Source organism: Rhineura floridana, chromosome 5 (assembly GCF_030035675.1).
Source record: "Rhineura floridana isolate rRhiFlo1 chromosome 5, rRhiFlo1.hap2, whole genome shotgun sequence".
In the NCBI taxonomy this organism is placed as follows: domain Eukaryota; kingdom Metazoa; phylum Chordata; class Lepidosauria; order Squamata; family Rhineuridae; genus Rhineura; species Rhineura floridana.
In genome coordinates, this window is record NC_084484.1 from 154,191,033 (window position 1) to 154,263,121 (window position 72,089).

The window sequence follows — 72,089 nt, forward strand, 5'->3', positions numbered from 1 at the left end:
ACAGCCTACCCAGAATTTTGAACTTTTGGATTTGAAAAGGAGGCAGTAAATGAACATTCAGCCAGGACATTTTGTAACCCACAACCTCTCAGCTACATGTGCTTAGTTTTTATATTAAGGGCTCCCCACAGAAAACACCAATACCCTGTAAAGGAAGGATTTATCCGGAACCTCGTTTAGATGGTTTCACTCAGATCCCTCTCGGTAGGAGAAAAGGGGGGGAGTGGGTGGGTGGGTGTGAGAGAACCCCATGCACAAAGGCTGTGCTGTTAAAATGTGACCAATGCAACAAGTCTGCCATCGTCAGTTCTCTCTTCTGCCAATAATGTGTCTGTCTTTTTAACATCTACAAATTAATTTTGACTTAGCCAAGCAGGGAACCTACTTTCAACCCTCAATTTCAAAATCATGGAAGCTTTATCAAGTCATTTTCCACCTGCATCTCTTTCTGAGCATTGCAGCCCCCTTTATCCTGTATAAAGGATTGGTGGTGGTGAACCGGGGGAAGCCAGCATATAAAAACTTTGTTAAGCTGTCACTATCAATAGAGATTAAAAAAAAATGATTGACAAAGAAACAAATTGCATCTTCAAATAAGTTTCCTTCAGACTCCTTGTTAAAAGCTACAACCTCTGATGTTAACTAAATTTAACCCATTCTGACCCTCAGTGTGGCCCTTAACCTTCCCTTTATTCTGCTTCCTGTGGAATGCTGAAGAAAACTGGTCCAGTCGCTTGGAAAGCGGTTGCTGTTGCACACAAAGGCTCAGTCTAGTTGTTAGTCTGTCAGGAGGTAGAGAATAGACTGAGAGGTCAGCACCTGTGCTGAGAAGCAGGTGACAGTAACCGCACGGATCATTCTAGGGCAAGCTGTAATAGTGTCTACCCTTCCAAGGAAAAAAGAAAATCCACACTGTAGTTTAGGGTATTCAAGGCAGCGAGGTTCGCCTTAGCTTTGTGAATACGGACTTTAAACAAATTAATCTATTGCTGTTCAACTGACTGTAAAATTGGTAGATTTACTGTTGCAAAAAAGGAGAGCATTCACTTCCACTTTAACAAGGTCACGGATGTGTCCTAGGCTGCCAACAAAGCAGCTTTCAGAATCTTTGCAGCTGAACCCAGCAACTTGCAAAAGCTACAGAACAATGTCTCAGATGTACAACGGAAAGGCCTGCACCATACAGTTGCCATGTTTAACTAGACATTTAATACACTTGTTACATTGGCAAGAGTTTTTTTGTGTTGTCTTTTTTTTTTTAAGAAAAAACCCCCACTTTATCTGCTACCAGAAAACACACAGAGCTTGTTTTAGAATTACCATTCAATTCAGCTTCTTTTAAAAAGCTATCTGGCCAGCATTATGGTGGCATGTGCTTATTCAGAGTTTTTCAAAAGTTCCTAAAAGACATATTTTGTTACAGCTTTAATTTGTTTTGTTGGACGTTTGCATTATTTGCATAAACCTCTGATCTTTTAAAAATGGGAGCCTTTTGCTACAAAACTTGGAACAGATGAATATGGGACTGCTATAGTCATTGTGACTCTGTGTCACAATTCAAAAAAACTTACATTTCCCCCAACTTTAAAAGAAAAATTGAAGCAATATAGAAATACAGCAGAACAAAACATCTACTTGATATGCAAGTCGATCCTACATGTTTTACTTGGAGACAGTTTGCAACGCATTGAATGCAGCTTACTTCCAAGTTAGTAAGTATACATTGGATTGCAGTCTAATATATATATATATATATACAAAAGGCAGAAAGTCTGTAATACAGCTAAAATTGGCTCAGTCGCACAAGAACTGTCATTTGCAGAATTCCAAAGTGTTTCAAATGCAGACCAAGATGTATGTGTCTATCTGAATTCTTTTGCTTGTAAAATAGAATTTTATTCATAGTTATGGGTCAGCATTTTTATATAACTATGCTTTTTAAAAAAACTAAAAAGTGCAAGTGTGTTGCTCCTCGCCTCCTCCTGCCGCACTACCAAGAGGTAAGTCATGGTGTAGCTTAGCATTACATCAGAACCTGGACTTAAGTTTGTTTCCCCGAAACCATGAGTGGTAAACCAGGAGACGTTGGTTATAGCTCATTGTTTGTTTAGAGAGAAACAAACCATAAGCCCAGGTTCAGATGTAATACTATGTCAAACCGCAGCTCACCTTCTAGCAGTGCAGGAGCAGAAGCAAGTGAGAAGCAAAATGCCCAGGATTTTAACCTCATGCACCATCACACTATGCATTCACCTTTAAACCACAGGAGAATCCAGGTGTGATTTGCATATAACTTTAAACCATAGTTTAGATTAACTTTAATTTTAGTTACGTGCGAACCACTCCCAAATTCTTGTTGGTGTGCCACCCAGAGAGATGATGTGAGTGGGCAGAGGTAGGAGCAGTGATGGCTGGTCCATTAGGGCAAATGGGACACTGTCAACCTCAGTCAGCCCCCACCTGCTTCCCTACTAGTCCAGAGGATTACCTGGGTTGTCAGCTCCTTCCTCCTTAGCCTCAGTGCTGACACTGTGGAACTTAGCAGGGAGGAGGATGGGGCCAAACGAACACTAGTTGGCTTTGCCTGTCATTGCTTCCAGCTCCACCTACTGGTGGGCTTTCTGCCCCACCAGTTCCAGTGGTCTCTAGCTGCCACTGGGTAGGAGCAACCTCTGACTCCACTTGTTTGCCTATGCACTCCCTCTAAAACAGTGGTAGGGAACCGATGGCCCTCCAGATGTTACTGGATTACAACTCCGATCATCCCCACGCATTGGCCATGCTGGCTGTGGCCCATGGCAACTGGAGTCCATGCAACATCTGGAGGGCCACAGGTTCTCCTAAATATAATTCTCAGGTGCGACACCTGCAACTAAGTGATGGAGAACCCCTTAAGGGGTCCTGGCCCCAGGCAATATGGGCCCTTGAAAATTAATGAAGGAAAAATGGGTTTCTCCCCTTTATTCACACACAGCAGGCATTAAAAACAGGTCTGCAGAAAAAAGGGTTAAGCTCACTTTTTGCTGCAAATTCCTTAGCATCTTGCTGTGCCAAGAATGGCTAAATGTGTGACTGCAGATTATTTATTTAGTATTGTTTCTCTTGACCAATATACTTTTTACTATGTGATCTTGGAAACCAGGTTTCTGATATTATGGCTTCAGCTAAGGGAAAATCTTTATAATGGAAATCTAGGTGAAAAAGATATAGAAATTTTAGCTTGATATTGATATTATGTTCCCAAATCATTTTTATATTATGTGGCCTTCAGCTATACAGGCATACCCCGCTTAAAGTCGCTTCACATAACGTTGCCTCGCTATAAAGTACATGCTCCATACTCCACCATGCCCCACTTTAACGTACGCGCTTCGCAGTAACGGACACTTAATGGCATGACGCCGCTGCCATCTAGTGGCGATTGCAGTGCAGTACATGCATAGATAATTGCTTCACTTTAAGTACATTTTCACTTTACATACACGCTCCGGTCCCATTGCGTATGTTAAAGTGGGGTATGCCTGTAATGTGGTGATCTGACATTAATCACTTTCCTATGGGAGTGTATGGAATTTCCAATCACTCTATGTGAACCAAAACTTGGCTCTGAAATCATGGCTTTACCCAAGGAACATGCCGTTATGACCTAGAGATGTTCCTTGACCAGCTTGGCTGATCAGAAACCATGATGGGAATGAAATGCATAGTACAAAATCATCAGTAATATATGACAGTAGAATAGTGGTAATATCAGCCAAGGGGACAGACATCAATGAACACAATGGAGATGGGAGGTATCTATATGATTATGAATATACATGTATTCATTTTAATAAAGTTATCTGGTTTGTTGGAAATATTTCAAGAGGGAAGAACTATTACAAAGAACTTAGGGGATTGGTAAAATTAATGTCACATGTGTATACAGTAAGGTACAAAAGATCTGTTCAGACTGTATTTCTTTACAGTCCCTCTTAAATTTCTGGGGGGCTGTCCTTGCATATGCTTGTATACCAAATAAAGGCCTACCTTTTTGCTTTAAGCCTGTGTCATAGATTATTTAAAGGACCCCCAGCAAAGATCCCTCAGGAGAAATACAAAAATTCTCCAACATAGGGAATACATTTCATGCAGCTGATCGATTGGATTTTTTGTCATAATGGATTTTTAGTTTTTAAGGAACTCTTCCAACCTGTTTATTGAGCATTCATCCTGATTTGCTTGCACAAATATTACATGGAGGTTAGATTTATTCAACATTGATTATGTTTGTGGGGCTGTTATACAGCACTGAGCATCAGAGCTTGGAAGGTTACTTTTAAAAAGTAATAAATTACAGTTACAATTACATGGCCCAATGAAGTAGTAATGACTGTTATAATTACAATTGTTCTGAAAGTAACTGAGTATTTTATTTTTTCTCAAAAGTAATCACTACAATTACATTTCAGTTACTTTAAAAAAAACGCCTACAAGGTGCTGGTGTTGGCTGCTGCACATCTAAGTAGCCTAAAATAACATTAAAAATAAACACACACACATAGAGGTAGTAGAATAATTCTTTTTATCCATCAGATAGCAATGGTGGTCTCTCTGCTGGTAAGGGAGGCGGGGAGGGAGGCAGAGGCCACTACTCAGATTTTTGCATGTCAAAACAAGTGCAACCCCCCCCCCCTCAGCCAGCAAGCATAATCTCTCTCACTTAACCACATCCCTGCCACCAACTAGGGGACACTCACCCAAGCAAACATTTTCCCCTGAGATGCAAAAAGTGAAAATACTGCAAATGCAGCACAGGAGCCAGAGAGGGTGGTGGAGGCCACTTTGTGTGCCAAGTGCAAACACAGGATTCACACACACACACCTTGTCATCTTTCATCTCTACAGTTCTTTATCTCCATTATGCTGCTGCCTCCTTCTCCTTTATCCATGTTCTTGCCCTCCGGTTCCTTTCTCCCTCCACTCCATTCTTCACCAGCACCATCCATTTTTTAAAACAATTGTTTTCTCCACTCCACCCCGTCTCACTCTCCTCCTCCTCCCTTGTCGCCCCCTACCGCCCACAGAGCACGAGGGAAGAGTGACGCTGCACAGAAGCCCAGCTTGAGGCACATGATATGATATGATCATGATTTTCATCCACAATCAGAAGAGAAGACTTCCCCTGCTCCCCCCCCCAAAGTAATGCCCCAAAGTAATGCTGGAAACATTACAATTCCTCCACAAAAGTAATAAAATTACTCCTAGTTCTATTACAATCATAATGTAAAGGAATTACCCACTCGTTCTTCAAAAAAGTAATGAATTACAAGTAATTCGTTACTTGAAACTAATTACTTCCAAGCTCTGCTGAGCATTCATCCTGAACTGGCTTGCACAGTGGATGAACATTTGTTTATCCCACTTTTCAGTGCATTTCCTCATTTATTTATTTATTTATTACATTTATATACTGCCCCATAGCTGAAGCTCTCTGGGCGGCTTACAGCAATTAAAAACAATAAAAACAAATATACAAATTTTAAAAAACAAAAAACAATTTAAAAACACAATTTTTAAAAATGTAAAAACAGTTTAAAAACACATGCTAAAATGCCTGGGAGAAGAGGAAAGTCTTGACCTGGTGCCAAAAAGATAACAGTGTTGGCGCCAGGCACACCTGGTCAGAAATCATTCCATAATTTGGGAGCCACCACTGAGAAGGCCCTCTCCCTTGTTGCCAGTCTCCCAGCTTCCCTCGGAGTAGGCACCCACAGGAGGGCCTTGGATGTTGAGCGTGGTGGACAGGTGGGTTCATGTCGGGAGAGGCGTTCCATCAGGTATTGTGGTCCTAAGCCGTGCAAGGCTTTATAGGTTAAAACCAGCACCTTGAATCGAGCTCAGAAACATACAGGCAGCCAATGCAAGCGGGCCAGAATCGGTTTTGTATGTTTGAACCGTCTGGTCCCTGTTACCAATCTGGCCGCTGCATTTTGCACAAGCTGGTTTCCAAACCGTCTTCAAAGACACCCCACATAGAGCTCACTAACCTCACTTACTTAACCTCACAAAAGTTTTTTTTAAAAAGTAAGCAGTCTTGCTGTGCCAGGGCAATAGGGGCCCGCATCTGCACTATACATTTAAAACAGTATCAAACCACTGTTTCCCCCAAAGAATCTTACGGATTGTAGTTTGTTAAGGGTGCTGGGTCTTGTAGCTCTGTGAGGGATAAACTACAATCCCAGGATTCTTTGGGGGAAACCATGTGCTTTAAATATATGGTGTGGATGTGACCACTTTTAATTGCACACACCTAAATTTCTGGTGTATGTTTGAATCCCTCCAGAAAAACAGTGGCAGCCTCGGGGAGTCCACTATGCTGCAAACTGATTTACCTATTACAGATGCAGGAACCCTCTTCTTCACCTGTATACCCAGGCCCATGCCTCAGTGAAACGCCCCCCCCAATCTTCTCGAGTCCACCTCGCATCTGTCCTAGGCACCGTGGTCAATACTTCGGTGGAGTCCCCCCACGATCGGGAGAGCACCAAGTCGGTTCTACCCGGGTCTCCCCACATAGTTTGGTCTACAACTCCCATCATCCCCGGCTATTGACCATGCTTGCTAGGGCTGATGGGAGTTGTAGTTCAGCAACACGCGTCCAAGATTCCTCACTCTCCTGACGTAGGAGAAAGCGACATTTCAAGAATATTCTCTGTCCTCCTGGGCGCGTTGCACTACCAAACCTCGCTCCCCCTCCCCAACACCTGCGCTTTTATTTAGTAATTTAACGCCGCAAGAAGCACACTCGTCAGTTGCACCCTTCCCCAGCCGTACACGCTATAAAGCAGCGCACGGATCGGAACACCGTCCTCACGACCTACAAGCGCATCGCCCAATCCGTTCCAGGCACCCTCCCTTTCCAGTACTGTATTCAGCCAGACAGACACGCTCAGAAAGATCGGCAGGCTTGTCCCCGCCCCGCTTCCTCCGCAAGCCCTTCCTCTTCCTCTCGGACGGGCGATTTTGTTTCTCTTCCAAGTTCCTCGGCGGTGGGACTGCTTACGATCCCAGGGGAATCGCACAGGTAAGCTGAGGGGCGCGCCCTGCCGAGGCTGCTAGACCAGCTGCAAGTCCCTGGCGTGAAAGGTCCCTCTCCCCTTGGCAGGCTGCCGTCTGACGGATCTACTTCTGATGGGGGTTGTTCGTGCCTTCAAGAGGTTGAAGGCAGATCTTGAGGTTCAGCCCTCACTCCAAACGGCAGAGCACAAGAAGAGGGAGTTTCTGAGAGTGTGCAGAGTGCCTGAATCCTAAACAAGCCCAATGTGTGTAGGTTTTTGAGACAGGGCTTCCAGCCCCCGGAGCTTCTCTCTGTGAAAAAAATCCAGCACCCTTGTGTGTATGAAATGCAAAACATTCTGCGTTGCTAGTCAATTTTATGAAGCAGCGCACCGGTCGAGTTTCTACCCCACACCCGCCACATATATGCAGATTTGCATAGGGTGTCGTATGCTAATTCCCTTCACTGAAAATCCCGCCTAGTATCTGTAGGTTACCGTTTCACAAATTATGTTGCTCTTGCAAATGCAGAGTTGGAAGAATGCCCCAGTGCAATGAGGTGGGATTAATAATTAGATCTCTATGAAAGCATAGAGGGTGTCTTTATCAACATTTCTAAGCCTCTTAATATTAAAAAAAAATCTAAGCAGTGTACAACAGTACAAATCAACATAAAAACACTGTAAAGCAATATAATATAAAAACCACAGACAAAAACACCATACAAAAATCTAGTGGGACAGGGCCCGATCTTGGCATGCACAAAAAGATACATCTTTATAAGATGTCTAAAGTAAAATTGATGATGGTTCACTTATAGCAGAGGGAAGTGCATTCTAAATTCTTAGAAAGCTGTTTTATACAGAGTCAGACCATTGGTCCATCTAGCTTTGTATCACTACCCTGGCTGGCAGCCACTTTCCCAAGATTTTGGACCTGGGTTTCTTCCAGGCCTATCTGGAGATGCTGGGGATTAAACCTGGGGCATCCTGTATGCAATGATCCTTTGCCCTTGTGCCTGCATTAACTTGTAAATCATCACTTACGGAGAGCAAAAATAGCTTCTGTATTGACTTGACAAGGGATAGCAGGGAAATAATTCCACACAAAAAAAATTAGACTTATTTACAAGCCTGCAGAGGCTCTCAGATAATTCCACATAGAATTGTTGCCCATATAACTTAAGTTTTAAGTTAACAGAAAGCAGGGGTGTGTGACACCACTAATTGCTATGATAAGTTACACTCATTTTTACACGTTACACTCTCTTTAATGTCCCTCTGTTGTTGGGTTCCAACTCCTAATGGCCCCAGCCATCATGGTCAATGGTCTAGGATGACGGGACTTGTAGTCCAACCACCTGTGGAGGGCCACAGATTCCCCACCACTGCAGTAAAGCAAAGCTATGGAGCAAACATCCTGTTGTAAAGCATTTTATAAGAATTTCCCTGGATGACCTCAGTGGCAGAAGCTTTAAGGGAAGTGTGTGTTCCTGTTCATTCTCTCCAACGGATTAATTGCTTTATGAATCGGGTTTATTCATTCATTCATTTCTATCCTGCTCTTTGTTACCAAACAAATCCCAGGGCAGGTTACATCATAAAAATTAATCAATACAACATTAAACCTAGCATGAAAATATTTGGGTAATGCCCCTTCCCCTTTCACTGGAAAATTTCTGGCAAAATGTAGACGTGTGAGGATTTGGAAAGGTGACTTGAAAACGATGAAAAAAATGATAAAGGCATTGGGCAGTATACAATACACTCATTCTGGTAGACCAAGGATTTATGCTTGCACAACAGAACCCCCTTCTCCCACTCTGCATGCCCCACATAGAGCATGTTACAGAAGTTCTGTTTGGAGGTTACCAATACATGACTCACAGTGGTCAGTCTATTTCTGTCCAGAAATGGTTTATTTATTATTTTATTTACTTAGTTTATTTATTAAATTTATATCCCACCCTTCCTCCCAGAAGGAGCCCAGGGCAGCAAACAAAACACTAGAAACACTCTAAAACATCTTAAACACAGACTTTAAAATATATTAAAACAAAACACTTTTCAAAACAACTTTTTAAAAAAGCTTTAAAAACATCTTACATAGCAATTCCAACACAGACTGAGATAAGGTCTCTACTTAAAAGGCTTGCTGAAAGTGGAAGGTCTTCAGTAGGCGCTGAAAAGATAACAGATGGTGCAACTAATGCACCAGCCAAAGATGGTAAAAGGCACTCTTGGCCACTTCGGCCACCTGGGCTATCAGTGACAAGGATGCCCATTACTGCGTCTAGGCACTGGTTCAGAATAGGCACCTATTTCAAATGTGACAGAGGAACAAAGCTGGGTGGTCTGATAATTTTTTTAAACAACAAAGGACTCAGTTTTTGGTTCCATGTGTTCAATAAAAATTGCAACAATTCTCACATTTTCTTTTAAATGCAAGGAAGAATTTGACATGCCTTCCTTGCTCAAGGTTTACTGCAAAGGTTTATTATCCTTTCCTATACATTTGTGAAAACATCAGTTCAAAAGAATGAACACACATTAAAATAATTTTACAAATACTTGGGAACGAACACTTTGAAAGCTAAAGCAAGCAACTTTGGTAGTTTTCTTGTAATAATTTTCACTTCTGTGTTTTTAAAATTATTATTTTCAGGTTTCTGGGTGTTTTTTGTAAACCTTTTTCCCCACTCTATCAAGAATGGCTGCCTTATGCCTAAAGAAACTATTGGATCAGGCCAGAAGGAATGAAGTAAACCACATCACTAGGCATTTTGCCAGTTTCTTGATGCAACCGGTGACAACCACAACGGTCTCTTGGACTTGGATGAGAGTTCATGCTAAAAAAGGACTTCTCCCTGTCCCTATCCAAGCATTCTGTACAAATGAAGATGCCAAGGAGAAACTAACAGGAAAGGAAAGAATCCCCCAAGCCAAAAAAAAGGTTGAAAGCGTTGGGAGGAAAATCCCCCATCGGATTATTCAGCTGATTGATGAAAATGGGGAGAACCAGGGAACCATCCACAGGGCAGATGCAATTCGAATCATGGATGAAAGGGGGGTGAGGCTTGTTCTGCTGGTGGAGAATGCAGACCCTCCAGTGTACAGACTCATGACCGGGCAGCAGATTCACGAAGAGCGCATTAAACTTAGAGAGAAGCAGAAAGCCAGCTCCAAAAATGGTATGTATGGCACTTCCAGAGTCTGTAATTCTGAAAGCGCTTCTTTCAAAAATTGGATAGGTTCTATTCCTTTGTTTCTCTCTCTGTTTAAAAAATGACGACTACTAAATCTGGTGACAAATCTAGTTTATGTTTTAAAAAGCTAGTCTCTAAATGCCTGCTTAGGATTGTTATCTCAGTAGTGGACATCTGCATCTGTTCTAGGACTTCATCTCAGGATAGCACAATAATCTGAGTTCTTTAAATGCAGATTTCTGGCTCTCATGTCTGACTGCTTTAGTTCACAGTTGTGGAAGGGAGAGGCTACGTAGGTTTTTCCAGAACCATCAGTAGCTACAAGGTTTTTATGACCTACATAGTTCGTTATCATAACCTGCACATATAGCTTTTCATAATTTAGGTGATAGAATTTTGAGTTGCATTAGTGTATAGCTTTAAGACAAATAGCTCTGGACACTTGTACTTGATCACTCAACCTCCTAGTTTGTTTTTCCAGATATGGCCATTTGTGTTGAAACAGCTTAGGAATGAGATTTTGTCAATATTCTCTGTTAGACACTCATTTTTCACTATTAATAATGTCTGCACCTTATATACCTCATTTCAGTAATTTAACTTCTTCTCAACACCTTCTGGCCTTTATACTCCCAGCCTAATACAGCCTTAGTTCTTTGTCTTCTGAACAGGTACATCAGCTTTGGGGAACCTGTGGCTTTCTATGTGCTGCTGAACCCACCTCACCCCCATCAGTCATACTAGGTGAGGCTGATGAGAGTGGTAGGCCAACATCATCTGCAGGACCATAGGTTCTCTATCCCTATTCTACATAGAAGTATTTTAGCAGGGGAGACCTGCAGACCACACCCAGTCTGGACTGATCTGCTACCCATCTTGGGGAAGCAGAGACTATGCACTGGTGCTTCAGTCTACAGGGAACAGAGAGCCATATAACTGTAATAATCACTGGCTGTAGTTGAAACATTTTGAAGAATGTGTGAATGCAGCACAAGCCCTAATAAATCACAAAGGCTGGAAACTCCAAAAAATTAAGTTGATTTTCTACCATTCTTACCCAATAGCCGGCCTATCAAGTAAGAACTTGTAGCCAACCCAGCTGATTAGCCCAAATGAAATCCCATCCATATCTCTATTTTTATCTAAATAGCTTAATTTTCAATAGTAACTGCCCTCTCACAGAGGTGCCATTGCCTGTGTTGGTACACAGTAGTGCCTCCTATAGCTTAACAATATTCATTAAATACAAATAAGGATGCGTTCTGACTTATTGAAAAGCTTTGTGGTAATCACTAGTTCATGATGTTGGCAGTCAGAGCATTACTTCATCAGACCGAAGCCAAAGAGTGGCTATTAAGAACCTCTCAAAAAGGCAAATCAGTTGTGTTTATGCATTTACAAAAGAGGATGCTTACCAAGCTATTATGCTCTAAATGCATAAACATAACTCATTCAGTGCAAGCTATATAACAGGATAAATCAGAGTGTTATGCCACAGCTACTGGCTTGGATGGGAGTTCCATTAACTGGATGCCTTAGTCTGGCTTTTCCCCCTACCCACTGTATGCTACAAACCCCAAGCACAGCACAACATGGTCCCTTCTGGCAAAGAACGACCCACCTCTTCCAGGTTCTGTACTCACCTTCACTAATAATGTAAATTAAAAATGACCACTGGCTACATTAGCCCATTAGAACAGCAGGCACCAGCTCTTTCAGACGTGGGATTTGACGTGAACAATTGCGTAGGACAGAATCCACAACTTTTTACTGCATGCTACGAGTTTCTCTCACCAGTCCCTTCTTTTTCTTTTTTTTGGGGTGTGTGTGTAATAATATTGGTGGGACTACTAGTGGTACCGCTTCTAGGTTGAACCATGACCCATCACTTGGAGGCCTGTGCGGTTGCACAAAGTTGCCAAGGTCACCAAATAGTTTTACTGAACCTAACCATGTTTCACTATGCAGGGAACTTCCATGTTAACATTAACATCCAGCCTGTGAAAGATGTCTATCAAGAGAGAGAAAGGGGGGGTGCAGTTCTGGCTGAGGGCATGGTGTTGTAGCTCTGTAGTTTTAATCTTTACAGAATAATTAAAATAGTGGCTTCTGCAAGACAGCTCAGGCTACAAACACAGAGATATAAAAGCAAAAGGGAGTGCTTGAAATGTTTCTCTGCTCCAGTCAGAGATGAACAACAGCCTATGAGACTACAATGGAAGCTGCTGTGACTCTCAGTGAACATGGATAGGTGTGTATCCCTTCCGTTCTATGACAAAATAGGCCTGATATTGGGAAGTAATAGTGGCAATCAATTCAAGTAAATACCAGGAGTATTTACTGCATCTCCTTGGTTCCAGCATGTTTCTTCATAACCAGAGGGCACTTGGCAAAGGGCACAATTCTTAGACTACAAAAGGAGCTTCCTTGTCGCTTGAGCATAGATTTGAAACCTCACATCACATGCTCTGAAAAGAATAAAAGCATATCTGTTTATTAGCCATATTTTTTTTTAAAAAAGACTCAGGAGCAAGGAGAATATATCTGCGTACTTTTCTAGTAATCTTGCTTCATGCAACACATATTTAAAACTGAACTAGTCTGGAATGGAGCTGCTTTAATACGAAGCTTGCAAACCCTTTGCTTATTATTTTCGCAGGCCCTGTTCAACAGAAGGAATTAACGTTTTCTACAGCTATTGCGCAGCATGATTTAGATGCAAAAATAAAACAAATTCAGCAATGGATTGACAAGAAGCATCACGTCAGGATTACAGTGCGCCAGAAGAATGTTAGTGAGGGGTCAGAAAAGATGGTAAGTTGAAACAAAAGTTTTAAAGTAGGATCTCTCACAATTCAAGATGGGTAGTATTATGAAGAGCCCTTTAGTGTCACTTCATTTCAGTCAACAGTAGAGATCAGTTTGAGGCATCTTGTTTTGCTAGATACTTTAACATTACAAATAACTAGTTTCCTTTTGCCCTCGAGTGAGGTATTTTGGTTTAAAGTGGGCATGGAAAATCTGAAGCCCTCTAGATGTTCTTGTGACTCCTAGTGGCCCTCAGCCCGGGGTAGCTTAGCCAAAGGTCAAGGACGATAGGAGTTGTAGTTTGCAATACATTTGGAGGGGCACGGGTTCCCCATTCCTGCTTTAAAGTGTGCCTAATGCCATATATTCCAGTGGAATATACGCTGTTATTTGGTTTTAACTTTGCCTACAATTTTATGCGCCCTGTTAAAATCAGTTTAACATAAAACTAATTTTGACATCTCTAAACACTTGAGATACTAGGAGCTGGAGATGTCTGGGCCAAAGCCAGCTGAGGATACTACTTGCTTCCCCCAGTTGCCAATCAAATGAGGAAAATAGGGGTATGAAGTGGTATCTGTAGCAAATAGGACTTGCAAGAAAAATGAGAATATTACAATGGGGGATAGGCAAGTCTCCAACCCCAATCAAGATGCTGCCCAGAGGACTGAATTAAGGCACACGATACCAATGCTTGACTAAATGCAGCCACCTCTAGATGACCGCCCTAGGCACCATCTGCACTATACATGTAAGCCAGTATCATAACACTTTAAACAGTGATGACTTCCCCCAAAGAATTCTGGGAAGCATAATTTGTGAAGGGTGGTGAGTTTTTAAGAAACCCCTATTCCTCTCACAATTCCCAGAGGGGTTTAACAATCAATCCCACTTCCCAGGGAACTCTGGGAATTGTAGTTTCGTGGCAGGGGAAGGGGTCTCCAAACAACTCTCAGCACCCTTCACAAACTGCAGTTCCCAGGATTTTTGACTGTTTAAAGTGGTATGATACTACTTTAAATGCATAGTGCAGATGGGGCCCCAGTCAAAACCTTAAAACTGTTTGAATTTCAGCTTGCCATCCTCAAGGGTTCAACGTACATTAATTTAGTAGAAGTTTCTACAACATCATCATCCTAGGCCTGATTTGTCAGATTTCAGTCAAATTCTTTCACTGAACCTAAAAAGACAAACAATACATTCCTAACACCAAGCTGTCTTCTCATTTTCAGCTAGCATTATTTGGTCAGATTTTGGATACAATGCCTGAGAAAGCGACTTACCTCTCCGAGCCCCGCATTGTCAAAGAAGGAAGGAGCACATGTGTGATAAGACACATGTCAGACAGAGAAATAAGTGGATACAAGAACGAAAAAGATCATAAGGATAATGAAAAGGACAGTACTGAATCAGAAACCCTCAAGCAGTGATTTCGTTTTAAACACACAAAACTGAATTTGCTTCAATGTCTCTCCCATTTTTTGTACAGTTCTCATAAACTTGCCAATAGTGGCCACTTCATAAAGCTATTGTGTATGTTCATCCAAAACTCTAGTCAAGGGAAAGTGTTTCCACAGTAGGCAGCGTGGAGCTCATTGCAAGTGCAGTCAAAGTCTCATCTACCAAGGATACATTTCTTCGCTGTGCTTTAGGTGGGATGAATCCACTGAGACGCGAGGCCAAACTCCGCTTAGGACGTGGCTTTTTAGCCTTAGAAAAGGAAATATTCAACAACGTATGAATCTGGGATTGAAGGAAGCGGCCGACAATATAAACAAGAAAGCTTTAAAAATAATATTTGTAAGTTTTGTGATTGGTGATCTTGGCCGCTAACTTGTGGGAAATGCTGGTATAAAGTACTATTGTTGCATGCTCTAGTTTCCTCTGAATGGTGACAAGTTTCAGAACACTGGAGGGTTGGATCCAGAGATACGTGCCATCAAAGAAACAGGCAGAAGCAAATCTTTCTTTTCAGGGAGGTCAGGCGGGCTGCTAGGGTGAGGAGGGAAAAGAATCTCCTGAGGGTTTGGGGAGCCTTTTTTTAAAAGGGGTTGACTGTGGCATGGTGGGGGATCTTTGAAAATTGGGTGTAGGCATCTTCCACAAGCAGAGATCTTGCTCACAGAAGTTGTCTCCATCCAGTCTCATCCCCTTCAAGATTCCTCACCCCCCGAGAGACTTTTCAGGACAGAATGGTTGGGTCAGGAGACCAGGTTTCTGTCAGCCCATTTCAGCAGGCTTTATCTCAGGATAATATTTTTGTGTTGTGCTTTGATATTTAAATACAGGAGTAGGGCATAACTGGAGACAAATGGCAGGCACACCTACAAGCCAAGAGATCTAGCACCTATCATCAGATCCCCACAGGGAGGCAGCTGCACCTTCAAGGTCTTTCCAGGCAACTTGGAACACCATCTCTCAAATATACACTGGCCCCTTCCCTGTGCACATGCACTAAGCTCCGATTGAGATTTCATTTAAAGTATTTCCCAATGGTCCCATTTACCAGCCATTGTGAGGTATTAACCAGCACCTAAGAAAGAAATGGTTAGTAGTAAGACTTTGTTTGATAGACTAGTTCCATCATTGTAGACCAGCCTTTCCCAGCCTGGTAGTCCAACATTTATGAGGCCCAGCCAGCATGGCCAGTGGTCAGGGATGATGGGAGTTGTAGTCCAACAACGTGGAGGACACCAGGTTAGGGAAAACTAATGTAGATCACTAGGTTCCTAAACTTTATAGAAAAGCCATCAAAAGCGTCACCATTGCTCAAAACCCTTCTATGCGTATTCAGATTACCACCACTGAGTAATTTCAGTAGTCCCATCAAAACCATTGGTTTTCCCCAGTTCTGTTTCATCAGAAGCAGAAGCGCCAAACTGCACTTCAGGTTTTGCTGAAACTGGGTTTTCAGAGTCAGGCAACCTTTCATACGAAATTTCAGTTGAATTTTTGTTGAAACTTTATGCTGCCCCCACAAATCAGTTTCAGATATCACTCCAGGTGAGTAATTCATTGTCAAGTCTCCTACCGTCCACACCATGGCATGAAGCTAAGCTTGCTTAACTCTGTGGACCTTCATAGGTCCTACCAGCTCCTTATGTTGGCAATTGCTTGGGAGTGCCTCTTCCCATGCCATCCTGGCCATGTCTTAAGGCAGGGATGCAGAAATGGATCTGGCCAGTGGGCCAGATTCTCATCTCCCCCACCCCCAAGGAAATCATGATGGGCAATCTGTTTTTGCCACCATGGTTTGAAATCAAACCAAAAGGGAAAAGGCACCAACCAGCTTATAGTTGGGGCTTGCAAAACACCATGCACGGGATTTTGCACAGGCCATTGCAGATACTGCTGATTGACAGTCCCTGGAAACCCCTTTTTTGCCTCAGCTGCACCACACCTGACATCATGTCATATATATAGACAGACAGGCATTAGGTGCAGGGCAAGTGGATATGGCTTGGGCAAAATGGCCTTGTGGGCCTAATTAGGCCCATGGGCCAAAGGTTCTGCACGACCATCTTAAGATCTTCTGTAGAGGCTCTTCTCCAAGCACTTTTAGCAGAGATCCTACTTTACATATTCACATAGGTGGTAGAACCCAACTTTGGAATGCTCCCCCCCCCCCCCAAAAAAAATAATGGTACATCTGGCAGTGACACTCATTTTTCAATGTCAGGCTAAGACCTTCCTATTCGCATGTTAGTTGGAATTTTGCCCAGTGTTTATAGTCTGCCTCTTATTTTGCTGTATAGTGATAACCGTTGCTCTTGGCTTTTATGTGTTGTATGAATAGTAGTTGCATTCATACCTTTGTACATCAGCATGGGATCTTTTGATGAAAGGAAATTAAATATCTTAAATTAAACAGTGATAAACCTGTCACATCCCCCACAAAGCCCCTGCAATTCAAAATGGGTTCACAGATACTTTGTCCATTCCTAAAGCTGAAGGGGGAGAGAGCTGAAAAGTTTGACTTACTTTTGAATTCACCTTTCTCTTGTCAGGGTCGTGTACAACACCATGCCTTACAAGACTTTGCTGTAAAGAACAAGAGTTACATGTATATATAAACCTAAGTTCAACCAAAGAGGAGGAGGAAGAATGTGTATTTTAAGGTTAATGTAAAAACACCCACTTTCATTGCAAAGACTTTCCCACAGCCAGGGTGGTCACAAGTGAAAGATTTTTTCTCCTCGTGAAATGAGGCAATATGGCTTTGAAGATTGAACACCGTCGTGTATGTTCTGCCACAGCCCTCCCTTGGACATTTAAGTACTTCTCTGTCTGTGGCGTGAATTTTCTGGTGGCGTTTGAGGTAATCTTTGCGGCTAAATGTTTTGGCACACACGCTGCAGATTACTGGCTCTGGAGACGAGAGAAATGAAAAAAACGTAATGGAGCTATAAGAGAAGAGTTTCCAAACAATTTAGCAGTGACCCTTCTAGTTTTTCTCAAGGTGAATAAATATTTATGTGCCTGCTATTTTCAGTAGCGTAACAGAATACCAGGGTAGCGCCTCTACATCCAGAAAGCTTTCATAGCCACCTTCTACAGCAGAGATGGTTTTGTCTTGCAAGCTGAATCAAAAAATAGGCAACCCTCTGTGGACTACATCTGATGGGTGGGTGGGTCCATCCACCCATCAGTCACCTGATCCTGCTGGAAAGCAACAAAGCTTGCATTCATTGCTGAATTTAAATGCTGCTGAACGTAAGCCTTCCTGCAAAAGGAACAATCAGGAATGCAAGTGTATTCCAGACTGTTCTTTGACAGATGCAGCTTTACCTGTCCTGCAGCTGACATTTATGACAAGCGTGGGGAACCTTTGATCCTCCAGAAGTTGCAGAACTACAATTCCCATCAACCCCAGCAAGCATAACCAAGGATAATGAGAGTTGTAGTTCCGCAACATCTGGTGGGCCAAAGGTCCCCCTATCTGTCACATGATGTTAGGTAAGTAGCAGGTAGGTTTAGCTGGCCAAGAGCAGCCACATGGGCTAAACTGGGCAGCCTGGCAGACCTAACCTGCAGGCAAGAGGTTCCCCACTGTTGTTCAGCAGCTTTCTACTTTATATTCCTGGCCATCAGATATACACGCACACACTCCTTGCACCCTACATATGAGAGCTAGTGTAGTGCAGTGGCAAAGAGTCTTAAGCTGTGAAGCAAGTAGTGCCTGGTTCAAATCTCACCACTGCAATGAACTCACTTAGTGGCTTAAGCAAGCTACTATCTCCACATTTCAAATCCCACCATGTGGAAAACCTGGGATAATACTGACCTACATGAGAGTTGTTACAAGATTACCAAGAATATGCAGGGCATGCTTTTAATTTCTGAAGAGAGCTATGCAAGTGTACAATATATCCATGCTTACAAATGCACATCTAACACTCATGGCACACACAGCATATTGTATTGCTACAAACCAAACAAAGAGGCAAGAACAGATAATTAGTAGAAATGGATGTGATTCTTTTAAAAATATATAATGGACTTTCAACATTAGTTTTCTTTGACGGTAATCACTGTGTACTTGTTTTAAGACTTACCAACATGACTGTGTCTGCTGTGTTTCAGAAGTTCTGACCATGTTTTTCCAACAAACAAACAGCCATCTTTTTTGCATGCATAGCCTGTTAAGAAAAACTAAAATGAAATTTAAACAAGCTTAAAAAATAAATGCATGGTCACAAGATATAGGAGAGGGATGGGGAGCTTGTGGCCTTCCAGATACTGTTGGACTCAAGCTCCCATCAGCCCCAGCCAGCATGGCCAATGGGCAAGGATTTACATATTTAAATATTTATCAAGTGCACTTTCATACAAACTATCACTTTAAAACCACAGTAAAAATAATAAAAATGTAAAACATCAGTAAAATCTAGTTGGCAAAAAATCTCAAGTTTGTAAGGCCAGTCTGAATATAATTTTTAGAAGATGTCTAAAAGCAACCAGGGATTACTCCTGCCAAACCTCTACTGGCAAGGAGTTCCACAGGGCAGGGCCTGCCACACTAACAGCTCGGCCCCTGGTCAAAGCCAGCCGAACCTCGGGCATGTGGCAAACCCTGTTCTGGCGTGCCACACCAGAAGACTCCAGCGATCAAGGTGGAGGATAAGGAATCAGGCAATGCTTAATAGGATACAAGCTGTGGTCCAGCAACAGCCAGAGGACCTTTGTACCTCCTGTAGAGCATCCCTCCTCCCCATTCTGTCCAGATCCTGCTGTCTACAGAGAGAGTAAATTATCTCAGTTTGCAACCAAGTTCCTGGTACAGCAAGGACAAGCACACCTGCTTTTAAAAGTGACTTGTATACTATTCCTCAAGACAATGCTAACTAAGCATGGGTCACTGGGCAAGAGGCTTTTTACAAACCTTTAAGATGAGTACCATCATGAAAGTCAGTAATGTTAAAAGGGAAAAACGGCGTATACTTCCATAATGTAAGCTCAGAAATACTTTTAACACACTCTTGCCCCTTACACATTTTTGCTGTTGAAAGTGCCCACACTCACTGATGTCAATCCAACTTAAAATCAACAGATCTACTTGTGTAATTCCTAATTTTGACCCTTATATTTGAAGTTCAACATGTAAAGCTAGAATGGCATATAATACTCTTCCATCTAGCAACATCGAAGGCCCTCGTCCGGGTACCTACACAGAGGGAAGCTCGGAGGATGGTAACAAGAAAAAGGGCTTTCACAGTGGTGGCCCCCGAATTATGGAACGATCTCCCTGCTGAGGCACGCCTGGCGCCAACATTATTATCTTTCCGGCGCCAGGTTAAAACATTCCTCTTCTCCCAGGCATTTTAAGCATTTTAACATTTAACATCCTATTACATTCCACTATTTAGTATGCTAGTATATTGGTATTTTAATGTGTTTAAATTGTTTAATATTGGTTTTAATTGTATTTTGATGTTTTGCTTATTTGTTGTGAACTGCCCAGAGAGCTTCGGCTATGGGGCGGTACAGAAATTTAATAAATAAATAAATAAACTCAAATGTTTAAAAAACACTCGTATTGTGGGTCTACTTGTATACCACTCAACATACTGCTTTTATGAAAATGCCAACCTTCTGTGCTTTACTATTTTGGCACAGCTGAACCAAGAAAAGTAATTACCTTCGTGGATCTTCTCATGACGTTTCAGATGGGTGGGTGTAGAGAAGTCCATTTTGCATCCTTCATGACTACATCTTATGTGGTGAAAACAAAAGCACACAATACTTAACACTCATAAAAAGCAGAGCTTATGAATCGTGAAACAAGCCCTCTTGTAACTGAAAGTGGACTTTCCCTTTAGTTCCATCACTTACCCACCCGAAATCAACATGATGCTCAAATGATCTTTTAAAAACTCTTCTCAGAGAAGAATGTTCTAGTTGGACGTTCAAGCCTTTGTTTTGGGGGGTTTTGTGCCACATTTTTAGGTGACATCTCCCAGTCTTAACCTTTGAACTGCAGTTCACAAAACAAAATGGTTTTAGTTTTATTTGCACAGTGTGAGTGTCTGATGCCTAGCAGCTTCATAAGCAAAAGGATAGGGCCTTTTACAAGATGGCATCCTTGTGGAATGCCTTCCCCAGAGAGGCTCACCCAGCACTGAAAATACCATAACGTAGGTGTCAAGTGAACCCTTTTTATTCTTCCAGCCTTTTTAATTTCAAGTATATGCTCTCTCTTTTTTGGGCTGGTTTTTATATTAGTTTTATGCTTGTCTTTTTTTATGCGGCTTTCAGTACTGTTTAATGCCGAGTTCTGCGTTTTTATGTCATTTACACTGAGCTTCTTCTGGGAGGAAGGGCAGGATATGAATTTAACAAATAAATAAATAATTTACTGAATTGTATTTGTGTAATATATTGATTTTTGCAAGCCACATCCAAATTAAAGCCACATCCAATTTGATTGTGCAAGCAGACTGTCCCCTTGCCTCTCAAACGTTACGTCAATCAACACCATCAGAAGGATTAATAGGAGAGCCTTTGACAATGTTAACAGGCACAGCAGGGAAGGGGAAGTCTGATTCCAAGTGTGATTTCCCATGTGACAAGGCAAAGCTTTGGAAACGATGCCTTTGTTTTTTAGGGAAGAAAAAATAGTACTAAATGCTGGCTCTGCGGTCCTAAACTATCAGGTGTTTTTTCCTAAGCGGTTGGGGACTTGCTGAGACACATCTGTAGAACAGCTAGGAATTGGAAAAAGTCAGGTTTGGTCCAACAGTGGAGGAGAAGGGATGGAACAATGATTGAGATGTATATGAAAAGATACCTGTCCAAATACAAAGGCTACTGCAGTAAAGTCTAGTGCTTTTATATAAAAGTACCAATTTGCACACTAAGAAGCTAGAAGTGTAATACTACTCTTGATATTTTCTGCTACACATATTGTGAAATGGCATACATAGCCTTAGGGCTCTGGTAAGTAAAAACATTAACTTCTTCAGGGCAACCATTTATAATTGCAGCCTATAAGCACCCTGAAAGTCTTCATACTTATTTTTGTGCAAAAACAAGAACATTCACTTACTTGAAGAGCCGTTCACCTGTGTGTTGAGACTGATGGATTTTTAACTGCTGGTGTTTTTTAAAGGACTTCCCACATTTTTCAAAGTCACACTGTTTGGGAAAACCAAGTTAGTTACCATTAAATACAATCCACAGTAATATATTAGTATATGTTGCATTTCACATCTTGCTCAAAGATCAAGGAAAGAATCCAGGACCTTTCAGTAGTACACACTGGCATGGAATGTGCACACAGCATGCACCAAAGCTGTGGAATGAGTCCTTGCACAGATTGGGCTCCCACTGTTCGCTGCAAGCAAACTGTACTTTGGCAAACAAATAAGGCATTTCCCCCCACCATAGCTGTCAATAGGGAAGGCTGGCCACGTGCATGCATATTAGACTGCACTGCTGGATAACAGCCTAGATGCACAAGGTAAGCGTTAACCACGTCAAAACATTTGATAAATCAAGCAAGAGCATTGAACTATTTCCCACCACTGAGCAGAGGATTATTTTTTTACTATTAATCTACAGTGCCTTACAAAAGTACTCAGACCCCTGACCAATGCTCTCATATTACTGGATTACAAATGGTACACTGTAATTTCATTTTTTATGATTTTTTTTTTAAACACTGAAACTCAAAATCAATTATTTATTTATTTATTTATTGCATTTGTATACCGCCCCATAGCCGAAGCTCTCTGGGCAGTTTACAGCAATTAAAAACATTAAAAACAAATATACAGATTTAAAAACACAAGGTGACATTGGTTTTACGTTGGGAAATGTTTGTAAGAAGCACAGAAAACTGAAACATGTTGCTTGTATAAGTATTCAACCCCCCCCCCATTAATATTTGGGAGAGCCACCTTTCGTTGCAATAACAGCTTTAGGTATGTATCAGCTTTGCACACAGTGTCCGAGCGATTTTAGCCCATTCTTCTTGACAGAATCGTTCCAGGTTGTTCAAGTTGCTTGGACATCGCTTGTGGACCGCAATGTTCAAAGAGCGCCACAGATTCTCAGTGGGATTGAGATCAGAACCTTGACTGGGCCACTGTAGGACATTCACCTTTTTGTTCTTGAGCCATTCCAATGCTGCTTTAGCCTTGTGCTTGGGATCATTGTCCTGCTGGAAAGGGAATTTCCTCCCAAGTTTCAGTTTTTTAGTGGACTGAAGCAGGTTCTCTTGCGGTATTTCCTTGTACTTTGTTCCATCCATTCTTTCTCCCATTTTAACAAGATGATCAGTCCCTGCTGATGAGAAGCATCCCCACAGCATGATCCTGCCACCACCATACTTCACTGTAGGAATGGTGTGTCTTGAGGCATGAGCAGTGTTATATATATAGTGCTTTGAGTTTTGGCCAAAAAGCTCTATCTTGGTCTCATCTGACCAAGAAACCTTTTCCCACATCGCAGCTGGGGCACTCTCATGTTTTCTGGCAAACTCCAGATGTGCTTTCAGATGGTACTTTTTAAGTAACGGCTTTTTTCTTGCCACCCTCCCATACAGACCAGTGTTATGCAGAGCTCTTGATATAGTTGATTGGTGCACCATTACTCCACTCCCAGCCACTGAACTCTTTAGCACCATCAAAGTGATTGTTGGCCTCTCTGTGGCTTTTTTCACAAGTCTCCTTCTTGTACGAGTTTTGAGGGACCGCCTTTTCTTGGCAGTGCCTGGGTGGCGTGATACAGTTTCCACTTCCTGATTATTGATCCAACTGCGCTCACTGGGATATCCGAACACTTGGATATTATTTTGTACCCTTTTCCTAATCTATGCAATTGTATTCCATTATCCCAGACTATGGTCTGAAGGCTCATGAGGCCAGCACCTTGCCGAAGCTAAGCAGGGTCAGGTATGGTCAGTGCCTGGATGGGAGACCACCTGGGAACCATATGTAAGCCACCTTGGGTTTCAATCACGAAAAGAAAGGCGGGATAGAAACGTAATAAATAAATAAATCTCTCACTTCTATAGAATGCTCTTTGGTCTTCATTTTCCTTCTGATCCATAGCCTGTCCAATGATCCCTCAACAGTGGGGCTTTTATCCTGACAATGTGACAGCAACTGTAATGGGTTCAGAGGTGGAGGCCGATGGTAAGGTAATTGTATCCTCGATAGGGCAGTTTCTTTCATCTGTGTAAACTGGGAGCTTCCACAGTGTGGAGGTTGAATACTTATACAAGCAACATGTTTCAGTTTTTTATGTTTCTTACAAACATTTCCCAACATAAAACCAATGTCACTTTACAATAATTGATTTTGAGTTTCAGTGTTACAAAATAAAGTATCATACAGAACAAAATTACAATGTACTATTTGTAATTCAGTAATGTGAGAGCATTAGTCAGAGGTCTGATTACTTTTGCAAGGCACTGTATATTTGTATTATTATTAATATGTACTAATGCCAAAATAGGCTTTGCCAAAATAAAAGGAAGGGGGCCACTTACTATGTATTTCCTCTGTAAATGTCGGCGGCCAACATGTTTTTTCAAGTTTGCTTTTGTTATAAATTTTTTATTGCAGCCTTCCACTGTGCACCTACAAATACATAAATGTATGTTCTCAATAACAAGGATGAAAAATATGAGCAGGTGCAATTAGTTGCCAGAACAATCGCCTAATTAAAGAAATCTCAGTCAAATCATCATACAACTTTATTTAACTGGGTAGAGATGCTTATACCTGCATATGACTAAAACAATGGGTATTAATGAAAAAGGAATACTTTCTTTGTTCTTACAGGCTGCAGGTATATGCTGCAGCAGGCACTAAATTAGAAGAATCATTCCCTCTGGTGAGAAAGTGAAGAAGGAATGTCTTTTAAGAATATGTCCATCATATATAGCTTTTATAAAGTATTTAACTTAAAAAATAAAGACACTAGTGCACCTTTTTAGCCAATATGGGGCTTTTCTTCCAATTGTTTTTCTAATGTATTACAGTTAAAATAAGCGTGCAATAAAGGATCACAGTAAAAGTAATAAAAGACATAGATGGGCAAACTGTGGTCCCCAGCCTAATTTTAAGACCCTCTGCAAGTGATCATTTCAGACATCTGACAAAAGCAATTTGTCCCTCCCGCAAGCTACCCATTGGCCTGAGAGAAAAAGCGGGGGAAAGGAGGTGTTCAGAAGAGAGAAAAGTGGATTATCAGCAGGAGAGAGAAAAGGGAGAGGCTTATCTTAGTCTCTGTCCCCACTGCCTCTTGGCCCTGCTCACAGCCCTGGACAGATTGCCCCACAGAGAATGCAGCCCTCCACAGAAAAAAGGATGTCCACCCCAACTGAAAACAGAAACTGGTTTCCAACTACAATATAGTATGCTCCAGTTCTCTACTGTTTTTTTTTAATCATTTCATATTCCCTGTTTCATTCACAAGGCCGATGCTTTTAATCAACCAATCAATCAACTAAATATTTTGATCCTACTAGTTGCACAAGCATACAATTGTCATCTTCACCCAACTCTGTTCCTATGACAGCAAACACACAATTTATGAACTGCAGAATTTGGTCTTAAAATCTGTTGGGATTTTTGTTGATTCCAGCCCCTTCCCACCTCCACCAGTAGTATACTTACACAAATGGTTTTTCTCCAGTGTGCCTAAGAACGTGACGCTTAAGATGGAAGATTCTAGTGAAGCCTTTACCACAGTCTTCATAACTGCAAACGAATGGCCGCTGATAAAGAGACAGTTGATTTGTAAAATAAATTTACTTGCTTTACTCATCTTCTTTCATGAAAGTAGTTAGGCATGTAAGATCTGCTCTTGCACACAGAATACTTAGTGAAGTGGGTTTAATTTTTTTTTAATGGAAAATTCTCCAGAAATTTTCTCAAATTTTCTGATGCCTAAGACATGATCTAATTTAGCATATTTATTTTACTTGTATTTAGTAAGCAAAGCTTTAAAGAAGTACCCAGTGTTAACTTTTTGTCCAATACACCACAAGTGTTTGACCTGAAATATATGAAGAGGAAAATTATTGAAGTCTTTTTTCCCTGTTTTTTCTCCCTGTTTTTTCTGCATTTTCCCCCAGCAGTCAGATTTCTGGGTTTAAATGTTATATAGACATTTTTATTCAAATATTTATAAAAGCTTAAAGACAAAGCAGTGGGACATCACTTGAAAAACATTGACTAGAGACCTTTAGAAAAATAAGGTGCACACACTCTCTAACCTGATTTGCGCAAACCTTGGCTTAGCATGGCAGCAACAAGGATCAGTTTGGTTCAGCGCATCATGCAAACCAGCTCACTCTCTTGACCCTTCTGCTTACTTGGCTCCCTAGCTCACATGTCCATTTCCCCTCTACTCTCTTTCTCATCTTTTCCCAAAGTTGTAAGACTACAGTCTACTACTTTCCTCATAGAAAGTCCACTGTCAGTCACTGTCTGTGACCAGTTTCCCCCCCTGCAGCAGTTAGAATCAGGGCTGTGGAGTCGGAGTTGTGGAGTCGGAAGTAATTTTCGGTGGAGTCGGAGTCAGTAGAAATGTACTGACTCTGACTTCAAAATAAAAACTTTCATAGGAATTTAGGAAAGTTTTCTTGTTCAGAAATTTTAATCAAATAAATATATTTTATGTTCTATCAATCTAGCCTGATGATTCACACGGTGGTGATGAAATGCCTTGTGCTACCATTTTACTACAGTAAATTTGTTATTACTAGTTAATATACATTTGCCATTTATGAAGGAGTCGACAGTAGAAAAATAGAGGAATCGTGTAAGGCTTTATAGGTCAAAACCAGCACCTTGAATCAAGCTCGGAAACATACAGGCAGCCAGTGCAAGCAGGCCAGAATCGGTTTTATATGTTCAGACTGTCCGGTCCCTGTTACCAATCTGGCCGCTGCATTTTGCACAAGCTGCAGTTTCCGAACCGTCTTCAAAGGCACCCCACGTAGAGTGCGTTGCAGTAATCTAATTTGGAGGTTACCAGAGCATGGACAACTGAAGCCAGGTTATCCCTGTCCAGATAAGGACGTAGTTGGGCCACCAACCGAAGCTGGTAGAAGGCACTCCGTGCCACCGAGGCTACCTGAGCCTCAAGTGACAGAGATGGCTCCAATTAGCAGGAAAGGACAAGGAAGCATGTTAGATGATTCTTCTCAGTGGCTAACACACTCCCCTTTCAAGCTGATTGGCTTTTAGGATGCTACAGACATAGGGACCCTGCTCCCAAAAAAGTAAGGGGTCTAAGACACTCCAAGACCCCAAACAATTACACCCTTGCATAGTGATGCAAGAATGCACTACTCAAATAGCCCGAGGAACCTTTTTATATGGGCACCAAAAAGGGGGACACTTTTTCTCAGCACCCAGCATTAATGCAGTGAGTGCAGTGGGGGGGCACTAGCACTGTCCCTTCACTGCCTGCACATTCCAGGAGGAAAGCCCCCCCTACTTGGTGCCCAGCATAAACAAGGAGAATGCCAACAGCAAAATAAGTGCACCATGCCTTCCGGGCTGGTGCACTCCCCATTTATTCTGGGCACCAAGGGGAGATAGAGACCGCTGGGTCAGCAGCAGCCCTATGGTGCTACCAGCCCTGTGGAGGCAGCAAAAATGTTCAGGAGGGAGGCTGCCCCCCTATTTTGTGACATAACATAAGAACATAAGAAGAGCCTGCTGGATCAGGCCAGTGGCCCATCTAGTCCAGCATCCTGTTCTCACAGTGGCCAACCAGGTGCCTGGGGGAAGCCCGCAAGCAGGACCCGAGTGCAAGAACACTCTCCCCTCCTGAGGCTTCCGGCAACTGGTTTTCAGAAGCATGCTGCCTCTGACTAGGGTGGCACAGCACAGCCATCATGGCTAGTAGCCATTGATAGCCCTCTCCTCCATGAATTTGTCTAATCTTCTTTTAAAGCCATCCAAGCTGGTGGCCGTTACTGCGTCTTGTGGGAGCAAATTCCATAGTTTAACTATGCACTGAGTAAAGAAGTACTTCCTTTTGTCTGTCTTGAATCTTCCAACATTCAGCTTCTTTGAATGTCCACGAGTTCTAGTATTATGAGAGGGAGAAGAACTTTTCTCTATCCACTTTCTCAATGCCATGCATAATTTTATACACTTCTATCATGTCTCCTCTGACCCGCCTTTTCTCTAAACTAAAAAGCCCCAAATGCTGCAACCTTTCCTCATAAGGGAGTCGCTCCATCCCCAACTGGCTACTGCGTTCTTACTACATTTTAGTGATAGACGCTCTGGGATTTTGGATTTGTTGGGATTTATATTGCTATCCTTTTCAACTGGCCTATGTTTTTAAATGACAATCCTGTTGCCCTGGCAATTTCAGTCCATATAGTGTTTTTATGATGATGTATGCACTCCTGCATTAATGAAAAATACTATCACCTGGTGAATTTGTGCATACCTTGCACATTTAAAGCATATGAGCCCTGCCAGAGGAAAACAGAAGCAACTCATGGCTTAAGCCATGGGTGAAAGTTAAGTTGCTTACACATCTTCTAGCAGAGTATACTTAAGCTCATATTGCAGCCTCTAAAGAACCATCTTGCCCTGAGGGGAGGGGAGAAGCAGTCACAGCTTCTTTTAAACAAACACCTTGTCTTTTTCATTTCATTGTAACGTTTTAAAGACAAGTCAGTGCTTATCGTTGTAGAAATCATATTGAAACCGCTTTGTGAAGTCAGCCTGAAAAGCAAATAAATAAAGTAGCCTTTAAATTAACTCAATTGCTCCCACAATATTCCCTGTTTATTTTCCCTGGGCTCCTTCTGGGAGGAAGGGCGGGATATTAAATAAATAAATAAAATTTTGTATTGCTCATATCCGGTCTCCCAGCTTAAAGCTACAATCCAATACATATCTACTCAGAAGTAAGCTCCACTGGGTTCAATAGGACTTACTCCCAGGTAAGTGTGTACTGGATTGCAGCCTTAATCAAGCTATGCTGGAGAGACTCCCGTTCGCGTCTACTCAGAATGTAACCCCACCGATTTCATGGGGAGTTACACCTGTCGTAAAGGGCCGCACAGGACCGCAGCCTTACAAACCACCCAGCTGCCACCCCGCAAAAGAAGCCGCCTCGATTCTCAAACGCATCATGTCCAATGGGAGTTCCCGAACAAGCGAGTCATCTCTGACAGCCAATGACGAGCCACATCGTGATGACTAGCTACGTCAGGGTGACCAAACTCCAATGGGAACCGCGGTGATCCCACTCCGGCGCCCCAGAATTCCACTCCTGCCCACTCCCTAAGCACAGCCGCCGATTGGTTGGTCGTCTTGAGAGCGCGTTCTCGCCCAATGGACGCTTCCTAGCCACCCGCCAGGGCCCCGCCCAGCTAACCTCTCCCGTGTGCAGGCAAAGGTGGGCTTCCAGCTTCCAGCTCTTGTTGAAAGTCGCGTCGCAGTCTGGGAAGGAGCAAATGTATCTCTTCTCCCGGTACGGAGGAGGCCGGCGGCGGTTGCAGCTCGGCCCGCCAAGCTTGTGCCGGAGGGGGTCGGCCACAAAGGCGGCTGCAGCATCTTCCTGTTCAGCGGCAAACCCTTCTCCCGCCATGCTGGAGCTGCGCTACACCACGTGGTGGCGTTAGGGCCCCGCCCCCTCAGGCATCTTTTCTCCCTTCTCGCGCGCCGTCCAGCCCACGCCTTCCCAGGGCACTGCGTCATCGAAGTTTTGCTGTTTCGTCCATAAAAAGTATAGAGAGGGGCGGGGCGGTGAGAGCGCTGCGGGTCCTGCGTGGAAAGGAAAGCGGCATTCGCGTCTGCGCACTGCATTTCTTCTTTTGGGCAGGACGCCTGCCTTTCAATCAAAAACTTCGGTTCTTTTCCCGCATATTGGTTTATATATTTATGTTCTGTTTTTACTGGCCGTGCAGTGTAGTGCAGTGCAAAAGTCCATACTGGAAGTTAGCAGCACAATTGAAGCTGACAAAAATTGCTTTGGGCCGCTGGCGCCTTGAGCATCTGAGGAGCGTGTTGCCTCAACAAGCGCTCCCAGGCTGCAGCCCTGATCCTTTAGGGCAAGGGTAGCCCTCGTGGAGTAGAGAGACTACATCTCCCGTCATCCCTGACCAGTTTTGGCCATGGTGACTGGGGCTGGTGCGAGTTGGTACCTGGAAGGTACCATGACTACCTCTGTACAGCCCCGTATGGAATAGATTTGAGTACCGCTCAGTGGCTAAACCACCTGCCAGCAATACCTTTGTTTTTGACTGAATTGAGTCCCAGTTTTTAAACGTCATGCAGTCCTTTACCATTCCCAAACAGTGATTCAGCACCTCCACAGCCTCTCCATCTGATGAGAAAGAGGGGCTTACATTCTAAAATGCATGCACAAGGAAAAGAGAGTGGGAGGGAAGAGTAAACTTGGGCACTTACTCTTCAATTCAAAGTTCTTAACAACCAGCTGGGATTGAAACAACATCATAGCATGCAAGGAGTAAGGAGGAGTGTAAGCATGTCTCTGTACAAGGGAGGGACAGCAAAGCTGTGTCTCTCCAGATGTTGGGCTCCAACTGCCCCTAGCCACAGCCAGCCAGCATGGCCAATGGTCAAGGAAGTTGGGAGTTGTCATTTAACAACATCTGAAGTGCCACAGGGTAGCCACCTCTGCAGCCATAATCAAGCCCTTAAATCTTCCAGTTGTTCTCCAGGCATGCCAAAAACTCGAAGGCCTATGCATTGCCGCTGTGAGTACCCCAAATAAAGAGGTGAATTGGAGTGATTTGGTGTTTTCCCCACCACCCCCAAGTCAAAGCATGCCATCAACAAGGTGCATCGAAGTAGATCTGTTGCTTTGTTTTTCTTTTTCCTAAAAATGCTTGACTTTTTGCCCTACTTTGCGTTTTTGAGAAAACCAAGATGCTGAGAGGGACAGGTAGCTTTTCTTTTGATTGACAGGTCACAGTGAATTATTTTCCCAGGGCACTCCTGTTAGTGATTTGTGGGAGGTATGCTGTCACATGGGTTGTCATTCTCCTTAAGGGCTTTGGCTGTGTAGTGCCAGAGTTAGACAACTGGAATAGTCTGCTTCTTTCCCAGTTGTTCTTTTTCCTAACCATGAAAAATCAGCTCCCTCTCGCTCTCTTTTTTTGGGGGGGGTGCTTCCCAGAAGAGGAAAAAACTTGACTTTTCCATTTCTTATGGAAATGGACTGCCTTTAAGTCAATCCTGACTTATGGCGACCCTATGAATAGGGGTTTTCATGGTAAGCGGTATTCAGAGGGGGTTTCCCATTGCTTCCCTCTGAAGCTAGTCCTCCCCAGCTGGCTAGGGCCTGCTCAGCTTGCCACAGCTGCACAAGCCAGCCCCTTCCTTGTCCGCAACTGCCAGCTGGGGGCAACTGGGCTCCTTGGGACTGTGCAGCTTGCCCACGGCTGCATAGGTGGCAGGGCATGTAACCCTTGAGCCACTCACTGTGAGGGTGATCTTTAGCTGGCTCTTGACAGCCAGGAGACACGAGCGGGGATTTGAACTCACAGACTCTGGACTCCCAGCCAAGCTCTCCTCCCCACTGTGCTATACCAACCCACTTCTTATAACAAAGGTAAAAGTCACCACAATTGATGGTCCCTGGACCTATTTGTGTGAACTTTGATAGTTTTCTTACCCAGGGGCACCTCCCTCATGTCCCCAGTTTTCAGAGTGATTGCCCACAAAAAATGGGAGGAACATGATTTCTACTCCCCAATGGTCTGCTGTTGTGGGATAACCACTGCACCTACCTTTCTGAAATTTGGCAGGCTTCATCCTGTCAGAATGGATGAGCATGCCTACAATGTGCATCCAATTCTGGCAGAAAATAAAAATATACTTTTTTTCTTTTTAGAAAAATAAAATTTCCCTGCACAAAATACCCTAGATGAATCTGCCTGAAATTTGGCAGGTTTCATCTACACTGGAGGGGCTGCGTTGTCTGGGAATTTCATCCACTATGGAATTCATTCTTACAGGAGGTAGTGATGGCCACTGACTTGGATGGCTTTAAAAGAGGATTAGACAAGTTCATGGAAGCTATCAATGGCTACTAGCCATGATGGCCATGCTCTGCCTCCATAGTCAGAGGCGGTATGCTTCCAAATACCAGTTGCTGGAAACCACAGGAGGAGAGAGTGCTTGGGCATCTGTTTGGCCACTGTGGGAACAGGATGCTGGACTAAATGGGCCACTAGCTTGATCCAGCAGGCTTTTTTTTAATGTTCTTGTGTTTTTGAAGAAAAAAAAGTATAGCCGTGTTTAGATTCCCCATTAGGGTCAATGAGAACGAAACTATGCTTTGGATTTAACAGATTGGATTTGTTGGGATGATATAGAGTAGATCTGAAACTGACTGGGCTTCTCAAGATGAATATTGTGGTTGCTGCACACACACATCCCATTAGCAACATTTGCACAGAATATTCCTGTCAAGGGCAAAAGGAAGACTGTGAGTCACTATTTCTGAAAATAATAGTCTCGTGGAACCTTCATGGCTAACATTAATTACGACATAAACCATGGTTTGCTAGTGTGATGCCTATAGGTTCAAATGTGCTCACAGAGTTTCACTGCCACCCTCAGGGTTTCATCTCTCTCTCTCTCTCTCTCTCTCTCTCTCACACACACACACACATACACACACACACACAAAATGAAAGTGGACTTGAAATAAGCCTTTATGCATAGCCAATAGAAGTATTTCTTCAAGCCTAATTGTGGCATAGGGGTGAATGGGGGGTGTTACAGCAGAGGAGCAGGAGTTAACTCTCTCCAGTTATGACACCACCACCACCACCCAAAATGCCATCTGCTGTAATTAGGCTTCAAAGAAGGATAGTAGGCTTCTTTGAAGCCTAATTAGAAGGGAAGAGAAGTGGTTTTGGAGGGTTTGCAGTTTCTTGCCCGAGCTGCGACCCGCCACCGCTGAAAATGACTCCCACCATACATAGGCTTGAACGAAGCCTTCTATTGTGGTCAGTAGTCCACCTTTTAGAGAACGTAGTTGCAGGAAAAGAATGAAGTGAGAAGTGGTTCTTAATTGTCCTTAATGCAGGGATGGGAAACCTGTGGCGCTTCATATCTTGTTAGACTGCAGTTCCCATCAGTCCCAGCCAACATGGCCAATGGCCAGGGATGATGGAAGTTATAGTCCAACAACATCTGGAAGGTCGTGCCCCGTTTTGTGAGAGCTTAAGGCTCACAAGGGGGAAACCCGGCAATCTCTTGTCAAGAGGCCAAGTCGATTAAAATCCAGTGCCAGAGTTACCCAGAGCACCTTCAGGACTGTGGAGAGCTCCCAGGATCCTGCTGAGGCGGCTATTTTTCTTGAAACCTAAATAGCTACATTGACTAGACTAGCTGTTAAAGGGCCTTAACCTTATTTTGCAGTCTTTGGCTCCTGTGAAGCTGGGGAGACGGGGCACTGAGGGAGACTCTTCTGAATCAGAGGAGGGTAGCAGGGATGTGTGCTCTGGTTGGGAGAGTCTGGAACAATGTACTGGCAGTGCTTCTCCCAAGGACAGAGCTTGTCCTCCTCTGGCTCCTTGCATAGTGTATGGTCTCCCATTGCGGGTCATGACAGGCCACAAATTTCCCATTCCTGCTTTAAAAAGATTAACCTTGTCCTCAAGAACCATCTTTATTTGCTGTGTAGCTATTAATTCACTGACATGAGCCTACTTATGAGAGCATTGTTTTCACCCACGCCTTACCATTTAGTTAGTTCAGGGCTCGATGAGTAGAAAGCTCAGCAGTGTCACACTACTGTAGCACTGTGAGAGGGGGGAAATTTTCCATTTTTTAATTTTTATTTATATCCCACCCTTCCTCCCAGTAGGAGCCCAGGGCAGCAATCAAAAGCACTAAAACCACTTTAAACCATCATCAAAACAGACTTTAAAATATATTAAAACAAAAATATCCTTAAAAACATATTAAAACAAAACATCTTTAAAAAACTTTTTTTTAAAGCTTTAAAAACATCTTTTTTAAAAAAAGGTTTAAAAACATTTTAAAAAGCAATTCCAACACAGATGCAGACTGGGATAAGCACTCTGCTTAAAAGGCTTGTTGAAAGAGGAAGGTCTTCAGTAGGTGCCGAAAAGATAACAGAGATGGCACCTGTCTAATATTTATGGGGAGGGAATTCCAAAGGGTAGTTGCCACTACACTAAAGGTCCGTTTTCTATGTTGTGTGGAACGGACCTCCTGATAAGGTGGTATTTGCAGGAGGCCCTCACCTGCAGAGTATAGTGATCTGCTGGGTATATAAAGGGTAAGACGATCTCTCAGGTATCCTGGTCCCAAACTGTATAGGGCTTTGTACACCAAAACTAGAACCTTGAATGCAGACTGGAATAGGTCAAGATAATCTGTTTCATCCAAGAGTACTTGCGATTGCTGCACCACAACCTTCTCAATCACCTTCCCTGAAAAGGGTATTTGCGAACGATAGTTGTCGCAAACTAATGGGCCCTGGACGGCCTTTTCCAGGAATGGTCAGATCACCGCCTCTTTCAGGGTGGCTGGAACCACTCCCTCCCACAACAATTCATTGACCACACCCTGGATCCACTAGGTCAAACACCCTCGGCAAGCTTTAATAAGCCAAGAAGGGCAAAGGTCGAGAGGACACATTGCTGGCCTCGTCATTGCAAGCACCTTGTCCACATCATCAGGCCACATCAATTGAAACCGATCCCAAGAAGGTGCAGCAGATGTTGCACTGGACACCTCACTGGGGACTACTACAGTAAATGTGGATGGGGCATCAAGATTGCTACAGAAGCAAGCAACTTTACCCTCAAAGTACCTTGCAAACAATTCACAGCAGGCCTCCGAAGGGTCTAAAACTCCATTTTCTGGAGTTGATGTCAACAGACCCCTGACAGTACAGAAAAGCTCCACTGGACTGCTACTTGAGGAAGCAATGGTGGCAGAGAAGTGGGCCTTCGCCACCCTCACTGCCACACAGTAGGCTCAGTTATGATGTTTTACTCATGCCCGATCAGCTTCATAGTACGTCTTTTGCCACTTGCACTCTAGCCATCGTCCAGCCCGTTTCATTGCCCTTAGCTCACTAGTGTACCAAGGTGTAAACTGGGCACCACAATGCCAGAGATGGCCCTTGGGGGCAACCGTGTCGAGAGCCTGATGGGTCTTGCTGTTCCACAGTGTGACAAGGGCTTCACCAGGGTCACCTGCTCTATGTCGGAATTTCTCTATTGAGATGCGTAGCAGAGTTGCGTAGTGCTGCGGAACGGAGATTATTGAGCAAGCTTAGTGTGTGTGTGTTTGAATCTTTGCTAAGATTCTACCTTCCCTGCAAATTAGTCAGACAGAGACTTTAAGCTGTAAAATAAGAAACAACTACTTTATTCTGGAAGTACATGCTTAATAGGAAAGAGTTCTATATCTAGCTAACTAGCTATGCTGGAGCAACGAGCACTGGTCCCAGTACTCGCCTCATTCTCTTTGAGAGGAGAGACAAAGAGAAGATGTCTGCTGCCCTCTCAAGAGAAAGAGAACACAGAGAGAGGCGGGAAGGAACTGGGATCAAACATCCTGTTGCTTATCAGTCTAGCAGGAAGGGAAGAGATGGCAGGATCAAAGGGGTAGGTATAGCCTCAACCAGCAAGAGGTCTAGCTCTCTAGCTACCCTTATTAACCCCATGCAGCCTCAACCCACCAAGTTGGAGTTGAACCTCATACATTCCAACACTCTATCTACTGGGAACTCCCCCAGTGCATTCAGGAATCCTGTAGATTCCATTAGTCTCTGAGGGCGGACTGTCTTAATCTGTCCACCACCCCTGCAGGCAAGGATCAGAGTCATAAGTCTAAACTTCATCAGGAAGTGGTTTGACCATGACAATGGGGTGACATCCCCCCCCCAATCTCCAGACCACCCCTTCCTCCATCTGGAGCAAAAACCAAGTCAAGGATATGCCCTGCCCTATGCGTTGGGCAGGTGACAACTTGAGACAGCCTCATGGTCGTCATGGAGGCCATTAAGTCCCAAGCAGGAACACCAGAGGCAGCCTCAGCATGGACATTGAAATCACCCAGGACTATATCTTTCTGGGCTCCTCTAACACCATAGCCAAGACAGCCTACACCAGCTTGGACAGAGCAGCTGCCAGGAAGCAGGGTGGACAGTACACTAGCAGCAACCTAGTTTACTGTCTCCTTGGCCCAACACCAGGTGCAGGCCCTCACAGCCAGCTCCAAGACAAAATGGTTTCCTGGTGACAGATAACAGAAGTTCTGTAGACCACAGTAACTCCTTCCCCCTCTCCCTGCAATTTGTGCTAGTGTTGCACCGAGTATCCAGGTGGGCAAAGTTGGGTCAGATCAACTCCCCCCAGCTCACCCACCCAGGTCTTGGTAATGCACACCAAATTGGCATCTTCATCCACAATCAAATCATGGATGATTGTGGTCTTAGTGTGCACTGATCTGGTGTTAAACAACAGCACACACAGGCCAGTAGGCACAGCAGATGGGCAACAAGAAACTCATCCATGAGAGGAGTGGGAGTGAGGAACAACATGTAGATAGCCTTGCCCTCATCTTCTATGGTAGTTCCCTACCTCCCCATGGCTATACCTCCCTCTACCCATGATCTCTGGAATTGGAGTGGGATCACCCATGTCCCTCCTAACTAAGACGCCTCCTAAACACCTGATTTGGACCCAACAAGAGTCCACCAACAAAACCTACCTGAACCAGTTATCCCAGTAGGCCTCTGAGAGAAGTGGGAACAGTCAGACCCACTCAATGTCTTTCACACAGGGCACATCTGCTCCCCCTGTCTCATACTCAGGGATGGCCAGCCTTCTGTCAGTTGCAGATTCTCACTCTGAAGGTATCTGGTGACTTTCTCCTATTGTTCGGTTCACTGCACAGGCTCTGACCCTGCAGAGGACTACAAATGTGCCATACGCCCTCCCTACTACCAATCTCCTCTAGATTGGTCTAAAAAAATGGAAGAGAGTAGTGCCCTCTTTGTCAGGACTCCCTAAGGGACTCCCCAAGGAACAAACCCCTTTGGTGTCTCCCCTTCGGTGGCGACTCATTGGCGGCAGACCGGGGGGGGGGGTGTCGCAGTTCTTGAAGCGCTTATCAGGGACTTCAGCTGTTTCAGGAGACAGCAACCCAGAGGAGTGAGCAAGCAAGCACCCAGAAGCTCAAGTACTCACTCCCAAGGCAGGTCTTCTGTCCCCCAGTGCTGCAGCTATTCCCTTTTACCCCTCCCTCCTGCAATTCCTTGCATGTCCCCAACTTGTTTCTTCTAATAGAGGACTTTGCAGTCCTGTGCCGAGTAAGGCAGTGAAAAGAGACCATCCACAGAGAAGGTAGCAGTATCTGTTTGCCCTTAGTTTCTGCATACCCCTTTTGGCATGTTTTCCTATTCCAGTGACAGACAAAATGTTGAAAATCTGATGTATGGAATGCTTGATTGGTCTGTTACCAGAAATAAAGTAGGCCTCTGATGATGTCAATGCCCTTAGGAGCTGTTTCTGGGATTTCTGTTTACTCCAAAACCATGCTGGATAAAGGACAAAGTTAATTGGTTACGCTTTTCCTTTTGCTCATTCATCCAAGAAAGTTAAGTCTAACGGATGTTTCTGCTGTTCTGGACTGTCATGATTTCATTATTTCCTAGTGGATTTTATTTATCTAGAAAACTAGTTTTTTTGATTCCCCACCCACCCAATTATAGAGAAGCAGTTAAATAGACAGGAACACACCCACACCTGAAAGGTAAGAAAACACAACGGTTCCCTCAGGCTCAGAAAATCAGAATGTGTAAGATCCAGTGTTGGAGAAGGATATGCAAACAGTCTGAACCATTAAAAAAAATTAAAAGGATGACTGCAATGTTCAATTCATTAATCAACTGGATTAATTGACCAAACAATTTTGATTGACTAAAGAGAGGATTTTTTTTAAAAAAAATAGTTTATTGTTTTTAACACAAGTACCTTCTAGAACTTAATTCATTGAATCTCCTTAATTACTGATGAATAAGTAGCATACTTCATTAGTGGCTTGGTATAATTTTCACCTGCTTTCTCTTAATTTTGTTGCATTGCTCTGAGACTTATGATGATGTATAGTTATAACAGTGGTCTCTTTTGTTTAGAGGCATCTTTACAGAGGAACAGCCAACATTTATTTATTTATTTATTTATAAACCACTTCATATTTAAAAATTGCTGAGCAGTGTACAATATCATTAAAATAAAAATACAAAATGAAAAAGTAGTATAAAAGCATATTCAGGGAATATAAATGAATAAAAAATAGGGTCTGATCTTAAGGGTTAGGGAAAGCCTGGGCAAAAAGGTACGTCTTTACAAGATGTCTGAAGCAACTGGTGGTTGCCTGTATATACCACATGAAGCTCACACGTACATAAATAACACACCATGAGTTAAGGGCAGGGGTGGAGAACTGGAGGGCCCTCCAGATGTTGTCCCATCATCCATGACCATTGACCATGCTAGCTAGGGCTGATTGCAGTATCGGGTGTCGATGAGACAGAGCTAACAGCCAGAAAGCCAGCAACCAGAACCAGCCACTAGCCAATAAGCAGTGTCGGCTGGTGTCCATTGGGACTGGTAGGGTAGAAGGCAGGGAGCCCAAACAGTATTTGGAGCCAGAGTCAGCGAGGCAACCAATTCTAGTTTTGGCCCCATCCTCTTCCCTGCTGAGTTCTACAAGGACAGTGTCGGGACTACAAGCCTGCCATTCCTCTGGAATCATTGTTAATTAGGAAGGCAAGCAGGAAGGGGCTGGCCGAGGGCAGACTGAGGTTGGTGGGGCAGTGCCCCATGTGCTCTAAAGGGTCGGCCTCCACTGCCAACAAGCAGCCCAATAAAGCCTCCAGACAGCCATGAACCAAAACCAGCAGCCAGAAATTCGTGACCCAGAAAGCTATGAGTAGCGTCAGGAGTCAGAAGGCCTCAACAAAGAGCCTGTGGTCAGGAATTCATGGCTCAGGCATACTCCTGTATGGTCTGAAGCAGATCGTTGTTCTGTCTAGCTCATACTGGCAGCAAGTCTCCAGGTTTTCAGTCAGGAATATTTCCCTGCTTGAAATATTCTCCAGGAATTGGGCATGGGGGCTTCTGCAGGCAAAGCATGGGCTCTCCCACTAAGCTATGGCTCTTCCCCAGAACCAGTAGACAATCAGCCATGAATCACAGAAGCAGGGCTGGCACTAGACCGCCGCAGGTCCCTGCCCTGTGAGCGTGCATGCGTGTGCGCCCTTGTGCTTTAATAACCTGGTCACACCACCTTACATCACTGCGTCAGCGCACATGCCTGCCATCTTGCCTGCCATCTTGGGTGATGGCAGGCATGTGTGCTGATGCATTGATGCACCCACTGCCATCTTGAGTGATGGCAGACATATGCGCAGTGCACTAATGCAGTGACACAAGGTGGTGCAACCATGCATATTTAAGTGTGTGCCAGCTGCGCGTGCATGCAGGTGTGGTGTGGCCTGGAAGAGTAGAGCTCCCGCTCTGCGAGCCACACAAACATTCGGTCACATCCCATTACATGTTGCTGGTGGGGATTGCAGAATGGGAGCTCCACCCTTGGCTAGCTGCAGGGGCCCTTGGCCAGTGCCTGACCTGGTAGCCCACTGGTGCCGGGCCTGCACAGAATGCAGCCAAAAAGCCATGAGCCAAAGCCACCAGCCAGCCAGCCAGCCACCTCTCTATATCCTCTCACCTCTCCTCCCTCCATTCCCTCTTTCCCTCCTGAATCTCCCTTTTTCTTTCACTTCACTCTGTAGTCATTCTCCCTCCTTCCCTCCCTCCCTGTTCTTTTTCTCCATTGTTCTCCCTGCTCTCCATTCCCCTCTTTAATTCCTCCCCTTCCCTTCCCTTCCCATGTGCCTCCTCTCCCTTTCTCTTCTCTCTTCATTCTCTCTCTTCCTCTCAGCCCTTCAGTCTTTCCACTCTCATTTCCTGTGCCCCCTCCCCCCTCTTTTGTGACTGGGGCCTTGTGGTCAAATGAGTGGTATTCCTTTGCACTGATTGGTAACCTTGTGGACATTTGCATTGGGAACACTACTTTGTGGACCAATGCAGTATACTTCTGACCAATACAATTGAGTTGTACGTACCTTTTCGTGTGCATGGCCTGGGTTCCTGTTCCTGATTACTTGGGTCTGCTCCAGACTGGTGCTTTTTGCAGGGTGTATTCTGCAACATGTCATTGACGCAATAGTGCAGTGGTGGAATTACACTGGGGCATCCACACATCATTCTGCTTTATTAGTTGTTCTGCAACACTTCCCCAATCTTACCACATCTGATTGCCATCTGGAGGGGCACTCTTGCATCACAGTGCAACAAAATTGGGGCAACCCTCCTCCCAACCTTCTTGTATAAAAAGTTGCCGGATTTCAGCAGGAAGATGCACTAATGGAAATAAAGCAGGACGTGTGCCCCCAAACCTTTGCAGGCCCAAACAGCATTGAAAGCAGGATCCCACATAATTACTTTGATACTATTGTGAGCACAGATTGTTGCGAATGCACAACAAAAAGACATCTGGGGGGGGGGGACCCTTGGTCTGTATTATCTTTCTGAACCTTTATGCTGACCTGTGCCAGTGCTTACCATGCTCTGTGGGTCTGGAGAAGTGACTGCCACACTCAGCCAAATCTGCTGCTTGTTCCTCCCTCCCCAGAGAATTTCGACTCCTTGTTGATGCAAGGCAATCTTTCTTAAATAAGAATAGTAAAAAATAGAACATTAAAAGAACGATACAATTTAATATTTACAGTAGAGACAGTGTTAACAACAATGGAGGTAGAACATTGTCAGAGCTATGGTCCCCTTTCCCGCCACCCTCCTTTTTGTGCATTCAAATTTCATTTCCCTCTAGGAAGAATAATCAGCCACATGAGATGTTCACACATGCACGTCCAGTACAGGAAAGGGGGAAGGGGAGAGAGAAGTTCTAAAGGTAAAGGTGTCCCCGCACTTGTAGTGCGAGTCGTTTCCCACTCTTAGGGTGACGTCTTGCGACGTTTTACTAGGCAGACCGTATATATGGGGTGGGTTTGCCAGTTCCGTCCTTGGCCTTTCTTTACCCCCCAGCATAGGCCAGGTACTCATTTTACCGACCACGGATGGATGGAAGGCTGAGTGGACCTCGACCCCTTTTACAGGAGATTCGACTTCCTCCTTCCATTGGAATCGATTGCAGGCTTCTAGAAAAGACAGCCAATGCAGTGGGAGAAGAGGGAAAGGCTGAGGAAAGAAAAGGAAACGGAAGGGGAAAGGACAGGCGTAGAGTCAGCATATGACACCGTAGGACAGCTGCTGGGGTTCCAGGCCTCTGATGCGTGTACTGATTGGCTGAGTCTGAGCTGCCATTTCATTTTAGTTTTGTCCCCCTCAGCCTCCCTGCCGAATTCTACAAGGGCGACACTGAGATTGAGAAGGAGGAAGCTGACATGCAGTGCCACCTCCTGGGCTCACTATAAATAAGAAAGCAGGCCAGTGAGGGCAGGTTGAGTTGGGAGGACAGGGCCCCATTTTCCCGAACAGAGCAGCCTCCACTGCGCTAACCAGCACTTCCTGACTGACAGAAACCCAATGCAAATTCAGCCTTTTTTGAGTGGTCCTCGTGTGTGTGGCAGAAGCAACCCCCACAAAAAAAATAACCCACCACTTTGTTCCCATGTCACAAGAATAAGGGCTGCCTATTCTTTTGCCCTATCTCTTCATGTCCAGAAAGAAAACACGCCATCCTTCAACCTGGATGTTTTCTTTCCCTAAGTAAATAATCAATACATGAAAGAATCTGCTGCTTTGTCTGTTCCGTACATAAAACAAGTAGCGCTTTCTTTCCTCAGGGGTGAGCCTAGCAAAATCTCATGGGAATCAGAGAGGCCAGATTGTGGAGACTGAAAAGTGAAATTCCTGGTGAGGTATTTGGTGGGCTGCAGGTGGGACGTTAACAGAGGAAAAGTAAAGAAAGCCATTACAACAAGCTACCGCTGCACCAATAGGATTCTTATTTGATTATTTATTTATTTTCACATTTATATCCTGCCAAGCTCAAGGTGGTGGCTTACACGGTACATTTTGTCCTGACAACGACCCCGTGACGTAGGTAAGACTGAGAGACAGTGACTGGCCCAAGGCCTTCCAGTGAACTTCATGGCTAAGTGGGGATTTGAACCCTGGTCCCCCAGGTCCAACACTCTAACCACTACACCACACTGTCATATTCTGGGGCATGGCAACTTCCTGGCAACCTCCTGTGATTAAATCACCATATGCCCTAAAATAATAAAATAGTCCACAGACTATAAATGCTAACTATTACCAGGCTGTTGCCGGCAGCAGATGATGAGGGGTGTGCAGGTAGTGGCATTCTTCCCCCACAGCTCCTCCTGAGCCCCCTCCAGTCATGCCCATGAGCCCTCTCCCCCCTCCCCAGCCATTCCCATCCTCATGAGCTGTTGCCTTGGCAGCAGCAATGTCTGCTTGTTGCTGGCCTGGGCCGGTTGTCTTTCTCATCTAGACCACATCAGCACTATACATTTAAAGCACTATTATACTGCTTTAAACAGTCATGGCTTCCCTCAAAGAAACTGGGAACTGTAGTTTGTTAAGGTGCTGAGAGTTGTTAGGAGATCTCTGTTCCCCTCACAGAGCTACAATTCTCAGAGTAGTATAACAATTAATCCCTCTTCCTACAGATCTCTGGGAATTGTTCTGTGAGGGGAACAGGGATCTCCTAACAACTCTCAGCACTTAACAAACTACAGTTCCCAAATTCTTTGGGGGAAGCCGTGACCGTTTAAAGTGGTATACTACTGCTTTGGATGTCTGGTGTGGATGTGGCCTTAGTTAGCTTCTCTAGTTCCAATACATCATAGACAGCACCTTTGGGAAAGACCCCTGACTGAGCAAGCAGGCAGAAAGGCAGCTAACTCAAGCCGCTCACTCTACAGGAGGAACAGTCAGGGTGGAATGTCACATATGCTACCTGAGGAGGCTGCATCACTCTGCCTAACAATAGGGACAGCCCTGTAAAAAAAGTCATTGTGGGCTATTCACTCATATTACAGTTTGTCTAGTCTGCCCTGGCCTTACTCAGTTTGCCCTGATCCTCTGTTCCTCTCTCAACTTATCAGGTAACTGTTGTATCATCTCTAGGGCATTCTGTTCTTGCATACACTGCAACTGTTCTGTGGTATTAATTTAGAATACTTCAGACAGGAACCCATTTAAACAGTGTCACAAACATGAATACACTGCCATGGATGCTTAAAAACTGTTTAAACAGAGTGTTAAGCTGGAAGAGAGTTGGTTTGGGGTTTTGTGTTTTAGGAAGCTGAAGGCTGAAGATTCAACTTTCATCATCATCATCATCATCATCATATTTGTATGCACCCTCTCCATAAAAATTTTGTTCAAAGAAGCTTACAACATTAAGAACAATTTATCAGAAAATCAACAAGGTGTTTCCGACTTGTTAATGAAAACAATGCCAATATCTCTTTTCTGATGTACAAAAAAACCCCACCCAGATTTTCCCATGCCTAAGGGTTGCTGAAAAGTATCTGTTGCTGGCACTCTTAAGTACACTTATTCAAAATCAAGTTTCCCTATAATCAGTGGGATTTATTTCCATGTAGATGTGCTTAAGATGCAGGTGAAATGTTCCAGTGGCAAGTGTTTATTTGAATTTTACTTGTTTTAATTTAAACTGTGTAAATAAAAGCACTTGTAAGGCACCATAAGGAGCCATTCAGTATGCAGAGCAAGTGAGAGTCCTTCAGCATCTGCGATAGGAAACACATCTGTCTTCTGTCCAGCTCCCTTCCTAAACATCTCCCTGAATCAGGTTTTATGGGGGGTATCATAAATATCCCTTTCTGCTTGAATCCTTGGGTTAACAATGCCCTCTGTGACTACCAACGCAAGATGTTGCATTCAGGAAAGAGGTGCACTCAAGTAAGAAGAGATCATTGTGACAGTATCTCCCAGTATGGTCCCCATGCCCAGCTAATCACATTAGCATGAGAGTGACGAGGTGGCCATTAGACAGCCACATAAAGAGCAGAGGGAAAGCAAGACTAATCTTGTTAAAAGGGAAGCAAAGATAGACGCTACTTTTACATAGCAGCTTATAATGACCCAATTTTCCCAGGATTGGTATCACCTGTACGTCTTTGGAGCAGACAGGCTGGCTGGGGGAGTTAGCTTTCCGTCAGCCATTAAACAAAGTTCCAAACATGCACAAACCAATCTTCTAAAAAAGGCTGAATTTTAAAACAAACCTCTTTTACTATGTTCCCTTAAATTCTTGGGTCAGCAGCTTCCTTGCCAGTTGGTTTTTTAAAAAACTCTAATAGATTTAGTATCACTGACCATCATTTATATTTTCCTGCTACACATAGATCATAAGAACCTTTTAATCAAAGTCTTCTTGACGCACTACACAGTGTTAGCTTGCTAAAGTTCCCAAAAGGCTGCCTTGTCTGTTAAAAAACCCTTGTTTCTCATTCCACAAAAGTATAAGCATATAGGGTGTGTTATGAAGTGTGCAGTTTGCACACAAGTCTGCAATTCTCACATGCAATCCTGATACTTAGTTCTAGAGATCTTTTGATATTGAGACCTGGACACAATCCAGAGAAGGGATGGGTGAGAAATTCAATTCATTTCACATTTCAAGTCAAATATATCAAATTCACATTTTCTGAAACAATATGAAAATCAAAACACAACCATCCTTCAAAATTCACACTTATTTGAATTTTGCAATGCAGTTCACCAACCAAACAATATTTGCAAAAATGCGTATGTTAGGGGAAAGTGTGCATAAAAGTGAATATATGTGTGAAAATAACATACAAAAATGCTTATATACATTTATACATACAAAACATGCAAAAATGTGTACATTTGTCAAAACTGCATACAAAAATTTGTATATTAGGACAAATTTGCACTAAAATGCTGGAGAATTTTCATGAGGATTAAAAAAAACTGAAGAAAAGTGGAGAACTGAATTTAAGATTTTAAACATGAGAAGCTGAGAGAAGAAATTGTCAGATCTTTCCATCCATACTCTGAAGTTTAACAATATAATACATTTACTTTTGCTTTATTCCTGTGTTTACCCTTGGGGTGCCAAATTTTGGAGTGCATCCAGGTCTCAACGTCTCTAGAACTGTGTATCCAGACACCATGTGAGAATTGCAGGCTTGTGCGCAAATTGCACACTTCATAACTGGCAACATCTAACTAAGTCATACCTAGAACAGACCCACTGAAATCAATAGATTGATACGTAGACTGGGGATGTCAGAGACGTTTGCTAGAAATGGGAGTGGAAATTTCCACAGTTTGCATGCTCATCCAAGGTCAGGAATAGAAATCACACAAGCAAATACTGTATGAACAGCATTCACTATCATTGAGGTTTTCAGTTCTGCATTACATTATTTCTGCATTGTTTTTGACATTTCCTTCTACTGTAATGCACTGATTACTTACTATAATACTTATGGCCATAGTGGACAGCAAGACAAATAGAGTAGATTTTATCAGAAGCCAACCTGTAGCAGAACGGGGGGAAAGTGCTGATTATGACGAACCCAGGACAGGGCAGAAATCGCTGCCTGCTTGCATCCCTAGCATAGACCAACTCCAGTGGTGCAGCTAGGGCTGGACCCTAGGGCCAAAGTCCAGGATCGTGCAATGTAACCTCTTTGCTTCCAAATGACTACCCCCAAATGACAATTATGGCAATGGTAAAAAGGGCAGGCGTTAGCATCTGAGTCATATGTTACCCTTTTCTACAACAAAATAGTGCCCGTTTCCAAGTCAGTGTGTTTAGCATCAGGTCAGCAGAAGCAAACCCCATTTTATTCTTGTAATCATGAGGGTGCTATGATTTAAGTGAGTTTAAAATGAGGATCTGCACATGCTTAGAGTGTGTCTTTTTAAAAAACAAAATAGGCAAACTGCTTTGTTTGTTTTGTTGCCCTAATACATCAAGAATGCAGAACCAGTTATACAGCATGGCATGTTGGTAAGGCTGGAGACAAACATTAATTGTGTGCCTCACTACTGAAGTGATACATATGACCCATCCAAAGGGGACCCCACAAGTTCATCAAGTTGAGGGCCTAAAATTATCTAGCTGCATCACTGGCTGGCTCTGAGGACAAGAAATTCTGTTAAAGCAACACATTAGTGGAATTTTGTCATTGTTTGGGTGGGACACACTCATTGGCCTCTCCCACAAACACACACATACCATGTGGAAGCCAATCCCCTTAATCCTTCCTTCAACCTCTTATGTCACAACATTCTCCAGACTACTACCAGCAACATCAGGACTTCTCCATGCAATATTGTTCTAAGAACAAAAGAACAGCCTGCTGGATCAAGCCAATGGCCCATCTAGTCCAGCATCCTGTTCTCACAGTGTCCAACCAGATGCCTATGGGAAATATAAAAACAGGACCTGGGTGCAACAGTGTGCTCCCCACTTGCACTTGCCTGAAACTGGTAATATTCAGAGGCATACTGCATTTCACTGTTGGGCCATGTGTCCCAAAAACTGGGAATCACGACTGGGTGCCATAAACTTTACAACTTGCTGGCCACATCTTCATATTTTGATGTACATTTCCAGAGTCAGGGACAGAGCTTGGAAGTAACTAGTTACAAGTAACTAATTACTTGTAATTCATTACTTTTTGAGTAATGAGTGGGTAATTCCTTTACATTTTGATTGTAATAGAACTTGGAGTAATTTTACTTCTTTTGTGGAGTAATTGTAACGTTTCTAGAATTACTTTTGTGCATTACTTGGGGGGGAGCAGGGGAAGTCTTCTGCTCCTCTGATTTGTGGATGAAAATCATGTGCCTCAAACTGGGCTTTTGTGCAGTGTCGCTCTTTCCTCATGCTCTGTGGATGGGTAGGAGGCAACGAGGGAGGAAGCGGAGAGTGAGACGGGGTGGAGTGGAGAAAACAATTATTTTAAAAAATGGATAGTGGTGGTGAAGAATGGAGTGGAGGGGAAAAGGATCCGGAGGTCAAGAACATGGATAAAGGAGGAGAAGGAGGCAGCAGCAGAATGGAGATAAAGAACTGTGGAGGTGAAAGATGATAACGTACGTGTGTGTGTGTGAGAGAGAGAGAGAGAGAATACTGTGTTTGCACTTGGCCTCCACCACCCTCTCTGGCTACTGTGCTGCATTTGCAGTATTTTAACTTTTTTGCATCTCAGGGGAAAATGTTTGCTTGAGTGAGTGTCCCTTAGTTGGTGGCAGGGCAGGGTCTGGGAGGTGGTTAAGTGAGAGAGATTATGCTGGCTGGCTGAGTGGGGGGGTTGCACTTGGTTTGATGCGCAAAGATCTGAGTAGTGACCACCCTTACTAGCAGAGAGACCACCGTTGCTATCTTATGAATAAAAATAATTATTCTACTACCTCTGTATGTGTTTGTTTATTTTTAATGTTGTTTTAGGCTTCTTAGATGTGCAGCAGCCAAGGCCAGCACCTTGTAGGCTTTTTTAAAAAAGTAATTGAAATGTAATTGTAGTGATTACTTTGGAGGAAAAGTAAAGCACTCAGTTACTTTCAGAGCAATTGTAATTGTAACGGTAATTACTAACTGTAACTGTAATTTATTACTTTTTAAAAGTAATCTTCTAAGCTCTGGTCAGGGAAGCATGTGTGCCCTTGTTTAACTATGTTTTATGGCAGGTATGCAATGATATTTAGAAGCAGAACCCACCCTTCTAAATATAGAAACAATTTTCCTTCTATGACATATTTACCAACTGTAAATTCTCATGCTTCTTCCTTTAAATGCTTGCTAGCTTGCTTGCTTGCTTGCTTGCTCTCTCTCTCTCTCTCTCTCTCCCTCACACACACACACACACACACACACACACACGCACACGCACACGATCTAGATACCCCCCTGCCACTAATTTGCATGATAGGCAAATATAATGCACACATTTCCTTATAGATAGAAAAGAGACTGAAAATGATTAGTGTGGCAACTGTTCACTTGGCATAGGTATATGTGATTGCCCTCTAAAAACCCAAGGTTTTTTCAGCTGTTTTTTAAATCCCTTCTTCCTGGTTAGCTTGTTTGCAGAGTTATCTCTAACATTCTTGCCTTTTCACCAGTACACAAAAGGCAGCAATCCTCCAGTGAGATAACATTGGACATAAAGAAAGATATAATAAAGAAATGGAAGGACTCAAGGCCACTAAAATCCTAGGGTCATGTAAGCTGATTTCGATTTAAGATTAGATAGGTTTGATTTACTGTCAAAATATTTCCATGCAGAAAGAAGAAAGGTGTTGTAGAATGTCTCTATACCAGCCTTTGCCAATCTGGAGGGCATCACGTTGGCAAAGGCTGCTCTATGCAATTCTCTCTGGAGGCAGAACTCATATAAAAACCCCATTATTAAATGAATATTTTCTGTGCCAACCCTCTACCATTAAAATCAGTTCTTTCTCCTTGTATCTGGCCTCTTTTGCGCATTCTATCATATAATATACACATACACGCTCCCTGCTCCCACAAAAACTGGGAAAGTTTAGTCAACTTTCCTTCCCACCCACCAGCTTTTTTTCCTTATAACCATAAATGTGTGCACAATTAGATATCCACTCTTTATGTGCAGCATTTAATTTCCAAAGTGTAAAAAAATATATATCAACTTACAAAGATGCCTTAGATTGCCAGGCCATTGGCTCATGCTGGAATCGGGGAACAAGCCCAGTCCATGGGCCAGATGTAGCCCTTGGAGGATCCCCATCCTACTCTGGGATCTCTTCTACTTGACCTCACCCCTCCTCCTTAAATATGGACTGCACCACAGGTCTATGGACCCTCCTCTCAATCTAAAAGGGGAACAGGGGAATGCCTGAAAATATCTGCTTCTGCTTTTTCTAAAAAAACATTTATTTGGAGGCATTGCACTTTCTCCAGTACTACAGATTTCCAGTGCTAGAGTGCTCATCTGATGAGAGGAAGCTGCCTTATACCAAGTCACATAATTTGTCCTGCTGGTCCAGTATTGCCTACTCTGACTGGCAGCGACTCTCTCCAGGGTCTCCAGCAGTGAATTTCCCATCACCTGCCATCTGATCACTTCACTGGAATTGCTGGGGATTGAACCTGCAACCTTCTGCATGCAAAGCATGTATTCTTTCACTGAGCTGTGGTCCCTTTAAACATTTTTTTTTAAATCCCCTTACACTCACTAGTCTCAACTCAAGAAGGGGTGAACAGACGTGATCAATCAGATGTGGGGAATCTTTGGCCCTCCAGGTGTTGTTCAACTCCAGCTCAGTTCATGCCCAATGGCTAGGGATGATGGGAATTCAGCAACATCTGGAGAGCCAAAGGTTCCCCATGTCTCCAATAGATTAAGACATGCAAACAAACATGCAGTGCAAAGCCTTGCTGTTCTATGAAGCTTCTGTGTTGTTTTATTTATTTAAAATTCTTTGAAGGCTGTGTGCTCCCTGGCTCCTAACCTTGAGTGCACATCTAAAACTATGCAGGGGGCATGAATAGCAGCCTGGCTGTCCACCCTACATGTACATTTGGGTATGATATCCCACTGCAACTGCTGTGACTGCTCCGTATGGTCTATACCAGACTTTCCCAACGAGTGGGCCACCAGATGTTGTTGGACCACAACTCCCATCAGCCTCAGCCAGCATTGCCAATGGTCAGGAAAAATGGGAATTGTGGTCCAACAACATCTGGTGCCCCACTAGTTGGGAAAGGCTGGTCTATACTGATGGACAGTGGCTCTTCAGAGAGTCATGTTCTACAAAGGCATGTCTATGCGGCACTTATTTGGGATATTAGCCTTGCTTCTGAAGCACTATCATTCAGTTCATGTGTATCAGAGTTTCACTGTACAGTGGGACTAGCGGTGACTGAGCAGTTAGTGCAGTTGACTCAGCCTCGACCACTTTTCAGCTCTGTTCTGTTGGCTGCCTTTTTGCCACTGATATCCTGGTGAATCCCTGGCACAGAGTACCCCAGGAGACATAGGAACATAGGCAGCTGCCTTGTACCAGGCCAGACAATTGGTCTAGCTTAGTATTGCCTACACTGACTCACAGAAGCTCTCCCAGGTTTCAGAAAGGAGTCTTTCCTTGCCCTATCTGCAGACACCAGGAATTGAACCTGGGACCTTTTGTGTGCAAATCATTTGCTCTGCCACTAGCTATGGCTCTTCCCCCAAGGAGCCATATACAGATGCAGCATTAGCCACTGAGGTGCATTTTGTCATACTCAAAAACTTCCACTGGGATGTGGGGTTCAAATGGTCATCTGCTAGAGGTTAAACAGGGGTCAATGGGACATGACAACCTGCAATCACAAGAGAGCACAAACCTATTAAAGGCATATAAGCATTCAGTACTTTGGGTCTTCCCATTAAGTGAGAGAATGAATGCATTATTTCATTGTCTCTGGCATAGTGAGTAAATGGACCTGGATCTACTTTTCTTGTTCAATTATTTCCTGTTGTCCAATTTTCCCTCCTCCTTTTGATGCTTGCTTTGGGGTTCCGTTGCTAGGAAGAACAATCAGCTAGACAAGATGTTTGCACATGCACCTCTTAGATGAATGAATGATATTAAAGTTTAAAGCAAACCAATGAAACCTCCACTAGAACACATCTATCTGCCTGCTTCCTTTGGGGGAAGGGATGTAGCTCAGTGGCAGAACATCACAGGATCAATCCCCAGTCATCTCCAGATAGAGCCGGGAGAGACTCCTGCCTGAAACCTTGGAGCGCTGCTGCCAGTCAGTGTCAACAATATTAGGCTAGATGGACCAATGGTCTGGTTTTGTATAAGTCAGCTTCCTATTTTCCTATATCCTTCACAGTCTTGGGATACAATGTGACAACCAAGGGAATTGCATCTAGTGAGACAATGCAAAGTAAAATGTGTCAATAGCTACCAGCCATGATGGTTATGTTCTACCTGCACCCTCGGAGTCAATATGCCTCTGTATACCAGTTGATGGGACCCACAAGAGGGCAGAGTGCTCTTCTGCTTGGGTCCTCCTTGCAGCCTTCTCATAACAGGCAACTGATTGGCCACTGTGAGAATGGGATGCTGGACTAGATAGGCTTTTGGCCTGATCCAGCAGGGCTTTTCTTATGTAATTATGTGCCATGCCGCCTGCAGCTTTTTGTAGATTTGCTGGGCAAGGAAACCCTGCAGTGACACTGTTAAGATGGGACAATTCAAAAGGTGATGTGTCCCCTTCCCAACATCAACACTCTGCAACCCTTGACAGGAGAACAGTGGGAAAAACTGTGTCAGTGGAAAAAAGGTATTGTTCACATAGCAGCATCTTCTTGGACTGCTCTTCTGCAAATGTGCCTTCCAGATGCCCCTTTTTGCACCAACACAGAACTCTATACTGGAGGCAAGAAACGGTCAATACAAGGAGCAGCCCTTCTGGGAATCAAGCATTTTTCTGTGTGGATTGGGTGGTGTGTTTTTGTTTTTAATGTAAGGACTGCAGTGATGCAAAGATCCATCCAAATCCTGTAATCATCAAATTGCTCCAGGAAATCATGGGTTCCTTCGCCGCTTATGAGTGGTTCTTCATTGGGAAGGCCAGTGGCAGAGAATAAGCTTTATAGAAACTTAGGAAGCTACCTTATACCGAGTCAGACCATTGGTCCATCTAGCTCAGTATTGTCTACATGGACTGGAAGTGGCTCTCCAGGGTTTCAGGCAGGGAATCTCTCCCAGTTCTTCTGGGAGATGCCAGGGATTGAACCTGGGACCCTCTGTGTGCAAGGCAACTGCTCTACCACTGAGCTATGTGCCGTTCCTTGAAAGATGTCACGCCAATCCACTACTGATCATCACCTGTAAGGAATTTTACAGAACATGTGATGAAACACAGGATGTAGCCTTATACTGAGCCAGACTAGGAATGCCTCCAGATTGTCATTATTTTGCAGGAAGGGTTCAGGCGCATACCAGAACTTTAGTTGTGTGCAATTAAAGTGGATTAAAGCACTCTATCGCTCTAGTGCCCCAACTCCACTTTGAAAAAAAAGCAACTTTAATGCTTTGTAACTATTTTTATTTTTAAGGAAGCAAGTTCCCCTCCCCCCACTGCAAGGATGTCCCCACTTCCATTTGATTAGGACATTTGTAATGGTAATAGGGATTCATGGAATTCATGCAAAGAAGAGGGATTCTTTGTAGGACCCGTAATAAACTCAGCAGTTCCAACCACCCTCCCATTCAAAGCAGTCTGTAACAGCTGGGAACTTCTATTTACATCTAGAGAGTGGACAGCTAAAATGAGTTTCCAAATTACGAAAGTCAGTGTAAACAGCTGCTGAAGACCAGATTGACTGTTTAATGATGCATAAATTGGTTGATGACCAAATCTCTGGGGGTAGGGGAGAAGGGTTTTGGTTTTTATATTTCCATTTTGAAAAACTAACCTTATCTTAGTCGTTTGGGTTCACCACCACCACCACCACCGCCAAATTATAACTAATGTTCCTTTGATGTTAATAGAGCATATGTTACTTATGACTGACAACCTGGGCACTGTAAAACGGAGAACGCCAAGGTGGACAAGGCTCTGGCTCTGTTCTTGGGTGAAGAACTGCCAGCACCTTCTTCAGGATCCACCTGGCCAGAGGAAGACACCGCCCAGCCAACCTCCTCTGATTCTGAGGCAGAGTCTCTCATGGTACCCCCTGCCGCACCCCCAGCCCCACAGGAGCCCAAGACTGCAAAATAAAGTGAAGGCCCCTTAACAGCCAAGAGCTCCTCTGTGGGGCTTACTACATGACAGGTTCAGTCAACGTGCAGTAGGGCCCCACTCATACGGCTGGTTACATTCCAGACCCTCGCCTAAAAGCGAAACCCGCCAAAAAGTGGAACTCATTCAATAGAATGCCGCCCGACGCCCGAAAAATGCCATAAAAGCGAAACAAGCACCATATGAATGGGGCCTTACTCTAATTGAAAGCCGCCTTATTAGCGGAACACCGAAAAGTGGGCCACCGAAAAGCAGCGTCCTACTGTATATAAGGCTTCAGCTGTTAGTGCTTGCAAAGACAGTAGTTTGTATAGCTGCCCTCTGTGCTGGGTCTGGTGCCTAGGGACATGCTAGTACTCCACCCAGTTTGGATTTGGTACCAATTTTTCCTTTAATTCGCTTATTCTCTATAATTGTGGATTGGCGTTTTATGTAGCAATATTCCATGGCTATTTTTGAAAATATCAATATTAAGAACAATAATTTTATTGATATCTCCTTTCATTTTTTGATATTTTGACAGGAAATATTAACAAATGAAACGAAATATCAATAAAATTATTTTTATTATTTCCTTTAAAATCATCAATATTTCCTTTAAAAGTATTGCTATTAATATCAATATTTTTTTGCGAGGGAAAAAACAGATTGGTAAAAGCAGCAGCTCGTGGACAAGGAACAAATTTAAATCAAGACCTGGCCTATGTCAGGTTGTCAGAATGCTTTTGTACCGGCAGATGCCATCCCTACTGGTGCCATACCTGTCCTGCCCAGCTCCTTGATCTGTGATTCAGCTACCTTGTGAACAGCTCCCCTGCAGTTATGTCCTGGCCCTGGCTCCAGTTCTAGCCTTCTGCACTGTCTAGACAGCTCCCATTGCAAGCCCATGACTCCAGGCTCTTCAGCTCCTGTTCTGGCACGAATGGAAGGCTAACAGATGAAACATTTTTCACCCCTGCTTGACAACCTGATTTTATGGGCATGTTTCACCTAGATGGGCCAGTGGTATGATGGTTTCAGGCAGCTTCCTATGTTAGGCAAATGCAGCTACTATAACATTCTGGCTGTGATCCAGAGAGGTTTAGTGGGTCCTTAGGTCCTTTGAAATCAAGAAGAGAAGTTAGTTATGACAAAGGGCTCAGAAAGACATGATGCAGGAGATCTAGGACTTGATTCCTTGCAATGCAACCCTGGGTTTGAAATTCCACCCCAGGCAGTAGCTCTGGGGGAAGGGATGTCTACCCCCCCCATTTTTGTGATTGGTATCCCTCGCCAACTTGCCAGTACTGCTGTTAATCTTGCTGGAAGGAATTCAGACACAATACAGGTATCTTTTCTTTCCACATCAGAGCTAATAACAACTGAGGGAGGGGGGAATTTCAAGCAGGACAATGGCATGGGGAAATGGTTAAATACCACTGCACAGATCCAGTTGACACATACACACCTGCACCTGCTTTAAAAAAAAGTTAGGAGATCTGATTATGGATCTCTGACACCAGTTGGCCCTAATTTAAGTCCAACTGATATTTAACATGAGTTTGGAGTAATTCAGAAGTGCAGATAACATACTCCTAACAGAGGGGGAGAGAGAGAGAGAGAGACAACAAGCAGAGCCGGGCACAGCCATTAGGCAAAGTGAGGTAGCTGCCTCAGGTGGCAGATGCTGAGAAAGTGGGAAGCAGTGGCAAGGTGTTGAAGGAAAGAGCTATGTACGCCTTTTGGCCTGCTCTGCACCTCCGAAGCTAGCCTGCAGTCCTGAGGTGCAGTCATGGATCCATTGCCAGTGTTAAACTGCTAATCTGGTTGGAAGGGGAGAGAATGTATTATGTTGCCCAGCTCAGGCAGACAAATGTCTTAGAATGATCCAGAGAGAGTGTGAGAGACAGCGCACTCACTGGAAGACGCTAATTGGATCAGAGAAGCAACGGCAGGGAAAGATGCTCAACCCTTTCCTTGCAGCTTCTCTGTTCCAAATCATCCCTCTCTAGGCTGCATTTTCTCCGCATGGTTCAGAACACATCTTTGCAAACCCAATACTCTGTTATGTGACAGCTTTATGTGTTGTTGTCCCATACCCACACCAAACCGTACTGTTGTTCCAGCATGTAGACCACAGGACAACTCACCTTACTGACAGCAGCAGCAGCAGCAAATTGAAAGATCTCTTGGTTACAGCCTGGGAACCCTAGTGCTGGGGTTTTAAGGCAAGATTTCCCATGTTCAAAGTCAACACTAATAGGCTGCATTGGTCTTTGAAAGGTAAATGGTTGGCATTTGTCTTAGGATCCAAATCCTGTCCTCATCTCCTGAGTACACTACAGATACATAGTTAGCAACCACGCCACCACTCCATCAGGACAAGAGGGTGTCAGCTTTGCACAATCAAGAAATGTCATGAAAGTAAAACTTTGTAATCTCTCCCTCTCCCTTCCTTCTTTCTTTTTACAACAAGGCTCCCATCAGCCCCACCAAAATGATTAATGAAGGAGGTAAATGATCTGGTGGCGCCGTCTTGGAGTTGCGTGTCTGTTAATGAAAGGAAATGACAAGGGAGAAGGTGTCCTTTGACACCACTCAGGGCTCTCCTATCAGCTCTGGAAGCAAGGCGGCATGAGTGGCTTGTTTAGGGTGGGTTATTTGCTGACAAAAGTCTCTGCAAACAAGAAGCCTTGTGAGAATGTCAAGGGAACAGCTGCTCCCATCTGGCAAAGGTGAACACCGTTTGCAGAGCAAACTTCCCTCTAATTCAAGCAAATACTGTTACAAGTGCGATACCTGGAAAAGAAAACATGTTGACTGGGAAGTCAGCATGACAAGAAGCGAGGATGGAGCAATAAGGGCCAGGCGTGCTTGGATTTCACAATGAAAAGAGATCATAATTTCTAGCCAAAGCAAGTCCTTTCCCAAACTAGACTAGCATTGCTATCATCCTGAGAGTGAATAATCCTCAGGATGCCATTCTTCTGTGGAGATGGGCAGAGAATCAAGCTTTCCCGGAAACCTCACTTTATGTTAGGGAAGTTAGGATGACTGGACACCAGTGGTGGCGGATGCCCACCAGGCAGGAGGCAGGTGGAGCCAGAGCCAATGACAGCCAAGGCCAACTAATTCTAGCTTTGTCCCTATCCTCCTCCCTGGTGAATTCTACAAGGCCCAAACTGAGACTTAAGGAGGAGGAAGCTGACAGCCAGGACGGACCCCAGGGTTGGGTCTAAGTAAGACAGCAGGTAGGTGAGGACTGGCTGAATGCAGCAGACTGAGGCTGGTGGGGCAGTGCCCCATTTGCCCTAACACACCAGCCTCCTGCTGGATGTCTGCAGATGCTCAGAACTTCCTTTCTATGCATTGTTGTGCATAGCTATTCAGTTCCTTAGTGCTAAAATCCAATTCAAGCTTTCTGGTGAGCACTGGTTGGAATGAAGACCCGCCATTTTCCAGTAATAATCTTCTCCCAATGAGGTGTGACCCAACACCTCCTCCATGTGTGTGTGTCGGGGGGATATGTGTATGGGTAGAGGGGAGAATATCAGGGGGGTTGCATTTTAATGAGAAATGATCGAAGTTGTATTTCTCAAACCCATGTGGGAGCTGAAAACAACTATCCTTCACAAGGGCACTTCTCTGAATTTTGCAACACAGTTTGCCAACCAAACAATGTTTGGGGGAAAGGTGTTTAAAATGGAGATATTAGTGAAAACAACATACAGCATACGAAAATGCATTCTGTTGGGGAAACCAATTGTGAAAACATGTCTATTATTCAAAACTGCATTAAAAACATACTTATTAGGAGAAATTTGCACTAAAGTGCTGGCAAGTTTCCATGAGGATTTTTTAGAAAAAGAAAATGCATTAATTTTCTGCATAGGCACAGGATGGACCAGATGATCTCTGAGGTTCCTTCCAGCTCTAAGATTCTATGATCCCCATATTGCACACTGGGAGAAGAGAGAGAGAGAGAGAGCACCTACCCTGTGGAATTCCCTCCCTTTGAATATTAGGCAGGTGCCATCTCTGCTATATTTTTGGCTCCTTTTGAAGACTTTCCTCTTTCAACAAGCCTTTTAAGTTGAGACCTATCCCAGTCTGCATCTGTGTTAGAATTGCTTATTAATATTTTTTGAATAATGTTTTAACCCTTTTTTAAATGTTGTTTTTAAAGCTTTTTAAAAAAATGTTTTTAACGATGTTATGTTTTAATGTATTTTAAGGTCTGTTTTTATGATGTTTTAAAGTGTTTTGAAAATTGAAATATCAATAATTTAAGATATGCAGACAATACCATACTACTAGCAGAAACCAATAATGATTTGAAACGAATGCTGATGAAAGTTAAAGAGGAAAGCACAAAAGCAGGACTACAGCTGAACGTCAAAAAGACTAAAGTAATGACAAGAGAAGATATATGTAACTTTAAAGTTGACAATGAGGACATTGAACTTGTCAAGGATTATCAATACCTCGGCACAGTCATTAACCAAAATGGAGACAATAGTCAAGAAATCAGAAGAAGGCTAGGACTGGGGAGGGCAGCTATGAGAGAACTAGAAAAGGTCCTCAAATGCAAAGATGTATCAATGAACACTAAAGTCAGGATCATTCAGACCATGGTATTTCCGTTCTCTATGTATGGATGTGAAAGTTGGGCAGTGAAAAAAGTGGATAAGAGAAAAATACACTCGTTTGAAATGTGGTGTTGGAGGAGAGCTTTGCACATACCATGGACTGTGAAAAAGACAAATAATTGGGTGTTAGAACAAATTAAACCACAACTATCATTAGAAGTTAAAATGATGAAATTGAGGTTATCATACTTTGGACACATCATGAGAAGACATGATTCACTAGAAAAGACAATAATGCTGGGAAAAACAGCAGGGAGTAGAAAAAGAGGAAGGCCAAAGAAGAGATGGATTGATTCCATAAAGGAAGCCACAGACCTGAACTTATAAGATCTGAGCAGGGTGGTTCACGACAGATGCTATTGGAGGTCGCTGATTCATAGGGTCACCATAAGTCGTAGTCGACTTGAAGGCACATAACAACAACAAAGTGTTTTTAGCACTTCTGTTTGCCGCCCTGGGCTCCTGCTGGGAGGAAGGGTGGGATATAAATCAAATTATAAATAAACAAATAAACAATTTAATTTTAATTTAATTTAATTTAATGGATTTCTTAGTCGCCCATCTGGCTGGCCATCCACCACTCTGGGCGACGTACAAAATGAACAAAATAACACAAAATGACACACCAATACAATAACATTAAAATATAAAAGCGATAATGATAAAATCTAGCCCACCCCAAAGGCCTGCCTGAAGAGCCAGGTCTTCACAGCCCGGCGGGGACTCATTGTAGAGGGGGCCTGGCAGAGATCATTTGGAAGGGAGTTCCACAGGGTGGGGGCCACAATTGAAAAAGCAAGCAAGCAAGCAAGCAAGCAAGAAAGAAAGAAAGAAAGAAAGAGATTGCTGCAGAAATGTGAAGAAGTGAATTTACAATGGGGGAAAATGAGAAAGTGGGAAAACAGGAACTTCAAGATTTATCCAAGCCTGGTGGGGGTACATCTGGTGGGAAGGTTTTCTTTCCCCTGGGATGGGGGTGGGGGGTTACCAGTGTTGGGAATAATTGAACCCAGGGCCTGGAAAAAAAAAACCCTCAGAGACTCTAATAGGCAAACCTTATGTTATGATGTATTCCATCTGCTAATATTTTTGCTTGAGAAACCCATAAAATGGTGAAACAGATAATAAACAGGGCTCTCTTCCTCGCCAGACTCTCGTGTCTGTGTGAGCTTGAGACCCACTTTTTGATCAAGAAGTGTACATGTGTCTTTACTTGGTATCTGGCTGAACATCCAAGCAGGTAATTGGAATCCCCATTGCTTGCACTCCTTCCCGGGGTACTGAGGTGAGCAAGCCCACCTTAGGTGGGAACAAAAAGTCACCCTAACACCAGCCAGAAGAAGGCTGCCATTTCTGCACCATCACACCCTCCAGGGAGGCTTCCCAAGCATCTGACTTTTGTGCTCAACGGGTGCAAATACTTCTCAGAGCAAACACAAGGTTGCTCATCCACCTCACTTGGGTGTGGCCACATGGTTAAATAAAAGCAAATATGATGTTTGCTCTTTTGGTTAAAAATATACTATAAAAGCATAATTGCCCTATATTATCATGCTTAGGCCATGATCCTATATTTACTTACCTGGGAATCACCCCATTGAACTCAGTGAACTTACTTCTGAGTAGATGTGCTTAGGATTGGCCTGTGAGCCATGAATCAGGAAGTCCCAGGTTTGAATCCTGGCTTTGCCATCAACTAGGTGCCCTTAGGCAAGCCACCCTCTCCCAGCCTTGGTCTCTCTCTCTCTCTCCCTCTTCTCCAGTGTGCAATATGGGGATCATAGAATCTTAGAGTTGAAGGGAACCTCCCCAATCTCCGAGTGGTGAGATTTCGGGGGTCCCCGCGCTTCTCCAGGGTTTGGTTTCCTTTGGGAAGAAGGTCAGCAGAGACTGCGGTGTCTTTATGAAATATGGTTTATTTATTTACACACATTCCAACCTGAGCTTCAGATGGAGGGGGTTCAAGGCATCAGCAGTCCAATATCCAGCTTTTCCATCTGGATTGCAGGAGGCACCCCAAATGCCATGGTGCAGACAGCCAGTCTTTCTGCCTGCCTGCCAGTTCCCAGCAATTCTCTAGACACAACTAAAACTACAAGCCTCTGCTGGGCTCCAGGAAGGGGGGATGCTCTCCTGAAGAGTTTCAATGACAAAAGAGTCTTCCTGGCCCATTCACCGTTGCTGGGCAACTGATAGGCCCATTATCTTACCTGGCCGCTCTATTTGATTAACAAAGGAGTTTCATCTGGCTAGCAGAGCCAGCCCCCAGGCATAGGATTCCAAATCAGAGGCTGGAAAGGGGACCCACAGGAATCATCCATCCCAACCCCCATGCTCGTAACACTACCCCCTTCCCTGAAAAGGTCTGTCCCAGTCCAGACCTGCAAACAAACTACAGAATAACAGCTTTTCCTACAAAGAAATAACAGGTACAGGTTAGTAAGACATTGAAATATACATCATTAAAAGCATAGTCATATTACAGTCTCATTTCCACACCAGTACAAAAATAGTCCATTCCCTTACAGCACATCTTCAATTAACTGCTCTCTCTTTAGGCTTCCTCTTCTTTCTTGGAGCCCCCAGTCACAGTTCTGCATCCAAACAGCTTACCCAGTCCTCATAACTTGGCAGTGGCCAAGATATTGAGTTCCTGACATGTTTAAGCATGCCCTCAACCACATGCACCTTTTTTCCTTGCTTCCCCAAACAATTGTACATACACCCACAATCCAACAGTCACAGAATAGTAAATCTTAAACATTAAAACCTTATTACAAAACCTATCAGCATAATTCCTAAAAATCATTAAACAGCTCATATCTCCACCAGCATGCAAAAAAGCACAAATCAACAGCATTTCCAGAGGCAATGCCATCAGAAGAATTCCCACAGCAAATCAGTACACAGTCCCATCAGTACACAGTCCCATCAGTACACAGTACCATAAGCACAACCCCAACCCTCAGACCATGTGGTGCCTAACATGGCCCTTTGTCTTGGGGCTTCATAGAATTCCCAGTCCAAGCTGTTCCCTGCTGCTGCCTGAAGGGTGTTGGGAGTAGTAGTAGTAGTAGTAGTAGTAGTATTCTCCTTACATGCCAGAGTGGTTTACAAGCATTGTTTTGTTGTTATGTGCCTCCAAGTCGACTACGACTTATGGCAACCCTATGAATCAGTGACCTCCAAGAGCATCTGTTATGAACCACCCTGTTCAGATCTTGTAAGTTCAGGTCTGTGGCTTCCTTTATGGAATCATTACATGCATAGAATCAATCAATTATAAAACCCATGCATGATTAAAATACGCAATCAAACAATTCCATCAAAACATCTATGTGACAGCCCTTTGGATATTTGAAGGGGTGATCATATTGCCTCTGAATCATCCCTTCTCCTGACTACGTAAGAACATAAGAAAAGCCTTGCTAGAACAAGTTTCACATAAAAGCAGCTTGCTTCTGTGCATAAATAAATCTAATCCAACTGCCGTGCACCCCAGGGGTACCGACAGAAAACAAGTTTTCAAGAAGTGTAAAGCGACTGGAGAGAACATAAGAAGCGCATCCTGGATCAGGTCAGTGGAACATCTAGTCCACCATCCTGTTCTCACGGTGGTTGACCAGATTCCTCTGGGAAGCCTGTAAGCAGAACCTAGAGCATCCCCGCCCCCGATGGTTTCCAGCAACTGGCATTCAGAAGCATACTGCCTCCAACAGTGGACTCAGAGCATAGCCAACATGGCTAGTAGCCACTGATAGCCTTCTCCTCCTTGAATTTTTTGAATCCTCATTTTAAAGCCATCACTGCATCTTGTGTGAATGAACTTCATAGTATAACCATGTGCAGACTAAACTAAATCATCATCATCCACATAAAAACCTATTTTGACATTAAGTGATATTTAAATTAATCAATGAATAATAAAAGCTATCCTGTTCCTTCAACCTTTCCTCACTGGACTTACTTTTAGTACAATAATACTGATGTACCTTACAAGGTTGTTTGTAAGTATTACAGCTACCCCTGAAGCGCTGTACAAATGTTAAAATATTATGACATGAAGCCTTAGTATTCATATATTTTTAGATGTTCCTAATGTTTTTAATTGTTTTTAAAAAATTAAAATATGTTCTTATTTTATGTTTAATTGTAATGTCTTAACATATTGGTGTTTGCCACCCTGAACTCTTTTGAGAGAAAGGGCAGGATAGAAATGTAATACAGGCATACCCCGCTTTAACGTACGCAATGGGACGGGAGAGTGTACTTTAAGTGAAAATGTACTTAAAGTGAAGCAATTATCTTCACTTGTACTGCATGCCATCACCACTAGATGGCAGCGGCGTCATGCCAATAAAGTGTCTATTGTTGCGAAGCGTGTGTACTTTAAGCAGGGTATGGGGATGTATGGAGCATGTACTTTATAGCGAGGCTACTTTAAGTGAAGCTACTTTAAGCAGGGTATGCTTGTAATAAATGAAATAAAATGTGTATGATTACAAGCATGTGCACTAGAATCAAGACTCTACTGCCTTCCACTGAGAGCTTCTAGATCAGCAATTGGAGACCTGTTGCCTTCCAGATGTGGCCCAGCAGCCACATCCAGCAGGGCCAATGGCTGAGGATGAGGTGAGTTGTGGTCCAGCAACAGTGGATTTCCTGCAGGCTCATCTGAGAAGAACAAAAGAAACCAAGAAACTCAACAGATGCTGGGGAAGGAGGGAATCTGCATTATTTATTTGTGTACTCATTTCTTAATGTCCGTTAATGCATTCCAAGGAGTCTAATACATTCATCATCAGTGGCAATAGTCATTTCTTGAATTTCCTGGATGAAGAGCTTTTCTATCTTTTGATAGAGCACTTATCTTTGGGCTAAAACCCTGGATGTGTTGGGTGGTCAGACTTCAGGCTTGTGGGATCTACTTTTCTTTTTTCCCCTACAACCCTGACATCTGCCAACCAGAGCCTGGTGCAACAGAAATATCCTTAGGATTAAAGAATTCTGAGTCCAGAGTTTGTTCTGGGTACCAGAACTGAACAGCTCACAGTCCTTCCATACAAAGATCCACTGCTGATTTCCCCAGGCTTTTTTCATTTCAACAATATTGTTCCTGCTAATGCTAAAAAGTGAGAGTTGGGAATCTTTGCAAATCCACTACAGATCACCCAGGCACCTTCCAAGCTCACTCCTGCTCTAGTGTACATCTGCCCATCCTAATTTTCTTCCTGCAATGGGGAAGGATCATGGCTTAGCATTAGAGAGCTTGCTTTGCATGCAAAAGATACAATCTCTGGCACCTACAGGTGGGTCTGGGAATGCACCCTTCCTGAAATTCTGGAGAGCTGCTGCCAATCGGTGTAGACAATACTGAGCTAGATGGACCAATGGTCTGACTCAGTATAAGGCAGCTTGCTATGGTCCTTGCTATGGTCCTCTACAATAGTGCTGCTCTGTGAAGGCTGTCAAGAAATTGCACTTGGTTCAAACTACAGCAAAAAGGTTGCCTGGCACTACTGCAGAACCCAGCCTGTCTGTTTTTAAAGAGCTGCACTAGCTCCTAGTTTATATTTGGACATGTTGCAAAGTGCTGGCTTTGACCTACAAAGTCTGAAATGACCTGGACTCAGGATACTTGAAGGATACCCTGCTCCCTTGTGCCTCACAACTAAAGGGCTTATTTTATTCATTCATTTATTACATTGATTTCCTGCCCTTTCCTCCAAGGAGCTCAAGGTGACGTACATGTTTATAGACACTTCCCCATCATTTCCAAGTGCTCTTTTTTGGGTGACACCACCTGAGCAACAGGAGCTCTCTCACTGCTCAGAAGACTCGCAGATACACAGCTTCTCTCCCAAAAAGTCAGATAAGCAACATGTCCCTTTGATACAATGTGATCTTTTGTAGCCTTAGTGGATGGTGGTGTCTATAAAAAGGCTGATTTCTGGAGATTCACTTCTTCTTTGGAAAGAACCATTTAAGGGCCACAACAGATGTGGCATTAAAATGTGTGAGTGTATTTTAATGTGTCTGGTTTTGCTTTCTTTTGTCAAGAGCAGGCAGCTGCAGGGGAGGGAGGGCTGAGAAGGATCAGGACCGCAGTATGAGGAGAAAGAGTTTAATGCTTCTCCCTGTGCCACAGTCCCATGAAAAATTGCCCCCAAATCTGTTTAGCTTCAAGGGGGAAGGCTCCATCATTGCCAGTGGATGAGTGGGTGTGGAGGGAATGATGTTGTCATGCAGTAAGACCTTGAGTGTTATTGCCCTGATCCATACTTGCACTTTGAAAAGTGTGCCACCTTGTGGTTACAAGAAGGTATGTCCAGAACTCTTCCTCACTATCCTGATATGAATCTTAACACTTGTTTCCTTTCCTGTGTAAATGCTTTTACTCACTCTATAATTGCAGGCTCAGGTTCCCCACTCTCTTAAAGTTGCTATTGCATCAGTACACATTTAGCTATTTATTTCACAGATGAAATACGATACGATCTATAGATCACAGTGGTCAGACCATATAGAACAAGGGAAAGTTGTTGGCAACCAAGTGTGTTTGTTCCTTGCATCATCTATTTCCTTCTATTTCCAATGTTCCGGCTGTGAGTGCTATTGCCTATTTAGCCAAAATGACACCACCCACACACATGCAAATTTGGGAGGCAATGGCTGGCTCAGTGGAACCCTGAAGTTTGCAGAATTATAAAAAAAATCTTTAGGGGGAAGAATGCTAAGGGGAGAGGAAACCCCCAAAGAGCCCAATCAGGACTGAGCATGCTCACTGCTTTTAGAATGTTGATTATCTATTGAGGAGAGGGAATGAAAAAACAGGTGGGAGAGGGGATGGAATGGAGTATCCTCAACTGGAGTACTCCACACTGCAACATTTTGTTGCAGGTCACACTTGTATGATCCTTTTATCAACTGTCGTTGTTGTTGTATGGGGAGGCCGTGGCCCTCCAGATGTTGTTGGAATCCATCTCCCATCAGCCCCAGCCAGCATGGCCAATACTCAGGGATGATGGGAGAGGGAGCCCAACACCCTCTGGAGCATCGCAGGTTCTGCTTTAAGTCTACTGTGATCTATAGATCATATGCTAGTCTTGTGTGTGTTGGCCTGTATGGAGCTGAAAGCACAGCAGAGCGTGAGGACAATGAATTAGGGATGTGCGGGACCACATCATATTCAGAACCTTTGGGCTGAAAGAATCATCTGAAGGCAATTAGTGTCATTCAGGATTTTGGCCTCATAATGAAAAGCCAAGGCTCCATTCTTGATTGAGCCCCACATATCTACCATATCTTCTACATGCAGCCACACACACAGAGCCCACAATTTTCAGCAGATCTCCCCAACCTTCTGGAGAGACTTTTGGGAGGAGGTAAAGGGGCTACAAGGGGGGAGAGAGAAAAGCAAAGATCCACTGCAAGAGCTGTCTTCTGCTCATGCAATGTCAGGTGGAACTCTCCTTGTTTGTCCATCAGGCATTTCCTACCCTTTTGAAATGGAGTTGCAGTGCCATCCTATACACCACAGGTGGGGATACCCTGGCCTTCCAGATTTTGCTGGGCTACAATCTCCATCATCTGTGATGATTTGCCATTCTTACTGGGGCTGATGGTAACCAGCAACACCTGGAGGGCCAGAGGTTCCCTGCCTCCTGTTGTGCATGTCTACTCAGAAGAACATCCCACTGATTTCAGTCAGGCTTTCTCCCAGGTATAGGATGACAGCCTTAGTGTGTTATAGCCATAATGGGTGGGCAGCATGTTAGACCTGGACTGGGGAGGCCTGGATTCAATGAAGCTCATTTAAGAGGCCATTCACCATCTCTCAACCCTGACCTACCTTGCAAGGCTGTCATGAGGCCAACCCATGCACAGCCATCCTTAGCTCCATAGAGGAAGAGTGAGATATAAATATGGCAGATAAAGAAGCCACCATCGAAGTCAACATTTCAATGTTTGCAGCAATGGATTCTTTCATTCTGGAAAGAAAACCCATTTTGCTTTCCTCAGAGGAGCCGCCTCTACAGGAATGTAAAAGTATATTATGCCTTGGAGGGATGTTGTGCCTGAAAGACTGGCATTCCATCATACCTCAATGTCATCATTAAAGACAGTTGAATCCAGACTTTTGTCCTAATAAATTGAACTCGACCTAATCTTGACTATCTTCTCTAAACTTGTTGCATCGAGAGATAGTGGCTGAAAGGTGTGTTTATATTGAGAATCAATGCTAGACACTCAGGGGCTGGACTACACGGCATTTTGTGATCAACCTGTTTACAGAAAGGCTGTGCAAACATGATTAGTCAGCTCTGCAGCCATTAATAATTAAGCTGCACAGCTTTCAATTGATTTTGTGATGTATACACTTAAAAAAAAAAAGCAGGGGAATAGCAATATTTCATTTGTGCAAGATACACATTTTGGCAAGGGCTGAATACAAGATATGGAACAATTTCAACACAGTCATTATATTCCTTCTCCAGCTTCCCTGTGGATCACATGGAACTATGTGTGAGAGGAGTTATCAGTCTCAGGTGTACATGGCAGACAGACACACCACAGATAATAAACATCGGACCCACAGGCTGACTTCTAGACTGGGAACCAACTAAAGAAGAAGATCCACCGTCTAGAGCAGGGATGTGGAACCTCAAGTCCAAGGTCAAATCTGGCCCTCTGGGCCTCTCTATCTGATTCTCAGAACTCTCCACAAGCCGCACCCCTCTCCATAGCTCAGGGCTAGAGCATCTGCCTTGGATGCAGAAGGTCCCAGGTTCAATCCCCGGCATCTCCAGGTAGGGCTGGGAGAGACTCCTGCCGGAAACCCTGGAGAGCTGCTGCCAGTCAGTGTAGACATTAATGAGCTAGATGGACCAATGGTCTGACTCAGTATAAGGCAGCTTCTTCTGTTCCATAGGCCACGCCCCTCATTGGTTTGGCTTTGCACCCCAGATGTTTTTGCCGTGCTTGAAGCCCGGAGAGTGGTGACAAGATCTAGGGCCTTCTCAGTGGTGGCCCCCGAACTATGGAATGGTGTCCCCGAGGAGGTGCGCCTGGCGCCGACACTATCATCTTTTCGGCGCCAGGTTAAAACCTTTCTCTTCTCTGAGGCATTTTAATTCCTGTTAATTGTAAATTATTATATTTTGATTTTAGACTGTACAGTTTTGTGTACAGTTTTGTGTTATTTTTATTGTATTTTTAATGTTCACCGCCCAGAGAGCTGTTGCTAGTCGGGCAGTATATAAGCTTAATTAAATAAATAAATAAATAAATAAATGTGTGAGCCCTAATAATGCTTGTACAGATAGAGAGCAGAGAGGAATAATGTATGTACATGTGTGTGTGTGTGTGTACAAAGGTAAAATTTGCATCCATCACTCCACCCACTTTTATCACTGGCCCTGCCCACCACTGGCACGTGGCCCTTGGAGGTTGCCCAGGAGTGAATGCGGCCCTCAGACTGCAAAACGCTCCCCATCCCTGGTCTAGAATCCAGCCTTAACCTGACCATGACAATTAGGACTCTGCCATGAATAAGCTGCACCTCTGATGGCCAAGTGTTTGGTCAAGGGAACCACATCAAGGTATGAGGGCCAGAACAGACTTACAACTTATACAAAATGCGGCGGCTTGGCTACTTACGAATAGTCGCCGCTGGGATCACATCACACTAGTGTTGTTCGATCTACACTGGCTTCCATTTGTTTTCCGGGCCCAATTCAAGGTGTTGGTATTAACCTTTAAATCCCTATACGGTCTCGGCCCAGTTTATCTTACGGAGCGCCTTCAACGCCACCAATTATGCTGCCCGACAAGATCAGCCACTCAAGGCCTTCTCTCAATCCCGCCGACAAAAACAGCTAGATTGGTGGGTACAAGAGAGAGGGCATTCTCAGTGGCGGCCCCCACTCTCTGGAACTCCCTCCCACAAGATCTCCGGCACGCCTCTTCCCTAAATGTATTCCGTAAAGCCTTAAAGACCTGGCTCTTTCAACAGGCCTTTGGGATCTCCGGGGAGGGTTAATTACTGTGACTGAAATGCCTCCTACCCTGTTTTAATATTGTTGCTGCTGTATTATTCTCATACTGTTTTTTATTGTATTATTGTATTTTATCTCATTGTGTTTTAACTGTTTTGTACGTCGCCTAGAGTGGCCTTTGGCCAGATGGGCGACACAGAAATTAAATTTATTATTATTATTATTATATTATTATTATTGAAATGCTTATTTGCATTTATGGTGCATATGTTTTATAATGCAGATAGAAGCCCCTACAGGGGCTGATAGTTATAAGATCAGAGCAGGCAGGGAGGGGGAAATCAACCCCGTCCTCCCCTGATAGGGTCCTGACCAAAATCAGCTCTCTGAAAGCTGCTCTTTACATTGGGAGAAAATCTTCCATGGCCACATGCACAAAAATTGCGCTTGATATCTAATGAAATATTTGGAGACCAAGATTTCCCTCGTTGAGGAAGGACAGGTGAAACCAGAATGGTCACATTAACGCACACTTATAGACACAATGCCCCTCAGTAGTTCTGACCAAGGACAGTTTTTTAAACATTAACTTCAGAAGTGTCTCACAATGAGCAGTAGGTCTCTTTGGTTTACCTTTTCAGCAAACTAGGTAAATCTAACATATCATCCACCTTGGGCTCAGAATTTTGTTTCAAGGATTCTGTACCTTACACAAGAGTGACATCTAGTGGTTCTTTTGCTTGTGTGAGTGTATGTGTATAATTTCCTTACAAGAACTATATCCTGAAGCTGGGACTATGGATGTCTCCAGAAGACTATCTGTTATTTTGTAGGAGGGATTAAAGCGTATACCAGGAATTTAGGCTTGCCCAATTAAAGTAGATTAATGTGCTCTGTCACCCTTGTGCAACAAATCCACTTTTTAAAAAAAGGACTTTTTTTTGCATTTAGGAAAGTAATGGGAAAATGCACTGAAAAGAGATGGAATGAACAAATGATTCATGGGAAGTCAAGATGAGTCAGAATGAATGCTCATTGTCATATATCCTGCCTGCAAACAAATCAGAATGAATGCTTGCATTTTGCACTGGACATATTCTAACCTCTGGATATGCTTTGTGCAAGCAAACCAGGATGAATGCTCAATAAACAGGTTATCTGGAGGAGCCTCATGTTATTCCGGCAAAAGCACACACACACAAACACACACTCAATTATCTGCCAGTAAACATGAATGCAGGGCAGAATGACATTTGCAGGGGAGAGTAGGCAGATGTTGATTTAGCCCTGTCAGTGTCAACATTTGCCTCCACAAACGCAGGGCTGGAAACCCAGAGCTATTTATTTATTACATTTATACCCCACTTTTCTTTCATAGAGCACAAAGTGGCATACAAACAAGGATTTATCCTCATGACAACCCTGTGAGGTAGGTTAGTCTGAGAGACAGTGACTGGTCCAAGGTCACCCTCTGAGTTTCATAGCCAAGCAGAGATTTGAACCCTGGTCTCCCATCTTCTAGTCCAACACTCTAACCACTACACCACAGAAATGGCTTCCTTGTGCAGAGTTCTTCCATTCTGATAGGCTTGCATCAGACCCCTGTTGCAAAAGACATTCTGAAAGGACAAAGCAATTGCATTTGTAGCATGCTCCCGTCCAATATACACAAAGAGTCTCCAAGGCAAACTGAAAACAAAGTGCAGCACAAAGATGGACAAGTAACAACAACAACAACACCAATGATTAGAGGATTGGACTAGGACTCAGGAGACCAGGGTTGAAATCCCCAGTCAGCCATGAAGTTCATTAGGTGACCATGAGCCATGGGACCATGACCATGACTTCAAAAGAGGAAACTTCACAAAAATGAGGGGATTGGTAAAAAGAAAGCTGAAAAACAAAGTCCAGAGGGTCACATCACTAGAAAATGCTTGGCATCCACCCAAGAGTTCTCAAAGAACTCAAATGTGAAATTGCTGATCTGCTAACTAAAATATGTAACTTGTCCCTCGGGTCCTCCTCCGTGCCTGAGGGCTGGAAAGTGGCAAATGTAACGCCAATCTTCAAAAAGGGATCCAGAGGGGATCCCGGAAATTACAGGCCAGTTAGCTTAACTTCTGTCCCTGGAAAACTGGTAGAAAGTATTATTAAAGCTAGATTAACTAAGCACATAGAAGAACAAGCCTTGCTGAAGCAGAGCCAGCATGGCTTCTGCAAGGGAAAGTCCTGTCTCAGTAACCTACTAGAATTCTTTGAGAGTGTCAACAAGCACATAGATAGAGGTGATCCAGTGGACATAGTGTACTTAGACTTTCAAAAAGCTTTTGACAAGGTACCTCACCAAAGACTTCTGAGGAAGCTTAGCAGTCATGGAATAACAGGAGAGGTCCTCTTGTGGATAAGGAATTGGTTAAGAAGGAGAAAGCAGAGAGTAGGAATAAACGGACAGTTCTCCCAATGGAGGGCTGTAGAAAGTGGAATCCCTCAAGGATCGGTATTGGGACCTGTACTTTTCAACTTGTTCATTAACGACCTAGAATTAGGAGTGAGCAGTGAAGTGGCCAAGTTTGCTGACAATACTAAATTGTTCAGGGTTGTTAAAACAAAAAGGGATTGCGAAGAGCTCCAAAAAGACCTCTCCAAACTGAGTGAATAAGTAGAAAAATGACAAATGCAATTCAATATAAACAAGTGTAAAATTATGCATATTGGAGCAAAAAATCTGAATTTCACATATACGCTCATGGGGTCTGCACTGGCAGTGACCGACCAGGAGAGAGACCTTGGGGTTGTAGTGGACAGCACGATGAAAATGTCGACCCAGTGTGCGGCAGCTGTGAAAAAGGCAAATTCCATGCTAGCAATAATTAGGAAAGGTATTGAAAATAAAACAGCCGATATCATAATGCCGTTGTATAAATCTATGGTGCGGCTGCATTTGGAATACTGTGTACAGTTCTGGTCGCCTCATCTCAAAAAGGATATTATAGAGTTGGAAAAGGTTCAGAAGAGGGCAACCAGAATGATCAAGGGGATGGAGCGACTCCCTTACGAGGAAAGGTTGCAGCATTTGGGGCTTTTTAGTTTAGAGAAAAGGCGGGTCAGAGGAGACATGATAGAAGTGTATAAAATTATGCATGGCATTGAGAAAGTGGATAGAGAAAAGTTCTTCTCCCTCTCTCATAATACTAGAACTCGTGGACATTCAAAGAAGCTGAATGTTGGAAGATTCAGGACAGACAAAAGGAAGTACTTCTTTACTCAGCGCATAGTTAAACTATGGAATTTGCTCCCACAAGATGCAGTAATGGCCACCAGCTTGGATGGCTTTAAAAGAAGATTAGACCAACCACCCTAGTCAGAGGCAGCATGCTTCTGAAAACCAGTTGCCGGAAGCCTCAAGAGGGGAGAGTGTTCTTGCACTCGGGTCCTGCTTGCGGGCTTCCCCCAGGCACCTGGTTGGCCACTGTGAGAACAGGATGCTGGACTAGATGGGCCACTGGCCTGATCCAGCAGGCTCTTCTTATGTTCTTATGTTCATGAGCCAGCCACCATCTCACACCCCAATGTATCTTACAGGGAAGTTGTATATGCCACCTTGGGCTCCTTGGAGTAAAAGTGGGATAGAAGTGCTAATAAATAAATAAATAAATAATCCATGCACATGTTGGCCACAGGTAAATTTAGGATGCACAGTTGTCTTAGGTGACAGTGAGATAGGAATCTACCTAAACAGTTGCACTAGAGCTCAACAGGCTTGTACTGCCCATCCACACTACTATAGCAGCTGAAATAATTAGTTGTGAGCTGGGAAATCTTTAGGGCAAGCCTCACCTCCTCTGTTGCCCTAAGACTGGTGGCTTCAACATCATTGGGGCAGTGAATCGACTTCAGGTTTTAGTCTGAACTTGCAAGGAGCTGTCCAAGGTGCTTTTGGACCTTGGACAGCTCCTTGAGAGTTTGGACTAAAACCCACAGCAGATTCACTGCCCCACTGTCATCAGAGCCACTCCTCTCCACTAGCCTACTCATGCATTCAAAGAATATGGGTAGGCATCAAGTGTAAAGGGATGCACCCTGCAGGGGCGCATTTTGATGGATGAAGCTGTGAGTTTATTTTTTAAAAATTAAAATAAAAGAACATTTAATAAACATGTAATAAACACTTGCTTACTATTTGGACTGGTTTGGTTCCAGTGTTTTACTATTATGTGGAAGGTTTCAAAAAGACAGCAAAGGTGGCTTTTTCATTCTGATAGTGTCAGCTCTTCACTGAGACAGCAGTGTCGGTGGGGGTGCAGGCAGGGCTGGAGATTCCTTGGTAATTGCCAGGCCGTAAGTCCTCAGCTGGCAGCTTGGCTATAAATCTGCCAGGCTAGCAAAGAGGAAGCAAGATAAGGGCAGAGGCTGTTCAAAGCTTACGTGCCAAGCCAGAAATCCAGAAGAGACGTCAGTGAAGGTCCGGGTCTAGTTTGCCGAGAGATCAGTCCAAGTCAAGGTTCAGGGGATAGGAAGACACACAGTGGTCACACCTGACACTGTAGTCAGCAACAAGCTGAACCCAAGGTTTGACTTTTAAGGAGCAGGTTTGTCAGCCAGTGTGAGCCCTCAGTGTTTTGGCCTTAAGTGGACAGGCCTGCCCCTCTTCTGCCTGACCTTCTGTTGTCTACGTTCTGCAGGTGAGGGGGGGTATCCTGTTCACTGTCTGCGTCTGGCTAAAGGGCTTCAGCTGTGTCTGGGGTGCTCTGCAGCTGAGGGGGAGAAGGAGCTGGGTTCTCAGGAGTTTCCTCCATTTGTCCTTCTGGGTCTGATGCTTCTGGGTCTGCTGCTGTTACTCCCGAGTCATCCTTGTCCGATGAGTCCTCTGACGGGGCCATGACAGATTTTTGTGTAGTACATTTTAAGGGATCTTCCACTTCTTTCAATTTCTCAAAAAGGCATCTACATAAGTTCTGAGGAATACACAAATGAATTGAAATTGATTGCAAGGCAGATTATTGATTTAAAAAATTATGGAATGATGTTGTTGACGAGGTGCGCCTGGCGCCAACAC

At 43.7% G+C, this 72,089-nt stretch overlaps 2 protein-coding genes across 3 annotated transcripts; one reads left to right on the forward strand and one right to left on the reverse strand.

Annotated features, from left to right (window-relative positions):
- Positions 1–6,786: 6,786 nt before the first annotated feature.
- Positions 6,787–14,846, forward strand: MTIF3 (mitochondrial translational initiation factor 3). The gene is made up of 4 exons (XM_061628512.1): positions 6,787–7,066; positions 9,703–10,228; positions 12,903–13,057; positions 14,284–14,846. The coding sequence occupies exons 2-4, from the start codon at positions 9,748–9,750 to the stop codon at positions 14,479–14,481; spliced, it is 834 nt and encodes a 277-aa protein (XP_061484496.1). The 5' UTR covers positions 6,787–7,066; positions 9,703–9,747; the 3' UTR covers positions 14,482–14,846.
- GTF3A (general transcription factor IIIA) lies at positions 12,722–29,244 on the reverse strand. 2 transcript variants are annotated; one of them, XM_061628511.1, is made up of 10 exons: positions 28,916–29,244; positions 25,177–25,277; positions 24,045–24,135; positions 21,597–21,685; positions 20,190–20,263; positions 18,607–18,690; positions 17,190–17,419; positions 17,033–17,092; positions 14,684–14,761; positions 12,722–13,317 (listed from the first exon to the last, which is right to left on the reverse strand). In XM_061628511.1, the coding sequence occupies exons 1-10, from the start codon at positions 29,126–29,128 to the stop codon at positions 13,294–13,296; spliced, it is 1,044 nt and encodes a 347-aa protein (XP_061484495.1). In that variant the 5' UTR covers positions 29,129–29,244; the 3' UTR covers positions 12,722–13,293. The 2 variants fall into 2 exon arrangements, with proteins under 2 accessions (XP_061484495.1, XP_061484494.1); XM_061628510.1 differs by having other exon boundaries at positions 12,722–14,761.
- Positions 29,245–72,089: the final 42,845 nt, after the last annotated feature.

Coding starts and splice junctions, on each gene's coding strand:
- MTIF3 (XM_061628512.1), top strand. CDS start 9,748: ATGGCTGCCTTATGCCTAAAGAAACTATTGGATCAGGCCAGAAGGAAT. Junction 10,229..12,902: donor GAAAGCCAGCTCCAAAAATG/GTATGTATGGCA, acceptor TTATTTTCGCAG/GCCCTGTTCAACAGAAGGAA. Junction 13,058..14,283: donor GTGAGGGGTCAGAAAAGATG/GTAAGTTGAAAC, acceptor TCTCATTTTCAG/CTAGCATTATTTGGTCAGAT.
- GTF3A (XM_061628510.1), bottom strand. CDS start 29,128: ATGGCGGGAGAAGGGTTTGCCGCTGAACAGGAAGATGCTGCAGCCGCC. Junction 25,278..28,915: donor TTTGCCTGCACACGGGAGAG/GTTAGCTGGGCG, acceptor TCTCTTTATCAG/CGGCCATTCGTTTGCAGTTA. Junction 14,762..17,032: donor AGAGAAAGGTGAATTCAAAA/GTAAGTCAAACT, acceptor TCCTTTTCTAAG/GCTAAAAAGCCACGTCCTAA.